Here is a 56,811-nt window from a genome sequence, read left to right as displayed (position 1 = left end):
CATAGCCAAGACGTGGAAGCAACCCAAGTGTCCATCAACAGATGATTAGATAAAGAAGATGTGGTATATATATATATGTTGGAATACTACTCAGCCATAAAAAAAGACAAAATTGTCCCATTTGCAACAACATGGATGGACCTGGAGGGTATTATGTTAAGTGAAATAAGCCAGACAGAGAAAGACAAACACTGTTATGACCTCTCTCATATGTGGAATATAAATTCACACACAGACAGAGAGAACAGTTTGGTGGTTACCAGGGGGAAGGGAGTTGGGGGGTGGGCACAAGGGGTGAAGGGGCGCATTTACATGGTAACTGACAAATAATAATGTACAACTGGAATCTCACAATGTTATAAACTATTATGACATCAATAAAAGAAAAAAAAAAGGCTGTTCAGATAGGTTGAAGTAATTTGAATTGCCAACTTGCTGAATTTTCTATTACCTAAGCTATACTACTCTTTAATCTATAAAATCCATTTGTATTACTGAAAATTTCTCAAATGGCAGCTAACCATGGATTCAAAATGCTTATGATTGGGTTGTGGCAACCAGTATTTCCTTTCCATACATAAAAGGAAACTAAGGTTTAAAATTTCCCTTAAATGACTTGCTTAAGGTCACACAGCTCGTTAGTGGTACAGCTGGGACAAGAAGTCAGGTCTTACTGAAACTGAGGATAAAGGAGTTAAAATTTCCCTGGATTAGGGTGAAACTGTGCCTTGTACTCACAAGGTTAACATGGAAAACAATAACCAAAGTTTCTGAGCTTGCCTTGCGGAACCACAGGAGGACCGCTGATAAGAGAAGAACTTGCTAACAGCCCCCTGCCTGACTAAGCATCTTGCAGGAACACTGAGAAGCTAAGCCACCGGCCCTCACTGAATTCCTCTTCAAGACTTTGAAGCAGCTATGCATGCTACCATATGGGTCAGTCTAAGCAAAACTGGGTAGACTGGATAATCTCTTTCAAGGAAATTTGAGTACATTCATGAATATGTCTGCCTGCAGGCTGAGGCTCATTAAGTGAGGGTAGCTCAAAACCTAGTAACTGAGTCCCAGCAGAACATGAATTGAACAGCCAGTGCATCACCCGGTTTAGGAACCCAGAAAAATTCTAGTTTCTACTCATGGAATCTTCCCCTTCCCTTCTCAAATCCTTTTTCCTAATTGCTCACTGTGCACAAGACCCCAGCGGGCTCTCTTCCCTGACCCCAATTCCCTTGCCCCATAGTCCAGGGTGACAGGAGAACCGAAGCAGCCAGCCATCATAGCAATACCACCATAAGCCAGAATCATATCTTCTGCTGGTGTGAGGGTGAAACTAACCCACATTCCCCCTACACCCTTTTCTCTACGTATCTAACCAGCTACATTAAAGCCCTGAAGCACTGTATGGGCTCTTGTTTAAACTAAGGATTGCTGGGCCAGACTTTTTTTCTCATTGTAGTCAAATACACATAACATAAAATTACCATTTTAACCACTTTAAAGTGTACAATTCCATGGCATTTAGTACATTCACAATGTGGTTAACCATTACCACTATCTAGTTCCAGAACATTTTCATCACCCCAAAAGGAAATCCTGTACCCATTAGCTGTCACTCCCTATTCTCCCCACCCCCAGTCCCTGGCAACCACCACTTTGCTTTCTAACCATGTACCAGAGCAATTAATAGTTTGGGCTAAAACAGCTAATGCTTCTATTCACTGAGAAGGACCAATTTATTCAATGAAGCAAAAGGGCTTTTTTGTTTGTATAAGAATTTTGAGGATTAACATCTGGATCCAAGTCAAATTGAACTTCAAGTCATAATATCCCTATAGGTTTGTCTTGTTAAACTTGAGTACATCACAGTATCTGGGTCTCTCATCACTAATTTGTGAAACAGAATTATCGTACCTGCTTCCCTCCACACTCCATGCAGTGCTAATCACTCCTTGACCTCATTTTTCCATTTTACAGTGGAATTCATAAAAGCCAGAACAGATTTAGGTTATATTACTCAAAGATGAGATTCACTTATTAATTTTCAGTCCCTCCTACTTAGGAAATAGTGTTTTGCCTCCTATCTGAAAAGATGCCTTTGCCATTCTTCTGTTGTTTCCTTCATAAGCTCAAATTAACCTACAGACTTTTAAAAGCTAACTGTCTGCTTGAACTTTTAATGTCTGGCACATTTCATGCACTTGATGGATGATGGAAAAACAAATGAGTTCAATGTCAAAAAAAGACAAATGGTTGCAAGTGACACTTCTGAAATGATTTTTGTAGAAACTAAGCCTTTTTGGTTCAAACCGTCACTTTTCCTTTGCACCTCTAAGTTAAAACAAAAATAATCTTATCTACTTTACATTCATGCTTTGTGACATAAATCACAAAGATAAACTTTAAATGGAAATTAATGAATAATATAATTTACTTTGACTATTAGAAACACACACATGCACACACAGTCCAATTAAGTCAAAATCGGCAGATGGTCCAGGATATCTGTATTTTTTAAAAGCTCCCCACACAATTCTAGTTTCTACTCATAGGATCATCCCCACCCCAAATCCCGCAAATCCTCTTTTCTAACTGTTGAGAATCACTGCTAAATATTACTGTGCAACACAGGCATTTTCTACCATGTCCTTTTTTTCCCTCTACTGTCCTAAGAAAAGTATTCCAAACAAAATCATATCCAAAAATCATCTTAATAACCTAAGTTTCACAATCTTAAATTGTAATCAAGTTTCAAGCCATAAAACTATCCCAATGGTATTCAGTTATCTAATAAGCTACACTAAAATTATAGTAACAATCATAATATTTCAGGCCATTTACTGTTTATTTCCCAAGCTCTCAATAAATCGTAACTACTCTCCAGAAAGGGTTAATATTGCTCTTGATTTCTGTTGGTATTTCTGGGGAGAAACAAACAAAACAGGAAATAAACAAATTATCAAATCAACTCAAAGCAAACATTTCAAGGTTGTTCAGCAGCTTTACCTATCTGATTACTGTGTCACATAAGGGAGCTGTGTACGTTTCCAAATCAGGAATTGCCACTAATTCAACTGTGCTTCTACTTAATTTAATTAAAAGTTCTATGTGATTTATGTAAAAGGGTTGAGGTACACAATAGAATTTTTAAGTTGAGTATATATAAGCTTTCTGCTCTTGAAAAGAAAGTGACTCATTAACAAATCTACGGAGAATACTTTCATAGGCTTACAACTAGAAAAAAAATAAAAATATTTCAGTTTTAAAGAGGGCCCCCTGCTAAACAATCCTCAGTGCTCTTTCATTTGATTGTGTTGTTTGCACATTAGAACAAACAACTAGTTAAAGGTGAGATTCAGGCAATTGGAGATTCAAAATATATAATTTCAAACTGAAGAGAGAACTCAAGACAGGGGCCTACCGAGCATGAAACGATCAAACTAGCCTATGCTCATGGTTTCTGTCTAAATTAGGTGCCTTTAGTTCTACCCTCTTCTGTGTATCATTTTGTTTGTCTCAAGATAACGAAATGGCTATAGCAGTCCCAGGCCTACCTCACACATGCAGGCCACACCGCTTTGAGAGCGCATCTCCTCAGCCATTCTTCAACAAATCCTAGGCTTCACTGTCTCCGAATCAACCTAGGTATACCTGTTCAACCCAGAACCAGAGTTCCCAACCCAGGCAATCTGACACCTCTTTATTATGTTGAAATAAAACTCCTAGATAATATCCACCTACCCACACACACACACACACATAGTTTGAAGAAAAACAAAATAAAACCCTAATTGTAATATAAGGGAGAATAAAACTTACAATGAAATGCATATTGTGATACATAAATGCTCAGGAATGGCTACAATAGAAGACGTAAAGAGATGTGACTGTTACAAATGAAAACTGACCCCGATGTGTTGTAATGCCAACTCAAATACCACTTTGATGATAGAATTTTCCAAAATGGGGAACAACTCTTGGAAATAGTCCAAACAAAACAATCATCTTTCCTTGATTTACAAGGTCGTTCTGTTCCTAGAAAATTCAGTGTACTGTACACAAAAATACTTTGTGTTTATATACACAAAACAGAGTTACGTTCTAGGATCAGATAATATCTGATGGGATACTGGAAAGTCACGTAGGACAAGGGACAATTCTTTCTGGTCCCTGCCCATCAAACAGTTGTAGTATCCCGCAAAATGTGAAGCACCCCTACAAATGGTCGAAATGTTCCCCAAGGAGGCGGTACCTCCCTTACTAAAAGTTGCTGGGCTAGAGGAATGAAACCAAGTCAGTCAGGTTCACTCAAACCTTGATTACTCTACAAAATGGGGGAGGGTGAAATGGAGGGTGAAGAGGCAGTAATATCCACCATTTCTAACTTCCTCATTCATAAATTAAAACTAAGAATTTCAAGTGTTCCCTCAGATAAAAGGCTTTATTTATACTGAAAAAACTTTTATTAGTGAAGTCCACCGTATCTGTTCAAGTTTAAAGCATGGTAAAATTGAGATGGCTAGGAAGGTGATTAGCTGAAAGAAAATATACCAGGTTTTAATTAACACTTAAATCCATTTGGTAGAAATGCTAGGTTTTAGGAAAAGGCAAAGATATCACAGATTAAATATCTACTAGATTTAAAATCCCCAATAACTTTTTTGGCTTAAACAGGAATCATTTTTGCACATTCATGTACTTTTTGGTTGATGTTGGAAATCATCATAGTAAAAAAAAATTCTGAAGAAATAAAACATGCTGAAGGACAGAATATATGAACCTTTTTCATTTCGTCTAAGGCAACTGTTTGTTTGTTAAGGCTTAACTCTATGAGCAAACCAATGGTACTATGAATAAAAAGGCTTGCAACTCTTTACATGGCCTCTCAATGGACTAAAAGTCTCCCGAGCAAAACAGCCACATGGAGACAGGAAGGTTATTGTAGTTATTTTTCTTACAAGAACCTGTCATCGGAAGAACTTTTTAAGTGAAGCAAAGCTTCTTGTGCTTTAGATTCCTAATTATGGAATAATCTTCTACACTCAAAATTTCTTCATTCTAGAAGAGTATCACCAATAACTACTAAAAAGCAGTTGCCCAGCAATCTACCTATCCCTGCAGACAGCAATGTGAAGAAAAGGTGAAACGCAACGTACCCCATTTAGTCATTCTTATCCTCTTCTCTCAGTTCAGTCCTAGAATATATAGTTTAGATAACCAAATCACTAGGATGCTGCTAAGTCTCATGTCAGTTGCAACGGCAAATATTTATTTGGTGGGTAATACCCTCAGAAGGAAAGTGGGAATTTTAAAAGGCAGCTTATATTCGATACTCAGTTTTGCAGATTTATTACCAAATATTTAATGGGATTTGGATATAAAAGGGAATTTCAACATTAAAAAAATAAACTCAAAGCTAATGTTATTTCTTGACAGCTGTAAAATCGGATCTCTCAGGTTCTGAAAGCAGAAAGACAGCACAGGGAAGAATGTTGTTAAGGCTAAGGAAAGAGGGAGTGTTGCCAAAGCAAACTGTATTAACGGCGATGAGGCCCAAGTAAACTGTCAAAGACATTACTGACAGCAACAGTACAGGGCTGACACACCAGTGCACAGATCAGCAAGGCGCAACTTACCAACGAGTTTATACCTGAAGAATTTACTTGTCATTTTGGTGGAGAGAGAGCATTAAGACAAAGTTCATATCTAAAAGTAAATACCGCTTAACGCAAATATAAATTAAATAAGCCCTGTCACCATCCACAGATTTGTTTCCTAAAATCTTAGGCACAAAATAATCTATAACACTGACATCCTTATTAGTTTTCAGAGAAGGGGAAGGGAAGGAGACAACTATTACATATACTCACAAGTTACCATTTAAAATTAAGACACTCCAGGGGCCGGCCTGGTGGCGCAGCGGTTAAGAGCACCCACTCAGCTGCAGCAGCCCAGGGTTTGCAGGTTCGGATCCCGGGCGTGCACCGATGAACCACTTGCTAAGCCAGGCTGTGGCGGCGTCCCATATAAAGTAGAGGAGGATGGGCACAGATGTTAGCCCAGGGCCAATCTTCCTCAAGAAAAAAGGGGAGGATTGGCATCGGATGTTAGCTCAGGGCTAGTCCCCCTCACCAAAAAAACAAAAAATAAAATTAAGACACTCCAATTCCACAACAAATGTAGAAAGGTATTTATAGGGGAGGGAAAAAAAAGCTTTGTTTATTGTAAAGTTAGGTAAACTTAGGTATTAAATTGGCAATGAATGAGGAACATACACAGCCTAGTATCATACATTTACAGTTCATATACAAGTTAGTCTTGGCTTCACTTACTGGGTTCCATGATAAAGGTCTAAAATGCTTCTAGATTGAATTTAAATTTTTCTAGATATTTTTTCTTTTTTTGGTGAGGAAGATTAGCCCTGGGCTAACATCCATGCCCATCTTCCTCTCCTTTATATGTGGGACGCCTGCCACAGCATGGCTCGATAAGTGGTGCATAGGTCTGCGCCCGGAATCTGAACCTGCAAACCCCAGGCCGCCGAAGCGGAGTGTGTGAACTTAATCACTACACCACGAGGCCAGCCCCTAAATTTTTCTAGATCGTTAAAGGGCTAAAGGGACATTGGTCTACTGCCGTCAAAATTCAAGGGGAGGGCCGGCCCCATGGCTTAGCAGTTAAGTGCGTGCGCTCCGCTACTGGCGGCCCGGGTTCGGATCCCAGGTGCGTACCAACGCACCGCTTCTGCGGCCATGCTGAGGCCGCATCCCACATACGGCAACTAGAAGGATGTGCAGCTATGACATACAACTATCTACTCGGGCTTTGGGGGAAAAAATAAATAAATAAAAAGGTTTATTAAAAAAAAAAAATTTCAAGGGGAAATAAATGTTAACACATGTTTAGTTTCCATTTAAACTTTCTATTCAGCAGCTCTTAAATTTTTTTAACCCCTGCATTTCTAAAAGGATTAAGGCCAACTGCCTTTTTTACATTAAAATTCAAAATAAAGCTTTTACAAAAGATCTAAATGGAATTGCTATATGCAAATTCATTTAAAAGTCTCAAGATCACAAAAGTGCTATTGCCAGCTAAAGACTTCACAGTTATTCTAAGTAGATAAAACATATTCTCCCTTCTTTTAAAGATGAAAATAAAATAGCTGTATCAGTTTTCTACTATAAAAAAAAGCTGTGAACTTGATAACAAGTGTGCTATAGTCTCTTAATACCATGTTTAATTCTGATATCTTACTTGCCTATGTATATGATATATTTTCCCAAAAAAAGAAAAAAACAGATCCAATGAGAGAAAGAATGTTTAATAAATGGTGTCGAAACAAATAGCTATCTGTTTTGAATAAAAATAAAATTAGATCCTTATACCTTGCACCATATAGAAAAATACATATATTACTGATGGATTCAAGAGTAAAAAATAAAAATGCAAGTACCAAAAATTCTACATACAATTTTAGGGGGTTTACAGACTCCCTAAAGCCCATCCATGGATCTCAGATTATCTAGAAGAGGAATTGTTAATCATAACTTCTATTAAAATCTCAATGCCAAATAACAGACATGTTTTCAAGATCAAGTCACATGCAACAAATGAAGATGAATACATTAACTCATTGTTATAACTTTATAAAATCTCCAAACTGGAACTAGAAACAGAGGCATGTCAATACAAATGGACAATGACTTAAAAAAAAAAAACACCAATTTAAATAAGTTTGAGTGCATACTGTACAAGTGTATCTATATGTCTGTTAGCCTTTCAGAAATATAACATCAGCTAAATCTGTAATACTTAAAATTTATTATGTGCAATGTTATTCTCAAACTTGATTAAAATACTTAATAAATACAAGTTATGTTTAATATGAATAACTGCAACATACTTAAAGATCTAAACATATAACAGGAATTCTATAATAGTAAAATGCAATACTTTCACCTGCATTCAATCTCATACACAATGGAAAAATACTTGCAGATAATTAGCATTAAGAATGCAAATATATTTTCACTGTGGAAGAAAAATAATAATAAGATTAGAAATCATATATTTGCGTAATCTACAAGGAAGCTGTAGATAGTCTACATTATGATATTCTATTTTGAAATGAAAACAATTCAATATTTAATTTTACAACAAATTTACTCAAGGCAAAATATTTATTTATTACAGAACAGGATCCTAAATCAAAGTATGCAAGGCAACATTAGATCAACCATTTTAGATTTTTTTTAATGAAGTGTAGCTTTAAAACTGTAATAAAGGTGAACATAAATTCTAACATGCTCTTCTCGTCTTATAAATGGGATGATGTAGAAAAGCAAAGCTTCAATGTGTAGGGATTGGAACCATCTGTAAAAAATTTAAAAACAAAGTTAATAGTTCACTTCATGAAACTCTCAAGATCACTTTGAATTAGCAGACTAAATTATTTCACCTTTTTATAGTATTAGAAGCAGACACATAAGGAAGGAAAATTTCTATGTAAGGTAAGGGAAAGATTACTTTTGTTCATATCTACTAGCAGGTTAGCTCCAGGGAGGTCACCACTACATTCCTACTATTCTAAATATTATCTGACACATAGAAGGCACTCAATATTTTTTTAGTGAATTAATTAATCATTACAAATGAACAGTATCAGGATTACACCTATGTCCATCAGCAATGCTCACTTCACAGAAAATATTATCAATGGTAATTCCTCTATAGAAGCCAATTCAAATACAGTTTGGGAAGTGAGACAAGACTGGAATGTACAAGAAGATATCAATGAGCTGAAAAAGTTCCAGGAGATCTAGTACTAAATAAATAGGATAATAAATAAGACATATAAATTCTAAAATTACACAATAAAACATTGGGTATAATCCGGGGCCGGCCCAGTGGCATAGCAGTTAAGTTCACGCGGTCGGCTTGGGCGGCCCAGGGTTCGCAGGTTCAGATCCCGGGCTCGGACCTACGCACCACTTATCAAGCCATGCTTGTGGTGGCGTCCCATATCAAGTAGAGGAAGATGGGCACAGATGTTAGCCCAGGGCCAATCTTCCTCAGCAAAAAGAGGGCGATTGGCAACGGATGTTAGCTCAGGGCTAATCTTACTCACAAAAAAAAAGAAAAAATTGGGTATAATCCACAAAAATACTTCTATTTTATACATTTTTCTTTAACTTTTCAGACCAAGCAGAGATAATTCTTCATCAATTGATTATGCAAAGAAACAATTTTGGTATCTTAATGTACCAGAATTTTAGTATTAAAAGCTATAGCTCCTCAAGGAAAAATAATTCCTATATAGGAAAAAGGATATACGTCAACAAGTATTTGCAAGACACTGCAGAGGATAAAAAGAGAAATAACTGTACCTGTCTCCAAGTGCAATCTAGCAACATTTACCAAAATATAAACTTTTATGCCCTCCACTACTAGGAAATTGCCCTACAAATACAAAAAGTGCAACTATAAGGATGTTTATTACAGTAATAGAAAAAATAATTGGAAACAACCAGTGTTCATCAATGGGGAAATGGGTAAATCAAATAAACTGTGGTACATCTCTACTATGAATAGCTACTCTACAAGTGCTTTTAAAAAAAAAAAAGGTACTTTGCATGTGCTGATATAGAAATAGCTCCAAGATATATACGTGAAAACAGCCAGGCACAGGATAGTACAGATAGAAGAACCATTTAAGTTCTAAAAATGTAGATATATATACACTGGAGAGGAAGAATAAGAAGAGGAGACAAAAAGGTTAGAATTTGTAAAAGCCTTTAACTTTCATTTTGTACCTTTATGTACTGAGTTTTTTAACCATACATATGCATTGCTTTCTTCTAAAAAGATAAATAGGGATTATGGAAGCCAGTCTTCAAGATGGCCCCAATGATCCCTACCCTCCTGGTATTCATAGCCCTGTATGGTTCCCTCCCGAACCATACTATGGTTGGTCTGTATGACCACAAGAATACAGCATAAGTGATGTATGGCACTTCCAATACTAGATTATAAAAGACATCGAGGTTTCTGCTTTGGTCTTTTGCTCTCATCTCTCTTGGATCCCTCACTCTGAAGGAAGCCAGCTACCATGAAATGGCCAATGTAGCTTGACTGGGCCTGCAAACAACCATATGAGCGAGCTTGGAAGTGGATTTTCCAGCCCCTAGTCAAGACTGCAGACCCAGACAACAGCTTGATTGCAACCTCATCAGAGACCCTGAGCCAGAACTACCCAGCTAAACTGTACACAGTTACTGACCCTCAGAAAAATTACTAACCCTCAGAAACAGTAAGACAATAAACATTTGCTGTTTTAAGCTGCTAAACATTGTGATAATCTGTTACACAGCAACAGGTAACTAATACAAGGATTATGTGGGTTGTGGGATTTATATGCCTTTTTTCCTTCATACTTCCCTGCATTAAAAAAACAAAAAACTAATAAATGTTATTTTAAATTTTTTTTCAATGTTTCTGACAGTAACTCCCATTGAATAATTATAACATAATTTCACTTACTTGGAACTCTTATCTGGTAGTGATTAAGTGCTGTAAGGGCTTCTACTGCATCAGTTTTGCATTCCCATTCTAATAGCCCAGAAAGCGTTTTGGCAGAAGCTAAAACAAAACAAAGAAACACAAATCCAGCTATTTGCTTGTCATTAACCAGAAAACTTAAAAAGAAGGAATGTGCACTTACGTTTTGCATCAAACACTTTATATTTGATGAATGTAAGAACTTCATGGTCATTACACAACTGTCAAAGAAATGTAAAACTCTGTTAAAAATATGCCCAAAATAATATTCCTACCTTTTTTTTTAAGAAAGTAATTTTATGGCAGCATTTTAGTTTTGAGTCTGACATGAAATGAATGAATTAAAACAAATTTTTTTAGATTAATACACTGAACGAGAAAATCAATTAAAAATAGTGATACTCTATAAATTATGTAAATAATATGCTGTTTGACAATAAAACCACAGATTTGTAACTGAAATACATATTCTCAGAGTTGACCAGGATTTATCTAGTACCTAAGGTAGGCAGTAGAGTTCCAGAAAATCAATTCTTTTCTGAAGCATTTCCTACAGGTAGGGAGAAAGTCAGGGATATATAAAATTTTGTTATGGGTGAGATTTAAGGACATGGTAAAAGAACTTTCCGAATGCAGGAGTAAGGGTATCTCATTCTAATTCCAACTCTCAAAAAGATTGAGCCACAAACAACAAAAGACCAATAAAAAATGGAGGCCAGAAAAGTATAATGGTCAAAAGATGAACTACATAAAGTATCAAATAAATAACAGAATACTAACAATATCAAAAGCAGAAGACAAACAGAGCAAGACTTTAAAAATGAGGCTAACTGGAATATTGAAATAGGAATAGGAATTTTTGAAATAGGAATATTCTACGCAATTTGTATTTTAGTGCCTACCTTTGTGAAAGTCTCTTCTGTCACACACAGTGGAACATTATAATAATGCAGCACACATGAGGGTGGCTGAATTATATTCTTAGATGCTTGGCCAGCACTTGTAAAGCGATTATTTTTGCTCATTGCAAAATCCTTGTAGCTACTTGTACCGTCTTCCAGCTCAAATATTTGACTTGGAACAACTGAATGTTGTTTAGACACACTAAAGATTGGAAAGGAAAAAGGTACAGAACATACCTTGTTAGATAAAAAGCAGCAAGTAGGCAGTCTCAAATTGTTAACATATATGCTTGCATCAATCTTAACAAAAAACACGTATGTAGCTATTTACATACGGCTTAAATAGTTAATATTTTGAACTTTTATTTAAATATTTAAATTTACTTTGAGTTATAATCAATCACTCTTATAGGTTAGACATCAATTAGAAAGAAAAATCTGTTGAATATATTCTCATATTAGAAAACATTAACATAAAAACTTGCCCATTTTAACATGCTGTTTTATCATCATAAAAACTAAAAACTAGGTATAAGTAAGAAAAATCTGAATTACATGACCCTAATACTTTGTCTAAAATGACAACACCATAGCTGCTAGTTTCAGATGTGCCCTTAGTTACATTAAAATATTCTGAGATTGAAATTAATGTCTCTAATAAAAAAGATAAAGACTTTTTAATATTTTTTAAATTTACCACTTAAGATAATTACCAAACATTAAGTCTTTTCCCAAATAACTTGACATTGTTAAGGTGTGTGACAGCTCTTTCTACAGCATACTCATCACCCATTTCTACCAGTGCTGTACCAGGAATGGTCTTCATAAATTTTACCTGTAAATATAAAATCCCCAAAAGGCAACCATTTAGTTCCCTTTTACAGTAACAGGATTTCTAAAAGATAATATGATTTAAGTGGTTGATGTCAAATATAGAAGATTGCCTAGAATCTTAACTTTATTCTGCTGTGCTATTAGATACTCTTAACTCTTATCAAAATTTCATAAAGTTAAAGAGGAAGACTATAATTCTACTGTATAGCACACTGAACAGAGCACAGGCTTACCCTGGCTGTTATTTATTAATTGTGTGATTTGGGGCAATTTACTTCACTTCTCTGAGCCACAGACTTCCCAATAAAATGGAGATAATGTGGGCTGGCCCCGTGGCTTAGCAGTTAAGTGCGCGTGCTCCGCTACTGGCGGTCCAGGTTTGGATCCCGGGCGCGCACCGACGCACCGCTTCTCCGGTCATGCTGAGGCCACGGCCCACATACAGCAACTAGCAGAACATGCAACTATGACATACAACTATCTACTGGGGCTTTGGGGAAAAAAAAAAAAAGGAGGAGGATTGGCAATAGATGTTAGCTCAGAGCCGGTCTTCCTCAGCAAAAAGAGGAGGATTAGCACAGATGTTAGCTCAGCGCTGATCTTCCTCACAAAAAAAATAAAATCAATCAATAAATAAGTAAACAAAATGGAGATAATGATAACATCTGGCAGGACTCATCAATATTTATTCATTCAACAAATATTTACTGAATGCCTAATATATTTTGATAAGCACTGTGCTAGGTAACGGGGATTTAATGGTGAACATAATAGACATGGTCTTCCTGAAGCTTATATTCTAGTAGGTAGGTCGGAAATTTAAAAGTAAATAATAATTACCAACTATTCAGAGTGCTGTTAAAGCAATAAACAAGAAGCTACATAAGAAATAATACAAGATGGCCTTGAGATAGCATTGCCAGTTGGAAGCCTTGTGCAAGGCAGGGGCAGTTTAAAAAACAGTCAATATTTCACAACTTGTCATGCTATATATCTTGGGCAGAAGCCATACTTATCCCCTTTTATTACTCCAATTTTAGTATACAATGCTCTAAGGGTTAGATAGGATAAAGTATGATAATCATTCGGCATAGTGCCTACCCCTTGAAAAGTCCCTAAATAGCTATTAAGTACCACTAACATTCATGACACCTTGAACATACTTCCTTCTTATCTGTTAACCTTTAAGGGATATTTGGAATGTATTTACACAACCAATGCAACATAGCATTTATATCCATCACTGCAACTATCAATTTTAATGGGCTATCCTAGCAGTTTTATACTATATGTGTATTGAACAAAACTCAGTTGTAGCAGAACTTTTCAGCTTTATTTGAAATCAACTGTCTTCTTGTGGGCAAAATTTCTCTCCCTTGATTTAATGCAATAGCATCCTACAAATCTAACAGTGACCAAATATGTTAAATATATAGTTCTTCTACTGGTAAATATCCAAGTTGGAAAAAAATTAACTATATGTTGGTCCTTGAAGGATTATGATGACATGAATAATGTATCATAAGGTATCATTTAAAATGTTTAAAAATTTTTGACATGTGGAGTCAGAGAGACTAGAACTGTTCAAATTACAGAAAACTTAAGTTTTTTTAAACAAAGTAATTTGGGTTTCTAAATCATGAGACAACTGTTTCATATCACAAAAGACAAAGATCTACTAAAGATGTTGATCAAATTGCCTGATTCTGGTTGTCTACAAATGTGAAAAGCACCAACAGAAAAGTAACACCACGTAAAGAAGTTTAAAATATACATTAAATCCATTTAGTTATCAAGTCTGCAGTTCCTAGACCTTAACTAAACACCCAGGTGTCTAAGATAAATGTCTGTGAAAAAATCTGAACTACTTTTCCCAATGTTGCTAAATCTGTCACATGTATACTTAACTAGTTATACAAGCAGATATATCCCATATGGTATCCCCTAGATCAAATGTGGAATTTTCTTTTTTTTAAAAAAATATGTTGAGGAAATTCTTGTTTCAGAGATTTTCTGAGTTGCTTCTTCAGATCAAGGTGGTTTTAGAATTAATGGACTAACAACTAACAGTACCAACGTTTCAAGCCATGCTCCCCCTCCCACATAATTATGACTCACATGCTTATACTTTTTTATTGTTGTGAAAAGAACACTAAAATCACTTAAAACAACAGGGAAAAATAACATTAGTACAGTATTGAAACTCAAATTAGCAAGTGCATCAAACAATTGTTAACTTAAGACTACCAAATCTCCAGTTAAATTTTCCACAATTCTTTCAAAAATAGTTTAGCATCTACTTTATGACAGGGATTATTCTAAGTATTCGTGAGGTATCAACAAACAGAAAACATCACAGACCTGGGGAAACCATAGAGTTATCTGGTAAAAAACAAAGTTAGAATTTTAAAGATCTTCAAAATACGTAAAGTTTAACTGTTTTGCTACTTTTTGAGTCTAAGCCTCTGGACAGAGAGTTTTGGACACATTCTATCAAAGTGGGTCAGTTTCAAATACCAATCGAGCTAAAAGCACACTGTTCCTCAGAAAGATACTAGAACTCTAGTTTTTGGGAGGCAAGTGTATAAATCTAGAACTCTCCTCAAATTCATGACTTGTGGCCAAGCTCTGAAATACATTTATGTATACCCAGCTCCATGAAAGTCACTGCTCTTTCAAATTTCACAGTTCTACATGTTAAATGCTGGAATCTTGTTGAAATGATAAAAAATATATATATAGGCTTTATGCCTATAATACTCTAGCAATTGATTAAACTACAATTTTGGACTTCTATTTATATTAATAAATTATTTAAAAAATATTTTTAGAACCAACAACCCATTCTGATCACTTACCAACAAAAAATAATTTCTGGAGTTCCTACCTAATGGAATTTTAGCTTCTGCGGGTAACTACTCAAAGAACTTGCATGTTCCTAACACAAGGAAAAACATATGTTTGCAGCCTTTTCAGATTTCCCTACTAAATATCCCAGCAAAAGAAACTAATATAAAATGAAACTTACCTTTTCAATATTTCCATATAAGCAGAATAGGTTGAAAACTCTCGAACAATTCATTTTTAGCTGATGTAACCCACTAACCATTACAACTGAACCAGAGGGATTTCCTCCATGCATGTAAGAGGAAGATGCCTGTGGTAGTGGATAGGCAACAAGCTCCGGTGTGTCTCGAGAGCCCATTCTGTAACGACTTGGTAAAGGCAATAATGGACCATGGGACCCTATAAAAACGATCAAAACAAAAAAAGAAAGAAAACACAACTGTAGCAGATATACTTTGCCACACAAAAAATAAATTCTTAACATTAGCTAGTTTGGTGTATGTGCAAGGAAAACTCAAATGTGTGAATATTCAAATATAACCCGTGGGAATTAATAAAATCTATATTTATTTATAAATCCAATATACACTGACCTGCACACACCTGCAAACATCAGGCTTTAAGTTTATATTTTATTTATTCATTTTTTCCCCCCAAAGCCCCAGTAGATAGTTGTATGTCATAGGTTCACATCCTTCTAGTTGCTGTACGTGGGACTCAGCCTCGGGTTGGACGGAGAAGTGGTGCCTTGGGGCGTGCCGGGGATCCGAACCCGGGCCGCCAGCATCAGAGCGCGCGCACTTAACCGCTAAGCCACGGAGCCGGCCCAAAGTTTATATTTTAAAAAAATAGTAGTTTAATCAGGCCATGGGGGTGGGGAATCAGTGCAAAACTTTGGACCACTGTATATAAATTATACCTCAAATTTAAAAAAAACAACTTCTGCCAACGTCTTTTGGAGGATAATACAATAAAATATACAGTGAAATCTAGGAAACTATCTCTATACGGATATAACAAAAAGAACATCTTTAGTTCCACTGAAAAGCTGTCTCCTTGAATATATTTTACTATAATGTACTTTCAAGTTTAGTATTTTATTCTTCTAATTCTAATTTAGGAAACTAAAACCCTAGATTTAGTTAATATCTCACCTACTCAGAGGTGTCATTATGCAGCAACCTCCATGTTTTGAAACATCAAGAACCCAGAAGAAAATAATGCCTGAGTATCTGAAACCGTTGTCACAGAAACACACAAATCTATCTCATACTGAGAATCCTTATTAAGAATCAACTTGCTAACTTTAGAGTAGTTCTAAACAACTTTAATTTATCTGGTTTTCCCATCCATAACAGATTAGAAGTAACAAGAAAAATAAAGCTAGAGTGAATGGAATAGATTGTAATGAGAGAATCTGGAGAAACTGTAATGCTAAAAGCAGGCATAGGGCACATTAACAGCAGCAAAAAAGAGGCGTAAGAACTCAGAAGAAGCAACTAAGATGGAGACACGTAGCTCAGAAATAACTCAGGTGCTCCTGAGTTAGTGATTATAGAAATATACTCTAGGATACATGCAAAAATCCTCCTGATGTGTAAGAAACACAAGTCCTTCCCTTGTTTCTCAACAAGTAAAGCATATGTAATGCTACTGACTTTCATTTTTAAGTAAGACTAAGGGACACTTGTCATCTACTAAGTGAGTTACTAAGAAGTACGATATTTCGTTACCATAGCATGCTTTAAAGCTCATGTGGACTCCAATGCAGTATTCAGTATTCTAAATATAGCTGCCATTCATAACAACACAGCAACACCACCATTGAGCACACTGAGCAAACACAGTGTGAAGTGTTGCAATTTTATGGAGGTATACTTTATCAATGCATCATCATCAGTGTTACCTTAAATTGGTCATGGTTTTCAACTGCTCTTCTTGCTGGTAATCGTCGTTTATCAAAACAATCAATATAGCTCATGGTGAGTTACTTGTTAGTAACCATATATATTTTGGCCTCTAATTTAGACTGTTATACATAGTGGGGTCAAGTATCACTCATTCTTAAGCAAAAGTACATATACATATTATACTACCCCCTTACTACTACCATTTGCTTGTATAGTAATGACACTTCACTATTATCACTAAATTTTCTTTTTCATGAAAAGTACAAAGATGTATAGTAGATAGCCAGTGGCAACTTCCTCTCTGCTTAAATTGGCCAAGGTCCAAAAACTTTGAGGTCCACTGCCATAGGTAACAGCCGAATTCAGTGCAAAAGAATAACTGATGTTTGTAATTATGACCTTGAGCCATCACAATTAAATTATATTACCTACACTATTTAAACTGTTAACCTATATTGTTTAAGAAGATAAGAAAAGATATAAGTCTTTTGATGAACAGACAACCCACCAGCTGGGAGAGAATATTTGCAAAACATACATCTGACAAGGGGTTGATCTCCATAATATATAAAGAACTCACACAACTGAACAACAAAAAAACAAACCACCCGATCAAAAAATGGGCAGAGGAAATGAACAGACACTTCTCCAAAGAAGATATACAGATGGCCAATAGGCACATGAAAAGATGTTCAACATCACTAATCATCAGGGAAATGCAAATCAAAACAACACTAAGATACCACCTCACGCCCCTTAGAATGGCTATAATCACCAAGACAAAAAACAACAAGTGTTGGAGAGGATGTGGAGAAACAGGAACCCTCATACACAGCTGGTGGGAATGCAAACTGGTGCAGCCTCTATGGAAAACGGTATGGAGATTCCTCAAAGACTTAAAAATAGAGATGCCCTATGACCCAGCCATCCCATTACTGGGAATCTATCCACCGAACCTGAAATTAACAATCCAAAGAGGCTTATGCACCCCTATGTTCATTGCAGCATTATTCACCATAGCCAAGAAGTAGAAGCAACCTAAGTGTCCCTCGACTGATGACTGGATTAAGAAAATGTGGTATATATATATAATGGAATACTACTCAGCCATAAAAAAAGACAAAATCGTCCCATTTGCAACAACATGGATGGGCCTGGAGCGTATTATGTTAAGTGAAATAAGCCAGAAAGAGAAAGACAAACACTGTATGATCTCACTCATATGTGGAATATAAACCAACACATGGACAGAGAAAACTGGACTGTGGTTACCAGGGGCAGAGGGGGGGGGGGCGGGGGGGGGGGGGGGGGGGGGGGGGGGGGGGGGGGGGGGGGGGGTGGGCACAAGGGGTGAAGGGAGTCATATATATGGTGATGGACAAACAAAAATGTACAACCCAAAATTTCACAATGTTAGAAACCATTAAAACATCAATAAAAAAAAATTAAAAAAATTAAAAAAAATAAAAAAAATAAAAAAAGCTTTCTATACTAAATAGTTCATGCAAAAAGTTTTGGTGCTTAAAAAATTAATGCTTCAAGTATTTAAAAAATTCACTTATGTGGAAAAATGCTACATAAATGGCATTATTAACATTTCAAAGGCATTTCCCATTTTTGATAATTTAAAATCCTTGGTCCAGGGGCCGGCCCGGTGGCGTAGCAGTTAAGTGCGCATGGTCCGCTGCTGGCGGCCCGGGTTCGGATCCCGGGCGTGCACTGATGTACCGCTTGTCAGGCCATGCTGTGGCGGCGTCCCATACAAAGTGGAGGAAGATGGGCACAGATGTTAGCTCAGGGCCAGTCTTCCTCAGCAAAAAGGAGGACTGGCATGGATATTAGCTCAGGGCTGATCTTCCTCACACACACACACACACACAAAAAAAATCCTTGGTCCAGGAACCATATCCAAAGATGCTAGCAATTAATATATAAACTTTTCTTAGGCTCACAGCAAATAAACCTATACATTCATTTTTGCCACTTTTCAAGTATGAGGGCTTCTACCAGTTCATCTCACAGGGCTGGGCTTCCCAAATTAAAAGATTCAAAGAATTCTGAAAGCAGAGATTTAAACTGTTAATATAAACTAATGAATAAAGTTAATCTAATTAAATAATTAAACCTTCTCTATTCCCTCTTTCTCACATACCATCATAAAGAAAAGCCTCCTGTAATGACACCAAAATGCGAATAAATCTGTTTTGCTGCACTGCTGATCTAAAGAGACAGACCTATGATTTGCAGGATTTGTAAAAAGGTTCAATATCACTAGCATCCACTCCTAACTTCTTTGCTTTTTCCCCAATTTCCTCATCTTACTTCTCTTCTCTACCTCTTTTTATTCCTCTCTCTCTCTCCTCCTATACCATATTCTACTTACTTCCCTAAGAAAGTAAAACAAATTATCCTCAGAGTTAAATGTTTCAGTGGATATAGCTCAGAATGAACACTCCTACACAACCCTACCACAACCATTCCTTCTCAGGACTCTCCAGAGCATGAATGATCCCTATTTAAGAACTGTCACTCCAAAGAATTTTGCACCTCTCTTTAAGTAAGCTTACAATTTAAAATTTACACACACAAACACACTATAAATAAATTAGGGAATGAAACTGACAGAGAATTTCCCAATAGGCTTTTAAAAAATAGAAAGTTATTCTAGGGCATATAACATTTTTGTTTACAATTTTTTCAGTAAAATATATTTTATAAAGGAAGGAGAACCTGAAAACTCATTCTGAGAAAACAATCTGTGTCAACACTACTACAGTAGAGTTCTGTCCTTCATTTATGCTTTCATAGATTTTTCTAGCCCCCTTTTGGCAAAACATTTAACCAAATTTTAGCCTTCAGCTGACTGCATGACACATTTATATACTCCATAACTACACTACAAATTTGTGATTAGCAATTCTTTTGTAACCTTCCATTGTGCAAAGCACAGTGGGCTCCTAAAAAGTGTTTCCTTACTCCAGGACCAGAACTACCCACAAGACTATATTTAATATTTACTCTGTTAAAGAAAAAACTAAGAAAAATGATCAAAGAACACACTCAATAAAATGACTGGAGTAAGATTTTCATTCTGCACCACACTGACTGTTTTGATTTAACCTAGAGATTGTCTCAATCTCTTCTGCCATATAAACTACCATAGAAACTGGAATACACACACACATACACACACACACACACACACACACAAGTAATAAACTCCTGGAGTTCAAAAAAACGACACTAGGGAATACGCTAAAAAACAGTCAAGAATGGTCATCAAACATGTAGGCAATTTGAAAACATTTCTGACAATATGCAACATTGGGGCTTTTCGATGATAAATCTCAAGAGTACAATATAGCAATTTCTATTTTCTACCACTTCTAATAGCATTGCACTTCAACTTTAAACCACAGAATAGGTAGGGTCAATAACTACTGCTAAAAACTAAAAAATATTTAAAAACACAAAACGTATAACCAGTTACAAGTTATCAACAGTAATTCTTAATATCTACTCACAAAGAGAATAGTCTGATACCTAACTTTTTCCTGGGAAAGATTATTATTCTACGTTTCATAATCTGAACTTATCAACATAGCAGATATTAAAACTGAAATACAAACAAATTTAATCAAAGCAGAAATACCAACAGTAGAGCTAAAAGACTCAAGGATCTAACCAGAAACATGTTTCCTTTTTCAACAAATACCCCATTCTTTCTGCCTTTATTACTCAAAATTCCTCTTTGCTCATAATTGCTAGAATGGAAGAAAATACACTTACTGAGTAATAATACTTCTTTTTGGTCCTCTAACAGACCAGAACCCATTACTAATCAAAATCAAAACAAAACAAAATATAATTAAAAAAAACCGTTTTCAATCCCCAACCAACAGTTCTCATTTATCTCAAGGATTATATGGTATATCAACATCCTAAGAAAACAAAGGGTTTTAGACAACTCCTTGGGAGTACATTATAAGGGACTGATCCCATATAAACCAAGTCAAGTGAGCAGGAAAAATAGAAACAAGATATGTGCCATTCTTCATCAAAAATGCAACAATTCTAATAGTTCGTCTATACAACCTTCCTCTGCCTTGACAAACTTACCATAGCCATCATGTCTAAACGAAGAAGGGTGTTCTCCCAAAATGGCTTGTCTCTGGCGACCCTTTCCTCTATCTGACACAAAAGTAGAAACATGGTTTTAACAATTTTGACCGCAGTACTTAACAGAATTCTCACATGGGAAAACACCCATTCAAAACATCTATTACAATTCATAAAAGAAATATGATTCCTGGTTATCTTTAAACATCCATTCATATCCAATTTAAATACAAACACCAAAAGTTTAAAAAAGTAATTCTATCTAACAAATTCCACTTAACTTGAAAATATCTTTTTGGCAAATGCCAAATACAATCACACTTTCATATTTAAGGAAAGAATGGATACTTTTCAGAAAAATGAATGTACACAATGCTAGTTTGACACTGTACAGAAGTTTTTACCAATACATGTCTTTAAAACAAGCCGTAAGTGCAGTACTTTTGAAAGACAGTACCTGAATCATACTATTAGCTTCAACAGCAACACATTTTCAAAGTGGGCTTCTTTCAAGAAGTTCAGCATAAGCCAACAACAACCTGTATTACATGGTTTCACAATCAGTAAACACAGAGTATTTTGTATGTATATACACATATTTACAAACACCTACTGACTTGAGAGCTGGAAATTTGCACATCACTGGCCCATATCATATCATGGATTGGTCATTGTCTATAGATCTTAACACCAGGCGGGACTATGAGCACCCCCCAAAGTTTAAATATGCCAAGATAAAGCTAACCAAGGGGGCTACATTATTGGATGAGAATACTACAATACTCCTAAAGGAAAATTTTTATTCTAGCTACATTTTCAGGGAAGGCATGCCAATTTTCCCAAATCTAATTTGAGACATCAATAAAAAAATGACATGTAAGTTTCTAAAATAGCACTTCCAATGTTGGTTAGTAAATTTTAGAAATCACTGTATAATACTTATAGAAAGTTTGCTGACCAAATTATAGCATCTAGTAAGATATTTTAATGTATCTTAAGAGTCTGGTCATTCTAATCTTTGAAAATTCAAAGAAAGAGGCTTTCTACAAAATCCTTAGTCACCTAAACAAATGAAGTTTATGGGAGATGAGAAATACTTTAATTTTCACTTCAGTCTAGAAGTATCATTTTAATGACCTATTACAAGTTATCATAGCATTGAAAGAGACCTAGGAGGTCATCTAGTTCAACTTTGATTCAGTATACAAATTCTCTTTACATCATCTCTATCAATTAGGACCATCTAGCCTCTGCTCACCCAATACCAGTAACAAGGTACTCGCTACTTTCCCTTACATTTTCAGTTAGTCCTAAATCATGAGAAAATTAATTTTTATACTGTATAGAAATTGGTCTTCTACCCATATTCTATCCCGTTTGGGGCCTCACAGACAGTCTTTCTCCAAAAACCCTTTCAAATGCTTAAAAGCTATTATGATCCTCCCTCCATTTCCCCAAAGTCATTTCTTCTCCAGTCTAAATGTTCACAGTTCCTTCTTTCTGTTACATGGCTTCCAGTATCATCATTTAAGTCTTACTTCTCTTGAATCAATCCAGTCTGCTAATCCATTCTAATGTTCCTCTGCTAAAGCATGACACCAAACACTAAATATAATTCCTTATCTGATCTAGGAATCGTAAACAAAAACTACCATAACATCTCCATGGTTCATTTTTACTGAAACAGTTAACTGTGTGCTATAAAGGAGAGAGCACTGGATTGGGAATCAGAAGATTCCAGCTTAACCACTAATTCGCTGAATAATCACAGAAATAATCTTCATTCAGAAAATGAAAGCATTAGACGATCTCCAAGGAATCTTTCAGCCAAACATTCTCATTATTAATAATTATCTTTATTTGAAGCATTCATTACCTAATATAAGGTCACATAAAACAGAAAAAGTGTGCGGAAGAGTCAAACGCTGACTATATCAGTCTAAAAATAGTGGTTTGTAACCTTTCATGGATTCATCTGAAATCTGATGGAAGCTATGAACCTTCTCCCCCAAAACATACACATATACACAAGTTTTGTTTAAGATTTCTGGAGGGATTCTCTGGAGTCCAGACTAAGACTCTTCTGCACTAAAATGTAATTTGGGCTGAAAAGGACTTGTAAAAATTCTTTTTTTTGGTAGACAAAGTTACAATTCAACATCAACTTGAGTGGAAGCTGAAGTCACTACAAAAACAAAAATGTAAACTGCTATAGTCTTGCCAGACAAATCTCTATCTGCAAAGAATTAGAAAATAAGACTTCTTTTCCCCTGAAAACATAAACAACTAAAATTCTGTTTTACTTTCTTCAATTATATTTCACTATATAAATACCTACCTTACACATTTCTAAACTTTTCTGACTGTAATTCCTTGTACGAAAAACTAATCTAAGCTAGCTTTGTGTAAACTTTAGACCTTTTAAAAGAATAGATGTAAACACTATTAAAATAAGCTTATCTATAAACATTTTCAGAGACATTAAGAAAAATGTAGGCAAAACTCACTATGTCAAATGAGTAAAAAAAACCTGAGTATTCAATAACTGACTGTAATTTGACAGAAGTAAGAGATTTCTCATCAACCACTGTTCTGTTGTTTGAGTACTAAGGCTTTGTTTTCTAATACTGTATTCAACTGCACCAAGCCTATGCCAAGCAGATTTCTGTGAGTAGTAAAAAATGTGGGGTCCAGCCAAAGCTGCATTACAAGACAAAACTGTTTGCAACCCCATGCATAACGCAAGATGATTTCCTGGGAATTGAGAATTAAACAGGCCACAGATCCAAAAGTCCTAAATATGTGGACATGCAAAGGATCATCGCATTGTCTTTTATTTTTTCTTTTGGCAAGAGTACGTGCAGTATAGAGTCCCTACTTCCCAAAATAACTTGGATGCCATAAAAATTTTTCCTGGTTTATTGACTTTTACATACTCATCTCAGTGAGTTTTTCCAACACATGGTTCAAACACTGATATTGTAGTTGAGATGTAACCAATACTGCAGCCCCCTTGTTTTTACAAGATCCACATTTTAATTTGTATACTATTCCAGAATTGCCACACAGTTAAACAATTTTCAGTCAAATCTACGCTCATGAAATCCAGCATTTGTAAATTATAGGTGAAAATGCATCTCAAATGAAATGCTCTTATTTTCAGATTTATCAAGTTTAAATATATTCTACCTTGAACAGACATGTTACTTTCACCTACATTTGAAATGTCAAAATTTCTAGTTACACAAATTAACATGAGTGATAACCTTAAATTGTTACAAAAAGTGACAACTTATAAACAGCCACTTTACAAAAATAAAACCACATAGAAAATCATCTTTTACATAGAATGCACCTTTTCATTATTATTTTATTCTATTTAATGTCCACGATTGAGGGAAAAAAAAGTAAATTTAAGTGCAGCAAGTGTGCACCTTTCTAATCCTTTTATCTTTAATATCTGTGTGAACTGGTTGAGCATTATCAATTCCCAAGACCTGTAGATAAACTGGCCCTGGTTATTTGCCAATTAACAATTTGAATCTAAGCTGCAAACAGTTACAGTAATGGGCATTAAGATTTACAACATTGTAGATAAAGTCTAGTATCCGTTAGTGTAAAGCTTTAAAAGCTACAACTGAAACCTTAAGGGAAATCAGACCAATATATACATACAACTTGAATAAATGGGCACAGTCTATCATGGTGTTCATCCCATGCAAGTCTGAAGTACTGTTAAGTGTCCTCCTTTAAAAACTTGGGGTGATGGTGCATGCAGTATGCAGTCAAGGTGAATTGCAAGTCTGAGTTTTTCAGAGGGCTTTTTGCTGATGCCGATGTTGTGCATGATGAAGTGTAGAGTCAGCCTGCTGGAGTCCTCTATCCTTCTTAATGCCTTGTCCAGCTTGGGGGAAAAGTCCTTTCCATAGAGAAGCAGTGTGCAAGTCTGCAGTTTGTAAGGAATATTCTGAATCAGTTTCCTCTCCTCCAAAGAGAGAGAGCTGCTTGGAGAAATGCAAGTCCTTGAACTGCGGGCGTGCCTGTATGTGTGGGCTCCTTGTTGAACTAAATATAAATAACTTAGTACATACCAGTAGGGGGCACTACTGTTCAAGGTTATTTTCCAGCATTACATTGCCTTTTGCAACAAAAGCATTCACCAACAAGGTTTTCAATTGAATGAACTAGCTCATCTCAGGAAAAAGGAATCTAATTGCATGTAAAAATTTGTCAGCAAATGTTAAGTACATTCTAAAATGCATAAAATACTTACCTCGTCTTCCCAAATATGGTTTAGTGTAGTCCCAACTGTCATTGTCATTCCTAATAACATTTAGACGAGTTGGCTGTTAAGATTAAAAAGAAAGTAAGTTCAAATTGTATATCCAAAGCATAAATATTTCTTTGGTGAAATGTTGAAAAAAATATTTACCCTTGCATATTCGATTTTTAGTGTGCAACATCCAGCATATATATCTGCTCCATTGAGTGCTGCTTTAGCTTTCTGGGCACAAAGGACTGATTCAAACATAAGCTCTATTAAGGAAATTTGGTTTAAGGCATCCAATATTTAATCATTATTCACTCCCTAAGAAAAAGACTGAAAATAGCAAGAAATAATTCTCTCACTTCTGGAAATGTTTTACCAAATAAAATTTCTAGATGAATTTTAGTAGGAGAATTTATTTTTAAGATCAAGGGTACCAAAGAAAACATAATACAACCAAACTCTCTACATTAATCTAAGACATCAGAAGTACTTTATAAATTTAGGGAGAGAAGAAGAATGGAGCATGGTCCCATTCCCTAGCAAAGGACAGCTTGCTATCTTGAAACAGGAAATATTTTACTCTTAAAGTAGGAAGAACATTACAAAAAAACTAAAATAATATAAAACAAATATTTGATTTTTATATATTTCTGAGAAGACAGGGTTTTATAATCACTTAACTATCTTGATTGTATTGGTTTTAAAAAAATCACTTAAGGGCCGGCCCCGTGGCTTAGCGGTTAAGTGCGCGCGCTCCGCTGCTGGCGGCCCGGGTTCGGATCCCAGGCGCGCACCACCGCACCACTTCTCCGGCCATGTTGAGGCCGCGTCCCACATACAGCAACTAGAAGGATGTGCAACTGTGGCATACAACTATCTATTGGGGCTTTGGGGGAAAAATAAATAAATAAAAATTTTAAAAAAAATCACTTAAGTCTTAATTGTTTAAAAAAAAAATCAAACCACAAAAGTAATTAAAAAAAAAAAAGCAAAAACATCTTGTCTATCATAACTAAGCACTGTTAAGACTTTGCTGTGTATCCTTACCTTTTTCTATGCATACACATGTACACATAGGTTAGGGTTTTTCTTTTAATAATTATTTTTTTAAACGGGCTTGTACTATATATACTATTTTACAATATGCCCTTTTTACTCAATGTATAACAAATTTAACATAGAGAAGTAGTTCTTACATAAATCATGACCATTTAAAAGATTTCAATAAAGAAAGGTAAGAAAGGTTCTATTGACTAAAGTTTTGGTACTTCCAAACTACCTATTTTAAGGAGAGATTCAGAAAAGTCCATTTGGGATAAATTTCAAAAAGGTACAAGTGTATATATTATCAAATAGTGTTATTTCTTCCCCATTAAAAAGGCAAAGCACACTGTTAAGATGAAGCAATGGACTGTTTTACAGTAGCATTCTTATCATAAATAGTAAAATTCTCTATGGGTACCGAAGTTTCCTTTTTTAAACCTATGACATGGGCCGGCCCCATGGCTTATCGGTTAAGTGCGCGCCCCGCTGCTGGCGGCCCGGGTTCGGATCCTGGGCGCGAACCGACGCACCGCTTCTCCAGCCATGCTGAGGCCGCGTCCCACGTACAGCAACTAGAAGGATGTGCAACTATGACATACAACTATCTACTGGGGCTTCGGTGGAAAAAAAAAAAAAGGAGGAGGATTGGCAATAGATGTTAGCTCAGAGCTGGTCTTCCTCAGCAAAAAGAGGAGGATTGGCACGGATGTTAGGTCAGGGCTGATCTTCCTCACAAAAGAAAAATAAACACAAAAATAAACCTATGACAAGTAGATTTTTGGGGGAGAGGCGAGGGGGAATAAACACCATCTGTCCAGAAATGATTGATTAAGCAGGAAAAAATAAGATCTATATTACATAGCATTCATACACATCAATAAAAAAATCTACAAATAAAGGATATTCAACCATTGCTTGTATCCCATTTCTCTTGAATATAACAATACGTTGCACTTTTCCAACAGGGTTGCATACAGTATATAAAACATCCTATGAAAGAAAGAAAGAAAAGATTTCTTCACATTTTATATTCGGAAAAACATTAAAGCTACACTGTTTTGTTTCACTAAAAAAAAACAACTGTCAAGATGTCATTTCTATCAATTACTAATTAAACTTTTTAAAATTGTTACACTTTAATAAATCTAAAGTTACTTCCTCACATACACAATATACCCACATTAGAGACGTTCCAATGAAACATCTGACTAGCACTATCATCTATTTTACCTCCTAAATGAATCCTCAATTTTTATTTTCTTAACAGGTACCTAAAACAATCTCTGACAATACACAATTAATAAACCAAAACTGTAATCAATTAATTTATCTTTTTCCAAATGTGACTCTGAAATATTTAATAATATCAACACGAATTATAGTAATAAATATTTATTAAGGGGTAGCAGGAGAACATTTCACTATTTATTTTTCAAGGGACAATGGCTATAGAGAAAAGACTCAGGGAAGATCATTTATACGGTGTTAGATGTCATAGAACAAGATGCCTGTATCATCTAAGAGAGAACCTAAATACCCACTTACTAACAATTCTTCAACGTTCAAGAAATTTCTGGAGCACCTAATTATACAGCCACACCATTAGGTATTAGGGATACAACAATAAACAAATCAGAGAACTTATAATAGATTAGTTATATTCTTTTTCCCAAAACACCAAATACTATAAATATATTAATACTGTTAATAAGTCTATAAATATTACAAAAGTAAATAGATACATAATGTCAAATTAAATTTAAAGTTTAAATTAAATTTAAAGTTTAAATTAAACTTCTGCTTTATTTTAAGTTTATGTCACATCACCACATACCCTTACTAGAAATCATACTCATTAAAGCTTCCCTTACTGTGATATTCTGTTCATTACAAAAACCAACTGTCCTTGTCACTCGCTTATTATGAAACAACATGTGATTATGAAGTAGAAAACCCAATTGGTTCAGGACATGAATCCTTTTTAAAATTCTACTAATATCACTTTTTTAAAGGGTGAAGAAGCAAGGATAAATCAGGCAGGTTTTTAGTAAGCTATCTCAAAACAGCTTATAATGATATATGCATCTTACTGTACTATGGGATTCTGTCATTACCTAGTAGATGCTCTTAATACATGTACTGGCATATGAGTGAGAGAGATTTCTTGGATGATTTCCAACAAGGCTGTCTAGTCCTTTATTATCAGAAACAGAGTTAACACTGATGCTAAATAATAAAATTTTCTAAATGTGCTTATTTAATTATGACAACTATGTTTCTGACCTTTTTAGCTTCAGTGCTCACCATTTCTTTATTCACTAAACTTCATAGGCAAAATTAAGATTAATTTTAATAATTCTAAAAAAACTACATTATTTTCAAATATCTAGATGGCAGTGAAGAAAACTATGGGTTAGTCACTCTAGAGGCAAATTCCAAAACCACTTTTATTTTAGTTTGTAATATTACTATACATACCACTGTAATTGGATAAAGAGGATTCTGAATTGATAGCAGAAGAACTTTGTTGCCTCCTGATGGATCATCAGTATTTCCTGGCCGAGTGATTCTTTTGCTTGTAGAATAGTTGAAAAAAGCCTGTTGACCAGCAATGTACACGGGTTCATCTGCGGCAAACGTCACACATTCTTTGGCACTATCTATGTTCTCAAATTCCACTAGAGCTTGCCGTTTAAATGGCATCATCATCACATAGCTGAAAGGGAGATTGGGAGGGAATACCCAAATACAGTAAGTTCAATTAACATTATTTGTTCTCAATCAAGTAGACTTTAAAAAAATGTGTCAAATCATACAGACTAGTATTCTTTACTATTTATATCCAATGTTAGTCAACTCTTTTAAATCATCCAAATAAATTGTGGTATACCAGGTAGATGGTGCCTATTTGAAAGCTTAACCTCCTGTGATTGAAAGTTTATCCACCTCATGCCCTTCTCAAGCACAATTCTTTGTTGTTAGTTCCACCTCATGCCCTCCTCAACCACGATTCCTTGTTGTTAGTTACTAATGACACCACCCACTTTATTCCTCAGGCTGCCACTCCCAAGCAGGACTAGAAAATATCTAAATACAAAAACCAACAGAGATAAAACTCAACAGAAGGTTAGCAGATGGGACCCCTAACAACAGAAATACTACCTCTATTGAATTTTCCAAATAAATAAGTACCCACATTAGTAACTAAGAATTGACTATACTTTCATTTATCTTACTAAAAACAGAGAACCAAAAGATAAATAGAAGCAACTGCAAACCAACCAAATTTCATACAAATAATCTCCTCCAAAATATTTTTCAATATTAAAGAATCCATGAAAAGATGATTGACTAGAATATAGTAATCACAGTTGCCTATGGGCAAGAGGGTAAAGTATTTACTTTTCATTGTATACCCTTTGTGGGGGAAATATATTCTAACACATGAAATGAAAAATAAAGAAATGAAGGAAAGGAGAAAAGAGAGAAATAAGAGCACATGCATCACAACAGGGGAAACACGTCCTCTATTCACAGAAACAAGGACCTTAAAAATATTTTAAAATACAATTAACATGGTTTTCATAATAGCAGAAGGCCAATGAAATAACATCAAATCAGGCACTCAGTGACAGCACTGCTTCTCAATCAGCCATCCAGGACCTACCACTACACTTTAAAAATTGGCCAATGGTTTCTTATTAATAACAAACAGACCACTTTTGTAGCCTAGCAAATTATGTAATTTCTTACGAATTTCAGCTTCCTCATTTATACATCTTGGAGGAGTAGTGTCAAGATTATAAATTGCTTGCCTTGCCTCATTCATCTTTGTATCCTCAGAATCTAGAAACAGAGCCTGGTATACAAGAAGTATTCAATCGATATTTCTTGGTCTATGAGGCTTGTTAGCTCTCCCAATCCACATCATTCAAAATTAAAGAAGAAAATACAGAAACAATAACAACTTGGATTTAAAGATTTACCAAGTATAAATGCAAGACATAAATCCCAGTAGAGAAACATTACTTTTAGAAACGCAGACTCCTTGCTGAAGTTCTAAAGTCTTGCATACAAAAAAACAGAAAACCCTGGAATCAGGTCTATGCTAAAGAAATTAAGGAAGAATAAATATTCTCTTCGTACAAATGTAAGTTGGTTTAATAGCTAAATGATACTACCAAGTAAATATGTTAATAATGCCCTTTGGCTCTTTGGAAACACAGAAAAATTATAAAAATTCAAAAATAAATTCTTTATTGGCCTATTATAGACTTGGTCATAGTAAAACTGCTTTCTATAACCATAATAAGTGAGCTAGAAGTTACAGACTTAAAAGTTAAAAAGATCACTCAGGAAACTGACATCATATGAAGATAGAGAAGGGAAAATTAGAATGTTAGCACATAATTTTTTAAAAGTCTTTTTTATAAAGCATTAATATGAGGAAGATTGGAAGACCAAGGAGAGAAAAACTAAACAGAAAGGCTAAGAGACATGGTAGGGTCAGTGCTTTCAACTTGTAGCTTGAAAGACGTTTACTAATTTTTAAATAAAAACAGAAAAGAGCAAAAGTTGTACTACACAAATTAGGTGCCAAAAGTTTTGTATTAAAATTTTAAACTGGTATAGCTAATCACTACCTCTCCTTTAATGGGAGGGGAAAAGAGAGGAAAAAAGACTCAGTATATATTTTTAAATATTCTTTTGCTTATAATGCATGAATACACTACAGAATAAAGACCAAAAAAACCCAGCAATTTTATTATCCTGACACAACCATTCTCAACACCTTGTTACAGTTTCTCCCGAATTTCTTTCCTATACATCTAGTTTTTAGGTCTAAACTTACTATATATTGAACTTGGCGACTCACCTTTTTAATATAAGCAGTTTCTCTATAATCTTTATAATCCCACACACACTCACCACTAAATAAATAAACAAACAAATAAATAGGGAAAGGTTCTATAAACGTAACATTTTGAATCAAAACATCTACTCTTCATTGGAGGCTGTCCAAAGTTCTTTCAGCTTTAATAGCAGCCACCTCTTATTCAAGATCATTTCATACAACTCAAACTCCTATTATATATATTTATGCCAATTAATCTCTTAATTATACACTAATTTGTTCCAATTATTTCACAACTTTTCTATCCACATAACTACCAATCTTGAGGGCAGAATGATGTACTATGCAAATTAACTGAATAACACTCATATATGGAACACTTTACCGTGGACTAAGTATCCAAGACTATAGAGTCTAAAAATGGACAGGCCACCCAAAAGTAATTTAAATTACTCACAAACTTAAACAAATAGTTCTATTTCTTTAATCCCCAACATTCAGGTCATAGTTGTACGTAACATCAAAATATCAATATAGTTAGTATTTCCCTAAAGTTTCCAACTGTATTTGCTCATCAACTTGTTTCTGACACTGCTTCTGTACTTCTTGGCTGTAAGAAAATAACTTAAAAAGCCCTATATATATAAGAACAGAAGAAAAATAAACTATCTCTTTATAACTCCACAGGACAATGCACCACTTAGAAGGTCCTTACAGTGCCAACACACAAGTCTAAATAAGGTCTAAGGAGTCTGCTTCAATACATAACTCTCAAGACAGACTTAATTTCCAATATCCACTCCAAATGACTAAAGAAGTGATACAGTCATCTTAGTGATACTTCAAGAAATGGGCTTTCTTATGCTCATGTGGATTCCCAATTTGCACCTCCAAGGATAAACAATATGTAACAGTGGTTTCTCTGGTACATAAGTTGAGGACAACAGGTTTGCCAAGTCATCCACCTCTCAATGAGGTCACTAAAGAAATTAATAAAAAAGATGCTGGAAGGTGTCAACTAACACTACTCCTACTCCTTTGAAGCAATCATTTCCATTCTATTGGACATCTCTGATCGCTCCCCCACCATCTATTTATGCATCATCCTTTCAGAACTCAAAAACTCCACATAAGTGTTTTTATAAAATTAAAACAATCAAGCTATCTCAGCAAATATACTGAAATTTCTCTCCTGTTTATGTATTTTGACTTAGTCTGGTTCTCTGATGCCTATAACAAAAACCCCAAACATATTCACCACGGAAAAAATAATAATAAAATCAAGTCTAGACTATCCATACTAAGAAGGGAACAACAGCCAGGCATACTCCAAAATAATTTAGAAAGAATTTTTGAGTGTCTATTTTTGGCAGCAGATTCACTTTTCTAATTACATTTTCACTTTAGTGGATACTGTTAAGCATACACCAGCTGTGGGAAGAGAAAGGAGGAGCCTAAGTGAAACACAACACAAAAGGAAGGCAAGCTAGGATAAAACACTGACTGCTCATGATCTGCATAAGAACTCACCTAAGCAAATAATGCCTACTCTTAATCTACCCACTTTTAGTTGCCGATTAATTCCTAAATATTCCAAAATAAACCAAAAAAACCCCGAAAATCAGTATTTAAAGTACCACAACTTGAAACTCTGAAGATGAAGGGCATAATCAACTCATTGGTTTAAAGCAGTGTTTAAGAAGGAATCGTGGACTCATTTGGAAATCAGATGAAAGATGCAATAATCAATTTTACACACAATCTAGGTGGGGAGTGAGAGGTGAGCATGGATCCACAAAAATACATCTAGGCATCATCCCAGAAAGGTAAAAATAATAGGCTTAAAAGGTTCCAAAGAAATACAGTCATAGGCAAACTTAATATATACTACGGTTAAACACCAAGGCTTGCAGCAAGCAATCAAGGCTTGTTCCACCATGCTGTTTTCAATCTGCATGAAGTCCCTACTGTCCTTACCATATTGTACCAAATTTTTCCAGAGCCTCCACAAGGTCTGCTTCCACCACAGATTCACAGAGTCCTCGAACATGGACAACAGGTGAAACAGAAACTTTATGATGACTTCCACCTGTCTCCTAGCAAGAGAAAATAACGTCTGGTTAAAAACTCTCAAAGTCTAAATTGCATCTTTTAGTAAATTAAATTCTGCATTAAAAAGAAAACATTTAAAAGAAAATCCCAGGGCCAGCCCCGGTGGCCTAGTGGTTAAGTTCAGTGTGCTCTGCTTCGGCGGCCCGGGTTCGGTTCCCAAGCGTGGACCTACACCATGCATCTATCAGTGGCCATGCTGTGATGGCAGCTCACATACAAAATAGAGGAAGACTGGCAACAGATGTTAGCTCAGAGAGAATCTTCCTCAGCAAAAAGAGGAAGACTGGCAACAGAAGTTAGCTCAGGGCAAATCTTCATCAACAAAAAAAAAAAATCCCAAACCAAATTGCAATTCACAAGTTAGCAAAGGGTCCCGAGAGTAAGATTATCAATTAAATGTTTGGCATGGGGGCCGGCCCAGTGGCGCAAGTGGTTAAGCGCACATGCTCCACTGTGGCGGCCCAGGGTTCACAGGTTCAGACCCCAGGCGCACACGGACTCACTGCTTGTAGAGCCATGCTGTGGCGGCAACCCATATAAAGTAGAGGAAGATGGGCATGGATGTTAGCCCAGGGCCAATCTTCCTCAGCAAAAAGAGAAGGATTGGCAACAGACGTTAGCTCAGGGCTAATCTTCCTCGCAAAAAAAAAAAATGTTTGGCATGAAAATTTTCACTTCTTAAAAGGGAGCATTCTCTCTCAATAAGAAGTACAAATAAGTTATTTAATTACCTATTTCAACTTCAAGGAGATCTCAGAAAAAATTTCAGCATGCTAAAATTGGAAATATTTTATACTCACAATTTCATTTTACCTCCATAAAATCAAAATCTCAAGTAGTCCAAATGAACATAAAGTCCCAATTTAAAATTTTTCTTTAATATAAAGATTATATACTTTATTTTTCCTATTATTATAGATCTATATACTTTTTGTCCCTGTTTAATTGGTTATCTAGTCCCACTACAACTTGAAGTCATTCAATTAGGAGTACAGTTGACAACTTAAATTTATACAAAGTACCATCTTTACTAACAAACAAGGAGTACTCAAAAATACAAGCCTTCCTGGGCTTCTATGGAGTACTGTGTATCTTTGAGTACGCCCAACAGGAAGTTTTAAAATATAAATATACGGTCTTAAAGTTTATTTTAAAAGGGTCTATGTATGTGAAAGTTAATTTGAAAATGAAAACAGCTCTCTCATTTACTTATTTAAGTTCTATTAAGACAAAGATCTACACTTAACAACTAGCCACTAGGCACCTCCCTTGCATCACTTCAGAAATGACTTCCACATATAATCCATATATATACCAAAAAAAGTCTATTAAATGAAAGGTTTTTTTCTCCCACAAACAGACTAATCTAAAAGCACTAATATTTACCATTAAAACTTAAGAATCATTTTAAGAAAATTAAATCCTTTTATGGCTATTTTAAAAACTCATCAGTTTTTCTTTATTATAAAGACTGTTAGAAAAATATAACAGTCTTGTGCCCTGCCAATAAAAATTATGTCAGAGTTTAAAGAAGTGATTTAAATACAAAAAGTAACCATGGGACTACTATTACACTACTGTCAAGTCCAACAAATAAATTTAGTCTTTTGCAAATATTAATTCAATCCTCGAGATTGCATTTGAATTGTTTACGCTGAGTCTTTTCTATGGTTAAACAGATATTCATAACATGCCACTAAGTTCGAAACAAATCATTCTGACTGTATGCTATGTAAACCAACACTCTGCTAGCAACCTTAATAAACGAGACTCTCTGCCTAGGTGAAACTCAACAACCAAATACGTATTATCACCATTAAGCTCAAACGAAACTGGATGACAATAATGCAGGAGAAGAGCTCTACACAATACCTAAAAACCTAATTTAGAGCATACATTTAAAGTATAAATAACAAGTTTTACTCTCAAAATAACTAGACAATAATAAACTGCAAGAAATAACAGTCATCTTAGTTGATCCTTGGAAATCATTTGGCAAAGGTAAAAGTACAAAAGAAAACTATACTGGCCTGGACTCTTCAACAAGTTAGTATCAAAAAATAGTGGGAGGAAGATTTCAGATTAAGACTAAACAGAGACAACAACCAAATGCAATATGTGAGCCTTCATTTTATAAGAGACAAAAACTGCTTTTATAAAAGATATTTTAGGGACATTTAAAGAAATTTAAATACAGACAGGATATTAGATTATATCATGGAATTATTTATTGTCTTGGAAAAGAATATCCTTCTTAGGAAAGCTGGGATATTTAGGGATGAATTGTCATGATGTCTGCAATTTAGTTTCAAATAGTTTAGGAAAAAAAAGTATGTATATAAATATAGATATACACATATAGAGATAAAATCCTAAATGGCAAAATGTTAAAAATTACTGAATCCAGGTGAAGCACATATATAATTGAACATTTTACATAATAAAAAGTTGGGCAATTACTATATAATATTTAAGACCTGCAAAAAGGTATGACGAACAATACAAAAAATACTCATTAACTGGCCATCCAGTTTAATAAATAAAACACTATCAGATGAACACATTTCTTCCTCCTACTTCCCTTCCTATCATGGATAACCACTATCTTGAATATAGTGCTAAAAAATATGACTATTTTTCAAATTGGTCTTCTCATTAAAAAAATGGATTACAGGATATTTTGTGTGTGTGTGTGTGAGGAAGATCAGCCCTGAGCTAACATCCATGCTAATCCTCCTCTTTTTGCTGAGGAAGACCGGCTCTGAGCTAACATCCACTGCCAATCCTCCTCCTTTTTTTCCCCAAAGCCCCAGCAGATAGTTATATGTCATAGCTACACATCTTGTTAGTTGCTATATGTGGGACGCGGCCTCAGCATGGCCCGAGAAGCGGTGCATCAGTGTGCGCCCGGGATCCGAACCCGGGCCGCCAGTAGCAGAGCGTGCTCACTTAACCGCTAAACCATGGGGCCGGCCCCGGATTACAGGATTTTTAAAATGGATTTTAAATTACAATTTAAAAATCCCTCAAAAGATCTGATTTTAATATGTTATTATTTAATTATATTTCCCAAATGGAATCGATCCAGACTTAAGTCATTCTTTAAAAGCTGGAAGATGTTAAATGCAATCAATACGGTACTTAGGGGAAGAAAAATTATCTTAACCTCAAGGTTGAAAACGTACCCCATACCCATATTTCCCTTATTCCCACTCAACGAATCTGCCATTCATGAGTTTACCTACCTTGATATTTCTGTCTTTAAATTATGTCCTTTTTCCTTGAACTTAAAAATTTCTCATCCTTTCTCTATTTTATTTAAAAAAAAAAAACCTAGGGTTGTTTCCAAATATGAAACTGATATATTAAAAGATATCGGGCCGGCCCGGTTGGCTTGGCGGTTGGGTGCGCGCACTCCGCTACTGGTGGCCCGGGTTGGGATCCCGGGCGTGCACAGACGCACCGCTTCTCTGGCCATGCTGGGGCCGTGTCCCACAGGCAGCAACTAGAAGGATGTACAACTGTCTACCGGGGCTTTGGGGCAAAAAAAAAGGAGGAGGATTGGCGGTGGATGTTGGCTCAGGGCCAGTCTTCCTCAGCAAAAAGAGGAGGATTAGCACGGATGTTAGCTCAGGGCTGAGCTTCTTCACAAAAAAATAAATAAAAAAAATAAAAGATATCTTTTGGGGCCGGCCCGGTGGCACAAGCAGTTAAGTGCATGTGCTCCGCTGCGGGGACCTGGGGTTTGCCAGTTTGGATCCCGGGCGCACACCAACGCACAGCTTGGCGAGCCATGCTGTGGCGGCGTCCCACATAAAGCGGAGGAAGATGGGCACAGATGTTAGCCCAGGGCCAGTCTTCCTCAGCAAAAAAAAAAAAAAGAGGAGGGTTGGCAGATGTTAGCACAGGGCTGATCTCCTCACAAAATAAATAAATAAATAAATAAATAAAATAAAAGATATCTTTTTAAACTATATTTTCACCACCCCATTTCTTTCCCCCCAAATACTAATGCTTTTCTTAAATCAATTAATTTCTTATCTCTACCTATACTACATACTGGTGATAAAAAATCTGAAATCATCTGCAGAGCTTCTTTTACCTACCCTAAAATTACCTCTTCTATGCATTTGGTGAGTAAATCAATACCGTTTACCCTCTCCATATATTAATACTTTGATCATCTCTTCTCCAGCTTAACGAGTTTTTTTTTAATCCTTTCTCATACAGAAGCCCAAATTCTTTCCATTTCAAATGTTTAGTTATCTAGGCTCTCTCCTGGTCCATTTACCAGACTAGAAACAATATTCCAAGTGAGCATCCAGCAAATGAACTCACATCTGCAATTTACATTAACTTTTTTTTTAACTTTTTTTTGTGTGTGCGTGTGTGAGGAAGATCAGCCCTGAGCTAACATCCAATGCCAATCCTCCTCTTTTTTTTTTTTTTTTTTGCTGAGGAAGATTAGCCCTGAGCTAACAACCGTGCCCATCTTCCTCTACTTTATACGGGACGCTACCACAGCATGGCTTGACAAGCAGTGCGTCGGTGCGCAGCCAGGATCTGAACCTGTGAACCCCAGGCCACTGCAGCAGAACCCACGCACTTCACCGCTTGTGCCACCGGGCGGGCCCATAACTTTTTTTTTTTTTAATTACTCAATCCCTTCTTCAGGTAAACTGGGTCAATTATAATGAAGGCATTATTTAGTCCCCACTGCATGCTATAGACCCGTCTCATCATAACCATTCCAAACTCCCAGCCCCTCAAAGGCTATCTCAGGGACAAACTCTAATAATACCAATCTTAAGTACTAATTTTGACTATTGCAGATTGAAGACCTGGCTCTACTGAAGAGAAGGGAAGCTCAGCAGAGTATAAATGAAGCTTCTATCTGAGAGGACTGAGAAGTCCCATTTACATCTCTTCATGTAGTAAAGCAACAATTTAACTGAAAACTCATATGTGCTCTACAGCCATTGAACAACCTTTTCTGCCCTCCTATAATTAGAGGATTAAAAAAGACCAGCCTCAAATTCAATAACTCATCCCCCAACACCAAACACACACAGACCCACTGCCAAGTGATTATCCAGCCTCTCCTTAAATACCTCCAATGACAGGAAACACACTACCTCATCAGACAATCCATTATATTTTTAGGAAGTTCTTCATAATATGCACTCAGATCTGTCTCCCTGTACTTTCCTATCCAAAATGGCCTTTGGAGTCAGACCAGCGTTTGAATCTCTGGACATTTACTGGCTCAGTGAATAGGCTAACTACTTAAACTTTCTGAGCCTCAGTTTCACTATTAAAAAAAGAAAGAAAGAAAGAAAGAAACCAAAATCCTTATTATGCGAGATTACAATAAATAAATGGAACCACAAATATAAAATGTCTAGCACAGTGCTGGATGTAGTTATTGAACAAGGGTTCAATAAATGTTAGTTGGCACTCCCTACCTTTATCTACATTTCTCTCTTCTACATGATAACCTTCCAGTTATTTGTAATGATTTCTTAAATCACACCTAAGCTTACCCTTCAGGCTAAATATCCCTCAGGTTCTTCTGTCACTCCTCCTACAGTGTGATTTCAAGTGCCTTCTCCTTCTTTCTCTGGATACATTAGAATTTATCAACACAGTACCAAGAAATGAATACGGTATTTCCAGATATTTAAGATTATCCCCTCGTTACTTTGGATACTTCATAGAGACCAAGATCAAAGTAGTTTTAAGGGGCAGCTGCAAATATTTTTTAACTCACACTATGCTTAGAATTAACTACATATTTTTTCTTACTAAATTAAACAATCACTTCTCTTTACTTGGTCTTTTTCCTTTTTTTTTTTTGAGGAAATAATACAGCAGATCCAAAATATGGGAAACCCTTTAATTTTTCTATCCACAGTTTTTAGGTACATTTGATCACATTACAGAGCAAAGATTAAAAATAACAGCCATATGATTCAAATAACTTTTAAAAAATAATCTTTATTTTTTTGCTCATGTAGTAGAAAGAAATCTTTTGGTTTTGCCTACCCAGAACCCATTCCCCCTTCTTCTGGTTACACACAAAAGAAAGAGAGAGAAAGGGAGAGAGAAAGGAAGGGAGAGAGAGAGGAAGGGAAAGAGGAAGGGAGGGAGAGAGGGAGGGAGAGAGGGAAAGAAAAACTCCTCAACTCCATATTATTCCACTGGTATTCTCAATCACACAGTCATGCCTCCACAACTTCAGAGGTAGCCCAGTGATTAGCTGATGGGAGGGGGAGACAAAAAATGGTTGATCAGAAGGGATAGATATGGACACTGGGGGAGAGAAAGTGTTCTCTTTATTTGCTAGCTATAAGAATGTAAGCCTAGCTTTATCACTACATAAAGAAAACAGGCTGAAATATGGAAAGAGACCGAACCAAGTCTCTATGACATAATCTAAATCCCTGGATCCAGCCACGTCTGAAACTAGTGCCACAACTTTGCTTTCCCAGTTACATGAGGTAATCAATTCCCCAACCCCTGCCCACTTTTTGTTTTGCTTAAGTTCATCTGAGTTGTTGCTGTGGCTGCAACTGCAAGCTTTGAAAGCTGTATTCAACTTCGTAGAGTAAAAAAAAACACTAAATGATGCATAATCAAAGATGTTTAAATATGTAACTTTTTTTTACTATTATTTCCCCATCACTAAGAACAGCACCTAGCACACAGTAGGGGCTCAAGTATTACTTTTTAATGAGTTAAGAGATCACAGTGATCATCTAACCCAACTATCTCATGTGCTAGGTACCAAGTTGAGTTCCAGAGAAGTTAAGCCACAAAGTATGTTGGTAGCAGAGCCAAGATACCTGCCTTGGTTGGGTTTATGGCTCTACTACAGCTCCTTTCACTGTATGTGCTAACACGAAGAAATATCGTCACTTGTTAAAACCAAAAGATAGTTAAACCTACAAAACCAAAAGGTAGTTAAACCTACTACTTTTCATCTCCCAAAACTAGGCCTGAAAATCCTCACTCTACCGCAGCAGTTTAGCTGAAGGAGACACAGGATATTACTGCTATAAAAGCCTCAAGGCTCTGGCACTTATCTCCAGGGCACACATCCTTGAACTTTTTTATTCCCCAGAGTGTATTACTATACTCAATGTCACAGTCTCTAAACTTTTGCTGTGGGACTAAACTAACAAAGTGACCTCATCCCATCTTCCATCCCATATTCATCCAATAAGCCATCATAATATTCCTATCATCTCTGTAATTTAGATCATTAAAGTATAATAGTGTATCTTAAATTCAAACTAGATTTTCTACATAATGTATATTCCTTTGTTTGGAAATCCTAGGATCTACATTTTTATCTTGGCATTTTGCCATCTTACAAGTCTATTTATTAAGAGTTGAGAAACTTAAATTTTTTACCTCATCAGCAAACAAATCACTTGAACAATCTTTGATTTGCCTGTTTCTCACCAGCAGAAGAGAGTAAAAGAAAAACTTGCACGTCTCCAAAATGAACTGGCACTCCATAAATTTTTATTGATACCCGTCTTTTTAAAAGCAGATTTTTTTCTAAGTAACCTCCCAATTCAATTTCTCAATTGGTTTTGCCAAGTAAAACCCTAATATTCGGAAGTCAAGCTGTTTTCTTAAAAGCAGACACAGAAATTTACTATTAATATGATCTTGAAGGTCATGCCTACTAAATTTAAAGAACAACACTCCCTGAGAAGAAAGTAATTTTATAAGACACAGCACTGACCTCCATAACCAAGGTTTGTTCAACAATGCAGCCCAGTGAATCTGAAACACTCTGAGAGTTTTTGCTCTTCAAAATAAGTGCCAGAAGACACAAATTTGAAGGGTGTCTTATTTCTCATACCCAAACTACTAACTCATTTCTCTTTACACCTTAAAAACACCACAATCATTCACAATGATCAATTCATCTTTAAATTAGGAGTATTTGTAGAAACACTTTTTATTAAATACTCACTTTCCTCTTTAAATTTAGTTAATATATTATTAAAGCACTCATGAAAACTTAATTAGGAAAAGCCAAACAACGTAAATCTTTGAAGTCTCACTTTACACTTTACTAACTTCCAACTTAAGTTGAGAATATCGCCCATCATTGTACCTAATCTGCATCTACTTTTAACAGTTTGACTCAAAGGTATCAGTTCTCTGGCTATGCTGAAGGACCACTGAGGTTAAGCCAAACCCTTTCAATTAGTTGGATAACCATATTTCTGGATGATGACGCACCAGACAGCAAACTTCTATCCAGGGAATTCCTAACATAATAGAATTTTATTATGTACAGGTTTCCATAGTTGCAATGATTTCAAAATACCACCAAAAATTACATGAAGAAAAATGTTTAAAAACAGGAACAATAAGCCTTTATTAGATTTTGCGGTGCAATACTGGTTCCACTGTTAAATAAAAGCAATTCACCCTCTAAGAAACATAGCAGTAAGATAAACAAAAATTAGAATTTATAACTCAATCTGTATATATATTAGTTCCTGCCTGGGTAATTTAAAAGCTGTATTACGTTAATTACTGAAGTACAACTTCAGGTATGGAAGGCATGTAGCTCAACTTTGACATTTTACAGATTAACAGAACTCAATAGTAGTTAACTGACTTTCCCAAGGTCACACAGATTGTGCTAAGACTCCTGACTCTCCCCAAGCCCTGCCCCAGAGCTATTTCCATTGCTCCATACAATTCACTTTGGATATATTAATTATATGTTATTTTCTTCCCAGTATCCAAAATATTACTACTCACTTAACGTTTAATGTCTTCAAAAGAAAAATTTTATAAACTGCTTAAAGTACCTTTTTAACATACTTAATGGAAGACATTGCATGCTGCTGCACAAAAACTCAAGCAACACTTTTGGCAAAAGAAATACACTGATCCAATACACCTAAACATCAGTTATAATATTCCTGTTTCCAACTTCCACAATGGAGTTGGATTTGAACTAAAACTTCTTAAGAAGAAATGTACTTCCTTTATTCACACTTCCAAGGTACGTTTTGAATATTCCAAATAAACAGACAATAAAATCAAAGTAATATCTAACCATAAGGAAACGATTTTATTTAGAGGAAGAAAAAGTTCCTTTTTTAAATGTGTTGCAACCTGATCTGTCACAGTATTGTATTTGAAAACTCAAACACTGGGGACTGTTGACCAGAATCTTTTACATAAAAAAATCAAACAATAGCTTAAAGGCTTGCCTCTTATAAAGGATGAGAAACATTTTAATCTAATAATAGAATACATGTGTATAATTTTGTAACTTTCAGGTAAAGTTTGCTTTAAAAAAAAAATCACAAAATGTGTTCAATGTTTAAAGAACATCTAAGTCATTACGAGATAAGGCTTAGGGCACCAAAAAAGGGCAAAAACGTTTGCTTTGCTTTGTTTCCTTACAGTCTCCATCCAACTGAAGCTGAGTTACTACTTGCTCTGAATAAAACGATTTTCACATTCCTTCTGCCTCCAGCTAACATTTTTGATGAAACAAGAATCTAGGAACGTGTGTTTAATGCAGTCCTGAGTTCTGTTCCTTCTTTCGTGGGGCAAATGTGGAACAAACTCAGTGAAGAACTGAGCTGATCTTAAGATCTGTTTTACTTGGAAGTAAGGGTGTGCCAACACCTACCAACACATTTTTTTTTACCGGAAAGCTAAACACGGTACTGAGCCGTAATCATGAAACTGGGTGGCAAAGCATGCACGCCATGCCTACCAAGAGGGAAAATTTTTTAATTAAACCTTTAGGAGAACTAGGGTGGGAGCGCCACCCTGTCATTTAGCTACGGCTCTCCTCTGGACCCGGGCGAGGAGAGCCCTCGGCGGAACCGACGCCACCATCCTGCGATCGTCACCAGCGCGCGGATGCTGTGGGCGGAGGAGCTCAAGGGTCGTCCCGACGCCGGCCAGCGGCCGCAGGACTTAGACTAACAAAGAGCTAATCGCGCACCAGAGCCCGGCCGAGTGGAAGCAACGCCTCCCCGCCGCCCCCGCCCCGCGACCCTCCCCAAGTTCAGGGCCGGCGGCCGACTCGCGGCGGGGCCTGCGGCCAGGCCGGGGCCGGATTCGCGGTAGGGATGCGGGAAACAGGTAGGGCGAAGAAGAAAAGCCCCAAAGAGCAAAGCCGGCGCTTCCCGACCCGGGCAGCACGGCAGGAAAGGGAAACGAGGCGGGCGGGAGGCCCCTGAGCCGAGTCCCCGCGCCGGGCCCTGCTTCCCGGGGAGCCGCCAGGCACAGCGGACGGGGCGCCGCGCTTTGTTACCGGCTGTGAGAAGGTCCGGCCGCCGCCGCCGCCATCGCCCCCGCCCCGGGGCGTCGCTTCCCGGCGGTTCTCGCCTTCCTCGGCTGAGTAATCGATCTCCCCCTCCTCGGTCTTGAGGCGCTTGGCCTGGCTCTCGTACTCCCGGTCCTCCTCGTACGTCTCCCTGGGGGAGGATGAGGAGGAGGACATGGCGGCGGCTGGAGGGACCGGCTGGCAGGCGGATGGGGGTGGCGGCGGGGCGCGGGCCTCGGACGCCGCAGGCCAGTCCCCGCCGCGGGCAGCGCCTCTTCAGCAAAGGTCTGCCGGCCGGCCGGCCGGTCTGCGGGGGCCGCGCGCCCTGGAGCCGGTGAGCGCGGAGAGCGGCCGGGATGACGGGGGCGCCCCGGGAGGAGGCTCCGGAGCGGCCGCTCCCCTTTATCACGGAGCCAACCCTCAGCCTCTCTCTCCTCCTCTGTCTCCGTTCACCAGCCCAGGAGAGCGAATCTAAGGATGGGGACGCGACCGTGGCTTCCGGTTTTCCCTCCTCCCCTAATCCCCTCCCTGCAGCCCAGGCCGAGCCGCCGCCGCCGCCGCCGCCGCCGCGCAGGATCGAATCCAGCCGCAGCCTGCGGGAAGCGCCCCCCCCCCAGCCTGGGCCTCGCTCCCTATTGGCAGGGAGAAAAGTCGACCAGGCTTCCAATTGGCTGGAATGGCTGTTCGTCAAAAGCCGCCCACAACCGGCCTTGCCCCCTGCCCTGCGCTTTCTGAACTCGCCGCTAGCCTCCGAGTCCCGACCGCGCAACGCTCCCCGCGCGCCGCCCAAGAGCCGTTGCAGCGCCGCGGACGTTAGCGCTGTTAGGCTAACCTGAGGCGAGGCGCGGGGTGAGCCCGGGCGGGCGATGAGACGTGCAGTAGGGCCAGGGCTGCGGGTGTTAACCACGCTCCCGCTAATTTAAATGCTTTTATTACTTCTCTTCAAAAGAGGATGAGGAAAACCTCTAAAATCCCTTTAGATACACCTCACACAGCCCTGAAACTGCAGGGGGTGAGGGGAAAAAAGGGTTTGCAACCATGAAAGGAGCCTTCTCTCTATGTCGTTTGCAAAATCTGATCGAAGTGGGTGGACTTTCTCCTTGTCCCTAACTAGATATTCGAGAACAGCAGTGAACATTTACTGAATGCAGCAAGGTGCAAGTCTGAAGAAAATGCTCCACATGGGCGAATGTTAGTTTGATCAGTTAGCACTCATTTCTCATCTGGACCCTTCTTTCCTGACAATTATAGGGGACTTATCTATGTAAGTTCCTGCTCCGAGTAAATGTCTTTTAAACCTTCCATATGAAATCTCATCCTTCATCCCAACTCTTTCTCTTCTGGGCAGTCTATTTATTTCACGTTAATATTTATTTTTGAAACATACAAAAGCCTTATCAAAATTCTATTTGCCCTTCAGACCACAGCTCACTTCCTCTGTGGAGCCCTGAAGACTCTTCCAAGCTTTTAGTTGCTGCTTTCTCTTTTTGCAAGAGGGCCCTTTATACCTACCTCTTAGGATGTTCTATTTTGTGTGTGTGTGTGTCTGTGTGTGAGGAAGATCAGCCCTGAGCTAACATCCATGCTAATCCTCCTCTTTTTGCTGAGGAAGACCGGCTCTGAGTTAACATCTATTGCCAATCGTCCTGCTATTTTTTTCCCCCCAAAGCCCCAGTAGATAGTTGTATGTCATAGTTGCACATCCTTCTAGTTGCTGTATGTGGGATGGGGCCTCAGCATGGCGGGAGAAGCGATGCCTCGGTGCGCGTCCGGGATCCGAACCGTGGCCGCCAGTAACAGATGGCAAGCGCTCAACTGCCAAGCCATGGGACCAGCCAGCATGTTCTATTTTAAAGACTAGGAGTGCTTGAAGACAGGAACTGTGTGTGCTCTTTTCATCTTTGCAAACCCAGTTCCTGTACAGTCGGTGGCACTATTTAGGTGCTCCACAATGCTGAATGAGTGATCCTTGGGAAGTAAATGTCCAGTATATCTTTCAGGAGAGAAACTGGCAAATCTAAAGCAAGCTAACTGCCCTCTGTGACGTAAGCCTTGGACAATTGCCTAGGATCAAGAGTCTCTTAAGTGTTTCCGTTGTCCTTGTCCCTCAAATGCTTCCCTAAAATGTGGCTCTTCCTTTCCTAACAGTGTGTATTGTTTCCTCCCCCAGCCTACTTCTCTCCTTTCCAAAGTTATTTCCTCCAGAAAAGCCATTTTTTTTATTATTGACAATGCTTTAACATACACTGTTTTGTACTTTATAATTTACACTGCCTGTCATTTTGGAATTCAATTGCAAAACTTTTTCACAGCGCTCTACGGCTATAATCAAATTTGTGTGTGGCTGCAAAGGTACACTGACAAAATAGAACTAAAAAACAATTAGAAATTTATTTTTTAAATTAAGATAAAATGGAAATGGATAGAAGAGGGAGCTTTGGAGCTGGCTACAGATGAGGAAGAGCATTAGGAAGAATGAGAGAAGGCAGAAGGCCTTATACAAACTCTCCAAATATTTCGTGTGATGGTGAAAATATTTTAAATTCTCAAAGCCTAAATCCAACCTATGGATTATACCAGGTTAAAAATGCAACTCTCACATCAATTAATAAGGAAACCCAGCCTTGCCGAACCTTGCTGCTGTACTCAGCATTTACTTCACTAACAGTAGGTAGCAGTCAATATGTACCAATTACTAAATTTAATTCTTTTTTCAAATAGCTCAAATCAAACTAAGTAGAAAAACTGAAGAAGTAAAACTTAAAAAGCATGTTTAAAGGACATAGGTCAGAACATTGACCATGAGTGACCTTTGAGCTTGTTGCAGATGAGTTGTTCAGTGACAGTGACAGTAGGTTCTTTGATATGGAAAATGCTAACTTACTCATCGCTATACCAGGGGAAGAGCTAAAGAAGTTGGGCGTAAGTTATATTCTGCGTGATTTAACTCAGATGAGATAAAGAAATTACACACTGCCTGGTAGCTGGAAATACCGAAGAGACTCGGAAACAGCTCCTAAATGCCATGAGAATAATAAGTCAGTTATTTAATTCAATCTAGAATCTATTTTGCACTATATATAGCCTCAGACCTTTGGCCAATTGTCTGAGTGCTTGATTCGATTGGCTGCTGTTGATTGAGGTAGGCAGCAGCCGTGAGCTCTGGTTCCCACAACTCAAAGGGAATTTGGCAGTTATACTAGAGTAGGAGACAGGTCCAGGGCAGGCCTGGGGAAACTGAGAGTCAAGGTCCTTATAATCTAGCCCCAAATTGCCATTTAGTTTTAAATCTCATTGCTGACCTGTGTAAAGTAATTTATAAGACATTGTGCTAAGTGATGAAGGGACTAGAAAACTATATGAGCTGGTTCCTGCCTTCTCAAAGCTTGCAGTCAAGTTGAGGAAACAAGTCACATACCTAAGAGATTGGCTACAGGGCACATATAATATACATGTAATAATAATAACAGCCACTTACAATGTGCCAGGCACTGTGCTATCACTACAAGTGTCGTCAATAAATTCTAACAGAAGCCCTCTAACAGACACATTATTATTACTATACTATGCCCATTGTACAATTAAAGAAACAGTCTAGGAGAGGTTAAGAGACTCACAGTAAGCTGGAGAGACAGAATTGGAACCCAGGCAATCTGAGTCCAGAGCCTGTATTCTTCATCATGAAGAATGATGATTTAATTATTGTGTTATTTACTGCCATGGACATACAGATCAAATTTACAGTCATTTATCAATACTTCATATCAATAATTCATTCACTAATTTCTGCCAGCGTTTATACAGCAGTAATTCTGGGAAGCGGTGAATAGATTATAGTTTTCACCATTTTCATTGGTATAAGCTTCTGTAGGAAATTACAAATATAATGCACTGTTTTAATGTTCATTTTTAAATTTCATTTCTATAAGAAAGGCCCAGAAATCATAAGAAAAGTGTCACCATTTTCTGATGGATGCATGATTTGAACAACTAGAGATGCAAATTATGAGGTTTTCATACCCAAACTCAATTTTCGGTATAGCTGCTATTTCATTGAATATACAAAACTTTGGTTTCCTGCTTCAGCTCCTGCAAAAAATAAAATAAAACCTTCATGCACACCTTACTTGTGAGCCACATTTCTAAAGGATTGGAACCGTAGAAGTATATTTTAATTAAGACATGTTTAATGTGAAATCCAGCTTAGACCAAAGTCCATTCAGAGACAAATCAATTAGTTCCTACGAAACGTTTTCAAATCCAGAGTATACTATTTGTGATGTTACCACTTTCTTGTTTGACAGAGATCCCCACAAATGAGCACTGGCGTGCTGTTACCCAAACTAGCCCCTTTGATTCAATCCACATTTGGTTAATTATGGTGAAAAGAAGCCCCTGTTCCAAGAGGATGCGCCCTGCAGGAAGTGCCTTGAGCAATATTAGCTCCCTGTGTAGTCAAGTGTAACCACAGTGGTATTCGCCTTCAGGTGCTATCTTCATGCATATCCGCCTTGGGGCTAGAGTTGCCACCATGTTTGACCTCTTTAAAAAATAATAATTTGTAATAAATCTGCAAAAATAAAGCAGATTGACCTTAGAAGGACTGGCTCATATACCAGATAATGACAGGTAAAATTCAGATTCTTGTTATCAGTTATAGTCACTTATCTTAGTTTTAGAAATATTTAAACTATGTTCATTTTTCTCTCTGACACGTGTGAATTGATTGTGTTTTAGACATCTTTAAACATAATTTTAATAAAGAGTGAAATCATAGCATTTCTGTCCACAGTTGAGAGTAAATAGAATTTATCAAAGTAAATTCATCTTGCATGTGAAAATATAGATAAAACAAAATTAACAAGTAGTTGCTACCACTTGAGCTCTCAATTCTTCTTTTCTGTCTTTTTTAATTTGACTCTATTTTAATTCCAGAATAAAAATATCTTGGAACAGCCCACCTCATCCCATCAAGGAAATTTCCTTGGTAAGCAAGTTATGAATTCGCTCATTCATCTTTCTTGATCTTTGATGCTGAGACCACTATAAAAATGACAAGGGATGCTAAAGATAACACATAAATTAGGTGTTTTAGACCTTGGCTTTTTGACCTTTGCTGTCTTCAACTTTCTTGGCCGTAGCAACATCTTTGCGTTCTGAATATTTTAGGGGGCATTTGAATCGAATAGAACAGATTGTAAACAGAATTGTGTAATTGTTTCCCTTGTTGCTATTTACTTTCCTAAACCATTGCAGTATTTTCCCCACCCCTCACCTCTAAGACCAGGAAATTAATAGGCCACCTTTATTTTAAGACGGAAGAACAGTGTTTTGCCTATGCATCCTTTCTTTGGTAGCCACAAGTCTGCTATTGGGTTTGGCCTAGACCTGTGCTGTCCAAAAAAGTGGTCACTAGTCACATGTGGCTATTTACATTTAAATTAATTAAAATTAAATGAAATGTAAAATTCAGTTTCAGAGTCATACTAGCCGCACTTTAAGTGATCGATAGCCACATGTACAACTGGCTGCTGCTTTGCGCAGTGCTCGACTGGACTGTAGGATAGGGAAGGACTGTACTTCATTCGTCTTTGTATCTTCATCACCTAGAACAATGCCTGGTACATAGTAGGCACTGACTAGACATTTGTTGGTCTTAATTAACCTTCTCTTTCTCATAGCTCAAGAAAAAGAAGGGGCCAGCCCAGTGGCTTAGCGGTTGGGTGCGCTCCGCTGCTGGCGGCCCGGGTTCGGATCCCAGGCGCGCACCGACACACCGCTTCTCCGGCGATGCTGAGGCCGCGTCCCAGATACAGCAACTAGAAGGATGTGCAGCTATGACATACAACTATCTACTGGGGCTTTGGGGGAAAAAAATAAATAAATAAAATTTTTTAAAAAATTAAAAAAAAAAAAGAAAAAGCACGTAAAACAAAGCATGTAAATTTTGCAAATTATGTCTATGCAGGTTTCTCAAGACTAATCTACAGTTTGATTTGCTCCTCACTCATATTTGAAATGAGATGATTTTAAAAATATAATTCCATTTTTCAAACAACTAAACAAATATGGTTCATTTTGTGCATTAGATGTACCAAAATGTATATAATTTTACAAATCAATTGTATTAAAGGTGAGATAGGCACATTTAATGAAAGATTTCCTATTGTGAGTATTTTTCAAAAGTGAAAATTCCTTTCACAAAGTGAGTAGTGACTCTCCAATTTGTCTTTAAGAACACCATTATATGAAAATCAGAATTTTCACTGAATTGAGAATTAGGCAAACAAAAATAGTTTTCTTTAAAGGTGGTATCATAAGCATCTGATGTTGAAAACTTTGTGATAAAGTTACTATTATTACTAATTATAAATAAATAACCAGCATTGTGTAGCACTATACTATGTACAAAGCAGTTTCACATACATTGCCTCATTTGATTCTCACAGAAACCTTATGAGGCAGACAGGGCAGGTCCTTACTGTCTCCATTTGGCAGATGAAGTTCAGAAAGACTAATCGTTTGTCTCAAAATTCCCACCTTTTCACTGTACTAATGAGGACATATGAACTATCAATGGTGACTGGAAACAGAACTTTTAATTTTTCTGCCCTATTTGGATGGAACTACTTTCCTAGGAATATAATTTTTAAGGCAACATATAATTTGTACAAACTAAAACTACTGTTTTATACATCTGAAAATATATCTATATATCAACACCTGTTCAGAGAAGGCCTTCAGTAAATATTTGCCAATAAATCAATGAATACATGAGTGGTCCTGAAAACAGATAGAGCAGACTATATCAATCAAAGTTCAGTTGCAGAGAACAGAATCCACTCCAGTTAGTTTAAGCTGGAAGAATTAAAATACTTAAAGAATAATTGAAAGTATTAATGGAGTGGTTCTCGAAACCATGCGTCAGAACTAGGATACGAAAAGAGCTGTGCTTTTCCTTGTTGAGAAACTGACAGCTTCAGAACTACACCCCCACAGCCACTGTCTGGAGGCCACCAGGATCAGGAAGCTGCCACTTGCACAGCCAGCTCCGGAATCACACCATACCGTCTGCAATCTGAACCAGCAAAATGGATACAGTGCCCCACGCTGCCTGATGTTCCTGAAGCTAAGGACTGAACAATGGGACTTCTTGTATCTCTGCTACAGAAGAAAAAAAAATGCCTCCACAACTGTGCCTGCCAGAGAAACAGACTTCCAGATCTTGTGTGGAAGCATCTGGTTGTTGAAATCTAAGTACTTCCATAATAATAGCTGCAAGAGAGTCTGAAGGATGTGATTTTTTGCTTACCAGTCTCTGCAGTACATGAAGCATACTTGAAGCTTGAAGGAAGATAAAATGGCTGTTAGGTGCAATCCTCCTTATCCTCCACACTCACCTAAAGAAATATGCTAGAGAACCTCCATGATGACAGAAAAGCTATAGCTCAGTTATAGCTCAGTTCTCAAACCTCAGATCCCAAGCAGTGCCACGTTAGTACAACTTCTTCCAAGGGAAACAAACATTTTAATGATTTGCTATTTTGTTAATGCCCAATAAGTGCAACCTCCCATCTAGTAATATTACCCCGTATTTCTAGATTGGTGCTCTCAAATTTTAATGTGTACATAAATCACCTAGGAATCTTAGGAAAATGCAGATTCTGATTCAGTAAATTGGGATAGAGACTGCGATTCTAAACTTCTAACAAGCTCCCAGGTGATGCTTATGCTGCTGATGTGAAGACCACATTTTGTTTTTTTGTTTGTTTGTTTGTTTTTTTAAAGATTTTATTTATTTATTTTTCCCCCTAAAGCCCCAGTAGATAGTTGTGTGTCATAGCTGCACTTCCTTCTAGTTGCTGTATGTGAGACGTGGCCTCAGCATGGCCAGAGAAGCAGCGCGTCGGTGCGAGCCCGGGATCCGAACCCGGGTCGCCAGCAGTGGAGCGCGCGCACTTAACCACCAAGCCACGGGGCGGCCCAAAGACCACATTTTGAACAGCAGTGTTTTAGATAAGCTCTCTCCAACCAGGCTGCCCAATGAGTGGGGTGTGCTAAGATAATGATTCCCTTCAACCCTTGGGGAGCTAGGTGAGCCAGATGCAGGCAGAGTCTCCAGGCTAGTTGGCTCCAGCTTACATCAGTGTACAATACAAATATTAATATTTTCTACCTGTGCTGTGATGTGGCAAGCATTGCACTATTTGAATAATATGTCAGTTATTGAGTTTTGGTCAAGTATTGGCCAATACGTGTTCTCTTTTTGGAATGTTTTATTAGTAGCAGAAATTTTTTTAAATATTAAATATTCTTGCAACAAATTAAGAGAGCTAAAGATAGCAATAATCAACTTACATATCACCAAATCAACTCTAGTAATAAATATTTACAGTGAGAAATGATAGTACTAATACTTCACGTTATCTCAATCTAAAAGGAAAGTCTCTAAGATGGCTTCAGCTGTTCTGCCAATGACACCAAAATGACCATAGGAAGGGAGAAGAGAGAAAGTCAGTCTGCTTGATTGTTTCCATAGTGCAATACTTTTTGCAGAAAAGAAGTGAAAATGTACAAAAATGATATTTGGAAATGTTTCTGCATAAATACCAATGTGCACATCTGCAATTTAGACATTTTTTTGTCCTGCAAACAATAAGACAAACTTTAGTCGTTTTAAACTAGGTAAGGCAACAGTTCTACCTAATCAAATTGAGTTTTTTTCACAAGTGGCAACATTTCAACCACTCCCTTAAACCTCTTCTCTGTCCCCCATTTCACAGCCCTATCAACCAGCTGGAGGCAGAGCACTAAGGAGTTGTTGGATGAGAAAAGAAGAGAGAAAATTTTGTAGCCACAGCCTTACTTGGAGAGCAGTCCCGTGTGTCCTATGGTCTGGGGTTCTGACTGGTCAGGGCACCGTAGGTATTGTATGCCCAGGGAAGGAGGGTAAAGAAAGCTGAAATCACCAAAGATAAATTTCATCTACTTCACAACTTTAAAAGATTATCTCTGCCCAGTGTTGTAGTGGAGGAGGGAGATTGCCAATGACCTATGGATTATCAGGTCTCTATCAATAGAGATTCAAATATAAGGAAAAAAAAAAGAATGGGTTAAAGAAGACAAATGATCTAGAAATGAAATGAATGGAAGCATCAGGCCTCTATTGACTGCTATTTACTTTCTTTCCTGGTATTTAGGGGGGATCTAGTTGTGACATGCCAGACATCACAATTCAGTACTGGGACAGATTCAATGATTCATAAATAAGTTGACACCATTGCACATTGTGAAAGAGTTGATTCTTATTTTTAGACACCCACAGCCACAAAATCAGTTCTCTTCTTCTACATTTTCAGCTGGGCATCTAGCTAAAGACTAAATATCCCAGCCTCCCTTGCAGCTAGCTTGGCCATGTAACAAAAGTTCTTGCCAATGGAATCTGAGCAGAAAGGACTGTGTAACTTCTGCATCATTTGCTTAAAAAGAAATTGTTTGCCCTCCATGTCCTCTCTTTCCCTTCCTACATGCTGGAGTCCTGATGTGGCACTGAGTTAGCTTCCACGATGCACAACAATATAATGGATGGCAGAACAGCAAGATTGAAAGCACCAGTTTCCCGGATGATTTTTATGGAGCAGAGCCACCCCCCAAGCCTGGACCACATACTTCTAGACTGTTACATGAGAGAGACAAACTTCTATTTTGCTTCTGCACCTTATTTTGGGAACTCTTGGTTACTGCAGTTTCTAGCCTATACCTAACATATCTACGTTAGAGCCTCCAGGGAGGGAAATTGGATTACTGGATTACTGGAAAACACGTCTTGAAAAAATACTTTATATATTCTTTCATACTTCTCAATTTTTGTGCTATGTACACGTATTCCCTAGTTATTAAAAATTCATCCATCAATTCATTAATTTGTTAATGCCTTTGTATCCCTGTTAAATTAAACAAAAACTAGTGTTATCTTGCTAGAGAGTGTTTTTTCTCCTGGCTGAGGGGAAGAGCCATGTGCCATGTGTTTGTCCCTAGACCTTCAATATCTTGGCTTCTACCTCCAGCTTTAGCAGATATTTCTAGCAGAGTCTGATAGCAAGAGCAACAATCTTTAAATCATTAAGTACAATGATAACTATAAGAACCAATCACAAGATGAGTGCTAATGTCTTTGTGGGAACACAAAGCTTTCTATGCTGTCATCTGCCCCAGTAAAGTCAGTCACATTCAGTCAGTCGCTGCACATGTTACTACTCTTACCCTTCTGTCCGGTCAACAGATGGTTATGATGTACGTTTCAACCTGACCCTGTCGCAGGCACTATGAATATGAAGATGAGTAAGATGTCATTGCAAGCCTCTCTGTGTCCATGACAAGTACTTATATCTTAAAGAAGTCTAAGGCATACAGTTACCTTTTTTCCCCCCATAGACTTATGTGAGATTTCAAAAATAATGGGGAACATAAGTGAGGGTAAAGAGATAACCTCTCTGCTCCTGAAATCACATTGCCTATTCAAAAAGCTAAAACTGTCAGGTATAATCCTCCCCCAAAACCATTACTTCCCACTTACAAAATTATAGCATTAGAAACTGTGATTAAAGGCAAACTTTAATTTTCTTTGATAAAGTATTAATAATGAATTAATATTATTTGCCGAAGTTAACATTTATAAGGTCCCTATACAAGTTTAAGAGCCATTAAAATGATAATACCCTTTCTCAGAGTAATTTTACTCATGAGAATTTGTTTAATCCAAACTAATATAGAAGCCATATGTATGAAGAAGTTCATAATGTTATGTAGGGAGTGGGGAAATCATTTGATAAATTATGATTGTCAACTGGATGAAATAAGTGATAATTATAAGAATCTTTTGAAAATTAAAAAGGATTTATTATTTAACAGAAAGTTGTAAAAAGCATAATACAAACGTGTGTATGTGTGTACAAGGGTTTCTCAACCTTGGCACTATTGACATTTTGGATTGGATAATTCTTTTTTTGAGGGAGGCTCTACATTATAGTACGTTTAGCAGCAAAATCTTTGGCCTCTACCCATGAGATACCAGTAGCACCCACCTGCCCCTAGAAGAGACCATCAGAAATGTCTCCAGACATTCCCAACTGTCCACTTACAGGCAAAATCGCTCTCAGTTGAGAATCCTTAGCAGATGAACTACATATACAGTATATATTCTATGATCACAGTTTTATAAAATATATGTACATATAGACAAAGCTGGAAGGAAATTTGCAAAAATTAAAAAGGCTTTTTGTGTGTGTGTGCGTGAGGAGGACTAGCCCTGAGCTAACATCCGATGCCAATCCTCCCCTTTTTTCTTGTGGAAGAGTGGCCCTGAGCTAACATCTGTGCCCATCTTCTTCTACTTTATACGGGACGCCGCCACAGCATGGCTTACCAAGTGGTATGTCAGTGCGCGCCCAGGATCCGAACCTGCGAACCCCAGGCCGCCGCGGCGGAGCGCACACACTTAACCGCTTGCACCACCAGGCCGGCCCCAAAAAGGCATTTTTAATAGAGTAATGAAGTTATTGAAACTTTTAAACATTCTCTTTAATATTTTTGCAATAAAAATATTGAGAGTTTGGGGCCGGCCCCGTGGCTTAGCGGTTAAGTGCACGTGCTCTGCTGCTGGCGGCCCGGGTTCGGATCCTGGGCGCGCACCGATGCACCGCCTCTCCGGCCATGCTGAGGCCGCGTCCCACATACAGCAACTAGAAGGATGTACAGCTATGACATACAACCATCTACTGGGGCTTTGGGGGAATGAATAAATAAAATTAAAAAAAAAAAATATTGAGAGTTAAAATTGAGTACTGTTATGATTCACAAACTCCTCTAAGGAGTTTTCATCTTTAAAGATTATTATACATTTCATTATTAGAAATAATTTTAATCTTCTTCTTATAATCATATCATCAAAAGAAACTTTATGTAGATGATTGCAAAATCATTTTTTAAAATACTCAGCAAGCCAAATTGATATGTGATTCAGATGGGGAAGAAGGACAGAATGACTCATTAAAACTGGACGTGATTCTTATTCTGCAGAATGCTTTTTGGAGCTACCTCACATTCAGAATTGCCACTGATTTCAAAGGAAACTTTGTACAAGAAAAAAAAAGTGAATTCAGAATTATTTCATCACTGATCCCCATCACTGGATTTGAGTAAGAACTTAATGTATGTTTGGCTTCCATAGGAAAGTTACTGAAAATATTTTGACAATGCCCAATTTTATAAAAAATGTATTAGGGATTACAGCATCTATCATTTGCAGAATACTTTACAGCATTCATTCTGTCGTTAATGGATATGAGCACAAGAAATAGAACCTCAGTTATGAACATGTGCTGACTCAATATGGCAAGCATATAATATAGAACAAAGAGAGTGTAGGCTATTCTTAACACTGTAGGATTAGGAAAGAATAAAACCATTGTCAACATTTGTATAAATTTATATAAATATCAGACTACATCTGATTTACAAAAAATACCTCACCAGTTCCCAGTTTTATATTCTATAGGTATTCCTCAGTTTGTAAGACAAATATTTTGGAAAAGTTGACTATACATAAAGCAAATCATTATTTCTCATACGTAGCCATTTTTAGGTATAACATACAGACAGTACCCATTAAATTCTTTTCCAGCAGGGAAAAAAATTCCAATAAATTGGATTAAACACTTTTGATAATGAAGGGCAATGAGATGAAGACTAGGTCAGAGGAGGCTGGGCATTGACAAGCCAATGGGGTACATCCTCTACTCTAAAGTTGTTCCTCCACTGTTAGCCACTGCCATGGTCTCTATGTTCACAGCTACCAGATTTTTAAGGTGGTGTTTATGAAGCCTAAAGAATGAGACTGTAATAACATCATTTCTGCAGGTACTATGATCATCACACCAAATTAAAATTTACTTAAAATTACGTAGAACAAATTGGTTCCACGTTCATCCTAGAAGTTTACAATGTTTTACATCAAATGATGTAATCTCTTAGGGGGGCCA

At 37.1% G+C, this 56,811-nt stretch overlaps 1 protein-coding gene and 1 long non-coding RNA gene across 2 annotated transcripts; one reads left to right on the top strand and one right to left on the bottom strand.

The window, feature by feature from the left end:
- Window positions 1-7,302: 7,302 nt before the first annotated feature.
- On the bottom strand, window positions 7,303-44,078 carry HNRNPLL (heterogeneous nuclear ribonucleoprotein L like). The gene is made up of 13 exons (XM_087436873.1): window positions 43,760-44,078; window positions 33,313-33,431; window positions 28,959-29,196; window positions 27,385-27,470; window positions 25,599-25,695; window positions 25,440-25,512; window positions 21,167-21,238; window positions 15,319-15,536; window positions 12,170-12,291; window positions 11,457-11,658; window positions 10,718-10,775; window positions 10,537-10,635; window positions 7,303-8,370 (listed from the first exon to the last, which is right to left on the bottom strand). The coding sequence occupies exons 1-13, from the start codon at window positions 43,946-43,948 to the stop codon at window positions 8,315-8,317; spliced, it is 1,629 nt and encodes a 542-aa protein (XP_087292999.1). The 5' UTR covers window positions 43,949-44,078; the 3' UTR covers window positions 7,303-8,314.
- Window positions 43,145-51,620, top strand: LOC147915987 (uncharacterized). The gene is made up of 3 exons (XR_015553667.1): window positions 43,145-43,587; window positions 48,707-48,758; window positions 49,453-51,620. It is a non-coding gene; the product is annotated as an uncharacterized LOC147915987 (long non-coding RNA).
- Window positions 51,621-56,811: the final 5,191 nt, after the last annotated feature.

This window comes from Ceratotherium simum, chromosome 11, assembly GCF_057802395.1.
Source record: "Ceratotherium simum simum isolate JZ-2026a chromosome 11, ASM5780239v1, whole genome shotgun sequence".
NCBI classification, from domain to species: domain Eukaryota; kingdom Metazoa; phylum Chordata; class Mammalia; order Perissodactyla; family Rhinocerotidae; genus Ceratotherium; species Ceratotherium simum.
Note: the sequence above shows the minus strand (reverse complement) of the source record. Positions and strands in the feature narration are given on the sequence as shown.

Bases quoted from the DNA above. Each gene is read 5' to 3' on its own strand.
- HNRNPLL (XM_087436873.1), bottom strand. From the start codon at position 43,948: ATGTCCTCCTCCTCATCCTCCCCCAGGGAGACGTACGAGGAGGACCGG. The intron at 15,537-21,166 runs GTAAGTTTGTCA...TCGTTTTTATAG, and splicing joins GTTTAGACATGATGGCTATG to GGTCCCATGGTCCATTATTG. The intron at 11,659-12,169 runs GTAATTATCTTA...TCCAATCTTTAG, and splicing joins GGGAAAAGACTTAATGTTTG to TGTGTCTAAACAACATTCAG.